The sequence below is a fragment of the Gopherus evgoodei genome, chromosome 3 (genome assembly GCF_007399415.2).
Source record: "Gopherus evgoodei ecotype Sinaloan lineage chromosome 3, rGopEvg1_v1.p, whole genome shotgun sequence".
NCBI classification, from domain to species: domain Eukaryota; kingdom Metazoa; phylum Chordata; order Testudines; family Testudinidae; genus Gopherus; species Gopherus evgoodei.
This window is the reverse complement of record NC_044324.1, coordinates 2,983,778-3,053,521: the sequence shown is the minus strand read 5'-3', so window position 1 is coordinate 3,053,521 and position 69,744 is coordinate 2,983,778. Positions and strand designations below refer to the sequence as shown.

The following is a 69,744-nucleotide window of genomic DNA, read 5'->3' as shown; positions in this document are numbered from 1 at the left end:
TGGAGACCAAAGATCAAAGGAAACTCGACAGAGATGCTTCTGAAACAGCTACTGTCTGCAGTGAAGGAGTAGAAATAGCTAAATAGTGTGCAGGGCAGAAGGAGCCACGCGAGAATGGAGATCAGAAGGACTGAGGCTGATGCAATGAGCAGCCGCTATGTTCAAAGCAGGCGGGTGAAGCTGGATCTACAGACCACAGGACCACGCTCCCAGTGTCTAGGCTCCAGAAATTCCTTGCTGGCTCTGACTCTGGCCTCGAATAAACCAGAGTAAATGTGTAGTTCCACTGGGATCACTCTGGATTTGCACCAGCATAACGGAGATCGAGGCCTGGCTCTGCCTCGAGTTTTTAAGAGAGAAAGCGGCCAGCAGTGGCGTTTTCACTACATATCCACTGGAGGCTGGGTTTCTGGGAGAGAACAGAGCATCTTGGTCCCATGCTATCCATTGCTTGCTGCTTCTCGCTTATTGCAACCTGTTTCATCGCCTTGGGATGAACTATTTAGCAGCTGGGTGTTAGCTGCCAAGGGTGACTGCTCAGAGAGTGGGTTTCATCTCTGGGCAATGTGAGAATGTCATCAAAATCCTTCAATTACTTGGCATGTCACAGATAGTAACTGATGAATTCTCACACCCTACCTTGAGAGGGAGGGGACTGTTATCATGACAGCTAGGTGGGAAATGGTTTTCCCATCCTATGCGATTTAAAAAATTTTTCTCAGCCTGAATCAGGATGAAAAGTGGAAAATATCCATAATTTTTGAGAACTGAAGATCAAAAAAAAAAATAAAATCCAGTTCAAATCAAATGAACTGTTTTGATTTGATAACTTTGAAATGATTCGTTTGGATCTTGACCCTTTTTTAATAATTACTATAATTAGCTTAAATTTTGAAATAAGAAGTCATTTCAGACCAGAAAAGTGGGATTTTTATCACATTTTCACCATTTCAAAAGGGTTTTCCCCCCAAAAAAAGTCTTCTGCGTTGAGAAGTTCACTGAAAAAGACCCGTTCCTACAAAAGGGTTCGGTTTCGATGAATTGGTATTTTTCCACGAAAAAATGTTTCTTTGAAAAATTCCTGCCTAGTTATCACCCTCTTAGTCAGAGGACTAAACAGATGCACCGAGAGATTAAGTAACTTCCCAAGGCCCTGCTGCCTTCAGTTGCAAAGCCAGGAATAGAGCCCAAAAATCCTGATTCTCACCTGCCTGTCTAACCACTAGACAACACTCTCTTTGGTAAAAGTGGGATTGGAGCCCAGGAGTGCTGGCTCACTGCTCCACCCCTTAGGCTCTACTCCCAGAGCCAGGCATTGAGCCTGACTCTCAGCACCCCACCTTTTCTAGCCACGAGTCCCCAGACCAGCATCCTGACTCATCTCTCTATGGCTGGACCAAATAGGCTTTGCACAGCCAGGAAATGAGCCAGGATCCATTCAATCGCTTCTACGGAATTGTAGCCATAAATGGGAGCTATCCTCGCACATTCACCCGCCGGGCCTTGACCACAGATTAGACACAGCCGCTACCACATTAAATTTGCATCCACATGCAAACGTTTGTAGCTATATGTATTTGCACAGGTGCCCCAGAAGCTTTGCCATTTGAAGGCCACGCGATAACAAGCTGGCACGGAGCCTGCCGTCTGAGGGGAGGCTACGGTGTGGGATGGGTACCATACCCTGTCATACAGAGGTGTACTATTTAGCTCATGGGACAGCTGGCTGCCTGGCGCTGTAACCCAAGATGTCCCAGAGCCAGAGAGCGAGTGGGTTGTAAGCGCCAGCCCTTATGCAGAAGCAAGCTCCTGTTTTCCATTCTAGAGGGGGTCCCAGGTTCAGGCCCAGGTGTTCGCCGGCAGATAATCAGCTGGTTAAAGATTCAGGCTGTTAAAGGGACCGGTGGAGTTCAGGGGGGTGGAACAGGAGAGTCACAAGAGAGGTCAGTTTAATACGACTGGCAACGGGGGCCGGTGGCATGGGGGCGAATGGGGTCAGCACGGGCTGCGGCAGGAGCACCAGACGCTCCCTACAAGTGGGGGGCCACCGGCACATGAACTGTGGCCCTGCCCCTACTCCACCCCTTCCCCGAGGCCCCACCCCCACTCCACTCCTTCCTCGGGGGCCCCGCCTCCCGCTCACTCCTCTCCACCCCCTCCCCCATCACTCGCCCTTAAGGCAGGTAAAAAGTGAAGGGGCCATGCCCCCCCCCCCGGGCTGTGGCTGCCATCCTGGGTAGGTTTGGAGCTTTTTCTGCTGCCAGAGAGCCTGGCGCTGCACTCAGGCAAGCCTGAGGTGACAGCGGGCACCAGCTGGGCCTGAAATTAAGTTGATGAATTATAGAGAGCAGGAGCCTGCAGGGAGAGGATGGGACGGTGTAAGGTGCTCAGGTGCCATGGTGATGGGGTGTGATGAAAACCTCCAGCCAGAGCAGGTGTTGGATGGCTGGTGGACTGGATGGGAAAGAGGCTGGTCGCACGGTCAAAGCATTGGGCTGGGCCTCCGGAGATGTAGGTACAACTCCCACCTCTGCAATAGCCTCCCTGCACGAGCCGGGGCAAGTCACTGAATCTCTTGGGGAGAAATCTGCAACAAAACCTAAGTGATCGAGGAGCAGAGGCCCCTGTGATCATGCTCCTAAATCACTTGGGAGCTTTCGAAACCCCCACCATTTCCTCTTCAGTTCTGTGACCCGAGGATAATTTCTCTTCCTCTCTCCCACCCTTGTCTGTTTTGACTGTAAGCTCTTTCTTCCTGCCGTGGACCAGACCCCATTGTGCCAGGCGAGACATCATTTGTTAGGTGTTTTACAGTAGCACCTCGGAGCCCCAGTCATGGCCCACGACCTCAGTGTGCCAGGTGCTGTACAAATACAAAACAAAAAGACAGTCCCTGCCCCCAAAACCTTACAGTCCCATCCTGGCGGCACCCTGCACGATGGGGCTCCAAACTCACACCTTGCCATGTCAGAAGAGCCAGTCCTATTCTCCACGGACGAGGCAGATTCTGTCCCACGCCTAGGCTCCACGCCCAGGACACGGGGCAATTCACAGCGGTGTCGCGTAGTCAGCAGCATGTTTCATGACTGTCTAGTAGAGATGGCTGGAAAATACATGTCGGAAAGGAGGCAGGTCCATGGGAAATTTTCAAGGTAAATGAAAAAAAACCCCACATCACTTTTCAGCAGAAAAATTCAGACTTGTCAAAAAGGAAAGCCTGAAATTTCAGCGGAAAATGAACATTTTCATCTGAGAATTGCTAAAAATGTGGGGGGGGGGGCGGTTTCTGCCAAAATCACTGAAAATGTTCCCAAGAAAGCAGCCACCTTCTACAAAAACTTTCACTTTGTTGAAAACCCAGTTTTCCACTGAGAAGTTTTGGTGGAAACTTTTCCATCTGCCTGGCAGGATGTCAGGAGACCCCGTGAGACGGGGGCAGGTTGTGTGGATCAGAGAAGCTGCGCTGATCAGCCTGGGAGCTAGAGGTCCAGAGGCCACCCAAGGGTCTTGGTGTGCATCCGGGCAGGGCCGTCCTTAGGATTTATGGTGCCCTAGGCAGGATTATTAAACTGGTGCCCCTGTGCCTGTCTTGCTCTTAGCAACACAAACATAAGCTTACACTAGTGGAAAACTTGCTACATGCATGTTATTAAAACCAGTTTAACTTAGTTAAGCACATTGTAATGCTGATGGACTAGCACTGAAGAAGTATCACTATAGAAAAAATTCTGATGTGACAGAATGATGCAAATAATATAATTTTTTAAATTTGTCAACATTTTATTGCAAATTTCTGTGAAGAGGTATTGAAACAAGGATTTGTTTTGAATTAAAAGCAATCCTTCTGGCTTTTTTGGCTGCAAAATCAGTAATAATGTCATCCTATGACAAAGACAAAGTGATGTCTTGTTTGATTGCAAGAATAGCAAGACCAGTCAAGTGTTCCTGACCCCTTGTAGAGCAGAGATAGTTTTTAATGAGCTTTAGTTTTCAGAAACTCCGTTCTCCTGATGCCACTCTTACAGGAATTGTCAGTAGAATACGAGTGGCAATGTACACATTAGGATATATGTCAACAAGTTTGCTGGTATGAGTAAACTGTACAATGTCCATCATTGATTTTGCATGTGGCAGCATTGATGACAGTGTCCTCAATTCTTCATACAGTTCAAGTTCATTTAAATCAAAACGATCGCCGTGTGTCAGGAGGCTCTCGGTGCACCTGCGTACTGGTTGGCAGACAAGCATCTGCCGAAATGCCACCGAATTTCAGTGGCATTTCGGCGGATCTTCGTCCACTGCCACAGTCCTTCATCTGGCACCCGCCAGACAAAAAAGGTTGGGGACCACTGCTCTAGGTTCTTGCACTTTGTCATTAGTTGCTCTTGTTTTCCTATTTCGTTGAATTTAGTCCTGCTCAGCCAGCTGAGTGAATGGAACCCCAGGCTGACAGTGGGTTGAGTGGCTCAGCCGGGGTCTCAGCCGCCTGCTTGCTCAGCCCGCTGCCAGCCTGGGGTTCCTTGGGGGTCCCCAGGCCAGCAGCAGGCGCTGAGTGGGGCTGGTGGCCGGGACCCCGGGTGGCAATGGGGCAGCAACTGGAACCCCAGGGCAGCGGCGGGCTGAGCCGCTCAGCCCACCACTGCGTGCCATCAAAAATCAGCTCGCTCGCCACCTTTGGCACATGTGCCGTAGGCTTCTGACCCCTGCTCTATACACTAGTAAGGAGATGAGCATATTACAGTTGTTGGAGGGCTCTATTTAGCAGTACCAGGGCTATAGGAAAGCCAGTCAGCATTTTTTGTTTCTCTGATGAAAACTGGCCCACTCCCTTCCCCATACCAAACTTGTCACAAATAATTGTCAACAGCTTAATTTTCTGTTTTTTGGCTAAGATACTGGTTTTTAAAAAAAAAATAATATTGAAATTGAATTCAGGATTGTTAGCAAGCATTTTTGGCAAACAAATTTATTAAATGACAATCTAAATGGCAACGCAGTACTGCTTTCATGCTTGGCTCACCCCCCAGCCTGCTGGTCCAACAGCTGCAGTAGAGGAGGAGATAGGTGGAAAACTGCAGGACCCCAAAACCCACCTCTTGGAGTGCAGAGTGGCAACAGCAGCAGCAAACCCTCAGGTCTGATCACACATAGGCACCACCGCCAGCCCAACGGACCATGGCTTTGTCTTATATAGGTACCAGTTACCCCCACCTAGGGTGACCAGACAGCAAATGTGAAAAATCAGGACAGGGGTGGGGGGAATAGTAGCCTATATAAGAAAAAGACCCAAAAATCGGGGCTGTCCCTATAAAATCGGGACATCTGGTCACCCTACAGGTGAGTTCCTTCCCCCACCCCTTCCCAGAGACCCCAGCAGCCAATCCTCTCCCTCAGATTGTGCTGCGTTCGGCTCTCTCTAGGACCCAAGCAGCCCTGCTCTTACATGCTCCACTGCTTCCCATCTGTCCGGGCTCCTGGCGGAGTGGTGCCCCCAGACCTAGTGGTGCCCTAGGCGGCTGCCTGTTCTGCCTATGGCTAAGGACGGCCCTGCATCCAAGAGCCCCTCTACTCATTACTTTCATGCATAGGCGGCGAGTTATATGGGCCCGTGGGGCCTGTGCTCCACCAATATTTAGGAGCATGGGCCTGGCTCCACTAATGTTTCAGCTTACTGTGCTTTGGGGGCCCCACACTTCAGGGGAACACAGGTCCAAGGAGGACTGGGGGGTTAGCGAGGGGGCCTGGTGCCTGCCCGCCCCAGTGGCTCATGGTGTTGCTCGGGGGAGGAGGTGGAGGCTGAAAAGAGGCAGGACAGGGGCTTGGAGGAAGGGCTGGAATGGGGGCAGAGAGGGGGCATAGCAGGGTGGGCTGGGGCCAGGTTGCTAACTGCTGCTGGCGCCAGGCCCTCCACTAACCCCCCAGGCTGGCCTGGACCCCACATCCCCCTGAAGCACGGGGTAGTTGCCCCACTCCGTCCTATGGATGGGACACTCTGTCTGGACCCCACATCCCCCGAAGCACAGGGCCCCCCAAAGTGCAAGGCCTGGGGCAGTTGCATTGGTCTGTCCTATGAACAGAACGGCTCTGCTTGGGCCTGTTCTGGGCACCACCAAAAATGATACAAACATGGCACCCATGCTTTCATGCCCTGTCTCTTCTCCCCCGTGCAGGGCAAACACTGCAGCCTGCATCTGACTGTCCATCCCAGTGAGAACACACAAGCTTTGTCCTGGGGCTGCCAGGGTGGAGAATCTGCTCTCAAGGCCGATCCCCTCACTGATAAACCTCTGGAATGTGCCATTCCTTCAGGCCGGAATGAGAGAACGCAGCGCTTTCAAAGCAGCTCATTCATCAGCCAGCTGCGGGCCAGTCAGTTGGGCAAGGCTGGGAGAGGCTGATGGGTTTCAGGCACAGTCTCTCAGGCCAAGGGGCATTGCTCTGTACAAAGGTAGGCGGGGTTTGCCTGTGTGTGAAGTGCAGCCGGATGACAGCCATGCCCAAGACGCACAGGCTGCTTTGAATGGGGCCTGCATGGTGGGCCCATCAGAGCACACACGAGGGAGCCCTGATCACCTAAGATCTGTGATGGGTTGGACCGTAGCATAGGGTGACCAGACAGCAAGTGTGAAAAATCGGGACAGGGTGGGGGGCAATAGGTGACTATGTAAGATAAAACTCCAAAAATCGGGACTATCCCTATAAAATTGGGACATCTGGCTACCCCACTGTAGCACCTGGAGCCCCAGACCTATGTGCCAGGCGCTGCACAGCTGTGGAGTGAGACAGTCTCTGCCTCCCAGAGCTCACAGTCTCAGTAAGGTAGATAATGGGGGGATGGGAAATGACTTACTGAAGGCTGCTCAGCACATCAAAGGAAGAGTTAGGGTTAGAAGCCAGCTCTTCTGAGCTCCCACCCAGAGACCTTCTCACTAGTCAACACTACCATTCCAGTCTCCCGTGGCTGCTGCAGCAGAGAGAGGCTCCAGATATCCCTGCAAACCACAGAAATGCAGGGCGGGGTGGGACCTTGAGAAGTATTATCTGTATGACAGAAGCACCCAGTGGCTCCAGCCAACCATCAGCCGTGCCCCCCTGTGCCAGGCAGTGGGAGAAGCCCTAAGCATCATCCCCCTTTTTAGCTGGCTCCTGGATGGTTGCCTTTAATTCCGAGCACTCCTGAGTGCAAAGGCCTGGTGCGGAAGAGAGGGGCTTGACCCCATTCTGCTATGACCTGGCCCGGGAAATTCTGGGCAACTCGGTGTTGGGGGATACTGACAAACTGGAGGGGGCTCAAAGAGACACAGCAAAGGAAAACTGTTAAGGGAGGATTTAGGTCAAAGATCAAGAACTAAATCTGTATAGTTTGGCTAAGGGACTGGCCCCTAGGAGACAGGAGTGCAGGCTGCAAATATGTGAGGAGTGTAAACACAGGCTGGGCGTGGGATTAGCGAAGTATCCAAGCCTGTTCCATACCCAACGAATCTTTATTGTTCTGTTTCCCATGACTAGACACTGCTGCAAACTGCTCAGCCCCAATCGTTAGGGTGACCAGATAGCAACTGTGAAAAAACGGCACAGGAGGTGGGGGGTAATAGGTGCCTATATAAGAAAAAGTCCCCAAAAAACTGGACTGTACCTTTAAAAATGGGACATCTGGTTACCCTACCTATAGTCCAGTGGTTCTGAACCTTTCCAGACGTCTGTCCCCCTTTCAGGAGTCTGATTTGTCTTGCGAGCCCCAAAGTTTCACCGCACTCAAAAACAACTTCTTACAAAAATCAGACATAAAACCACAAAAGCGTCCCAGCGCACAAACGGTGTCCTTGCTCCTTTTTATCATCTCATTAGAAATCGACTGGAATGGAAATCTTGGGCTTATGTTTCAGGGTATAGCATAGAGAGCAATACAAATGAGTCTCTGTAATCGTAGTTTGTACTGACTTGGCTAGTGCTTTTTGTGTCGCCTGTTGTAAAACTAGGCAAATATCTAGAGGAGTTGATGCACCCCCTGAAAGACCTCTGCGTACTCGCAGGGGTACCCTGGTTGAGAACCACGGGGGGGGAGGGGCACAGGGTTTCGGTTCATCCCATCTATGGGGGCAAAAACTCAGTGACAATCAGAAGTGAACCTGGGTTGAAATTTCCAAATCCCACCCCTCCGCAAACGGAGCTGGGGGTGGACCGGCAAGGCTTGGTTCTGTCTACGGCGGGTATTTCTGTGGGCCACAGGCAAGCTAGATCTTAGAATCATAGAATCTCAGGGTTAGAAGGGACCACAGGAAATTTGGAGAGTAGGGGGACCGGCCTGCGCTGGAGGAAGATGTGAAAGGAGAGGAGATGTAAAGCAGCAAAGAGAGAGAGAGAGAGAGTGTGTGTGTGTGTGTGCAGGAAGATGTGAAAGGAGAGGAGATGTAGTGTGTGTGTGTGTGTGTGTGTGTGTGTGTGTGTGTGTGTGTGTGTGTGTGTGTGTGTGTGTGTAGGAAGATGTGAAAGGAGAGGAGATGTAAAGCTGCAGAGAGAGAGACTGTGTGTGTGTGTAGGAGGACGTGAAAGGAGAGATGTAAAGCTGCAGAGTGAGTGAGTGTGTGTGTGTGTGTTGCTGCCCACACCTCACCCTTGCCCTGATAAGCCAGGAATGTGGCAGGGCTGCGAAGGATAAAAGTTCCCCTTCTGCTAATAGTTGACAATCTTTACTGCTTGACTTAGGCTGGCTGGATCAAAACTGTTGTGTGTGCACAAGTCTCCTGCACCAGGCTACAGCTCTCAGGGTCGGGCCCGATTGCCCCTTGCTCCACTGCACTGGCCTGGTGTGGCAACAGCTACACTCTTTGAATCCACAACCTGAATCGCTGGCAGGCCCCGCTCAGTTACCAGCTCCGCAAGGGCAGTGGAGTCTAACAGTTAGAGCAGGGGTGGCCCCAGGGTGGGGGCAGGGGTTGCACTTCTGGGTTTTAGCCATGGCTCTGGCAGGGAGTGGGGTCTAGTGGTGGGGGGGTGGCTGGGAGTCAGGATTCCTGGGTTCTATCTGCAGCTCGGGGGTGGGATGGGGTCTAGTGGTTCCAGCAGGGTGGAAGTGGTGGTCAAATTCCTGAATTCTATCCTAAGCTGTGGGAAGGGAGTGGTGTTTGGTGGCTAGAGCAGATTGCAGCTGGGAGTCAGGACTCCTGGGTTCTATTCCCAGCTGGGAGGAGCAATTCCCTACAGCGGGTGGGTCTTTGGATCTTAATATCCAACTCACTGCTCTTCCTGCATGGACATAAGAGCAAGGGCTTGGTCCAGAGTCCTCGACCAGCATTTCTCGCAGCCTGCTGTTTTCCTTGTCTGTGTGAGCTCATCGCTCCACCCCAGAGGAGGGGAGCTCTTCCCCAATATACACATAAGCAAATCCTGGTTTGAGTTAAATCCATGTCAATCTGGAGTCTCTCCACTGACATCCCAGAACAGAATTTAACCCTATCTCATGAGAAACCAGCAGAGCGGGGCTTTGCAGTACTGGCTCCATGCAGAAATATTAATGGGCTTGCTCAGCTTTCATTCTATCTGTAGCATGCTGGGATTAGCAAGCAAGGAGATCCAGGACAGCACACTTGAAGCAGCATGCACAAAGCACTGGGCTAGCATGCATTGCAGACAGAAATATGCCTGCACACTGGGATGAGTATACAAAATTCAGGGGAGTGTGTATAAAACTCAGGGCTTGCATGCCCAAAAATCTGGGTTTGCATGCACCGAAATTGGGGTTTGCGGGTTTTGAAAACAGGACTTGCATGCATGAAGAACGACGTGAAGCATGAATGAAGGACTGGTTTAGCAAGCATAGAGAAACATGTTTGAATGCCACGTTAGCATGCAGAAAGAACCATATTTGCACGCTGGGTTAGCATGCAGAAAGAACCACATTTGCACGCTGAGTGAGCATAGAGAACCATGTCTGCATGCCAGATTAGCATGCAGAAAGAACCACATTTGCACGTGGGGTTAGCATGTAGAGAGAACCATGTTTGCATGCTGTTTGCATGCAGAAAGAACCACATTTGCACGCTGGATTAGTATGCAGAGAGGACCATGTTTTGTAGAACTGATCAATGAAATTGTTTTTAATTGTTCACTTTATTACTGTAACTTCTGTTCACCATTCACTACACTTGCCTACATTGTAACTTCTGTTCACTGTTTGCCATCCACTACACTTGTCTATATTGTAACTTCTGTTCACTGTTTGCCATATTGTAATTCAAACCCCATTCTAAAACGCTCACTCCATTTTGTAAAGGCCTCCTCCAACCTTCATTTTTGCAAACTCTGCTGTAATCTTATTAGTTTAGTTTAGATGTGTGACTGAGGTATGTATGAACGATGGAATCAACCTCCAGCCCTAGCCTGTCCTGATGAAATAAAGTTCAAACCCCACCAGCTGAAGATGCAGACAAGAACCCTACCAAAGTAAGAAGAGTCCACCCTAAAAAGAAAAGGTGCAATAGAAGGAAGATCAAAGCCAAGTCCCAGGCTGAAAGTCATGCCTGCAATTGACGAGTGATCAATCACCAAACCCAGAGGCAGCCTGACACAACAAGACCTATAGACTCTGGATTCAAACTAAACTCTACAAAAAGGCTGGGTGAGATGGGAGACTTTGGAGGGTAACATTCTGCTACCAACATGGAAGGGCATCGGTGCATGCCCAAGAGACCCAGCTCTTCCTTGTGCCCAGCTTTCCTGACCAGTTAGCCGCCACAAGCTATGAACCCAAGCTGTAAAATCAAGCCAGGAACTCAAGCTATGTCTGGGACTCTCTATCTCGCTCTTGGTGGGTGGGTGAGTGTGTATTAACCACATTTGCACGCTGGGTTAGCATACAGAGAGGACCATGTTTGCATGCTCGGCATGCAGGGAGAACCACATTTGCATGCCGGATAAGCATGCAGAGACAACCATGTCTGCATGCCAGGTTAGCATGCAGAAAGAGCCACATTTGCATGCCGGCTTAGCATGCAGAGAGAACCATGTTTGCATGCTGAGTTAGCATGCAGGGAGAACCACATTTGCATGGTGGATTAGCATGCAGAGAAGACCATCTTTGCATGTCGAGTTAGCATGGAGAGAGAACCACATTTGGGAATGGGGTTAGCATGCAGAGAAGACTGTTTCCACGCTTGGTTAGCAAGCAGAGATTCCAGCTAAGCGAACATGGAGATTGATGCTGGTTAGGGAGTGATTGCAGTCTGCTCTCTGCTGATGCACCCTATCTACTTTGCCCCTATGCCCCACTCTGCTGGGGGTTGATATGACCCCCCATCTCTGCATCTTCAGAATTTGGTGCAATGGGAGTCCGCTCAGCACCAGCGGATCAGCCCCCCTCTCCGTCCCGGAGGGTGCTGGCAAAACTCAGCAGGCTGGGGTGTCAACACTGTGGCAGCTAGCAGGAGGGGGGCAAGGGCAGGCTTCTCGGGCCACAGACTCACAGGCCCAAATCTCTTGCTCGACCCCCTGGCCTGAAGACAGGCTCCGGCCCAGAGAGAGCTGGGACAGAAAGGCCCCAGCTCCCCCACCTCTGGACAGATCCCTCCACTAACTCTGCCCAGAACCCCCCTGTCCGGCTTCCTCAGCCAGGCACAGCTCGGGAACAGGCGTGGGTGGCTCCGGGTGGTATCCGGTTCCATGGGACTGGGTCCCTGGCAACGGATCAGGTGAGCCGGCTGTGCAAACAAAGGCCAGGACCAGGCTTCAGGCTAGCCCCACCTTCCTGGAGCAGAGGGACGCTGGTAGAGGTGGGGGTGGCTAAGTCCTACCCGGCCCCTCCTCTGTTCCTGGCTATAAATCCCAGTCTGCATCCAGTCCAGCGCTGCACAGGCTGAGACCTTACTACTGGTGCAATCGCTCTTCTCTGTCTGTTCCCCACCTGCTGCCAGCACCATGAGTTACTCTAGATCCACCACCTACTCCAGCAGCGCCAGAGGCCCGAACATCATGGGCAGGAGGTACGCCCCAAACATTAGTGCTGCCAGCGTCTACGCCGGGGCAGGGGGCTCTGGCTCCAGGATCTCCGTGGCCAGGACCACCAGCCTGGGCTCCAGCTTCCCGGGCAGCAGCGCCGGAGGCAGTTACAGCATGGCCCTGTCAGGCTCCGGGGTGGTGCAGAACGAGAAGGAAACCATGCAGGATCTGAACGATCGCCTGGCCTTGTACCTGGACAAGGTGCGCAGCCTAGAAGCCGACAACCGCAGGCTGGAGACCCAGATCCGGGAGTTCATGGACAAGAGGGGTCCCAGTTCCCGGGACTGGAGCCACTACTTCGACATCATCGAGGACCTGAGGAAGCAGGTGAGGTGCTCCCCCTGCTCCTGCCTCCCTGGATCACGCTCCGATCTGCAGCCCCCAACCCCGCTGTATCAAGGCGGAGGTGGCACATGCAGGACCCCTCCACACACACACACTCTAGCACCATCTCTGCCTGGGACCAAGCAGGAACCCAGTGGGAGAGGGGAAGATCACGCACCTGTTGGCATCCCCATATCTGGGATCAGCCCTCTGTGCCCCCCCTCCTCCGAGGAGCAGGGGGTAGCGTGGGTTTGCTACCCTTGCAGGGGACCATGCAGCGAAGGGAAGCCTAGGAACATGCCCCCCGCCCCTTTGGAGAACGTTGTAAGGTTACTGACTGGCACCCATAGCCCAAGCACAGCCCCGTGCGTTCACCCACCTGGGCTCCCCAGGAGATCCCTCTGCAGTCAGCTCGCTGTGGTGCTGCGTCTGGGCATGCCGGGTCCGCTTGGGCTGGAGGCCGAGGGGCCCAACCCAGCCCCCTGTGCGGGGTCGGCCCGTATCCCCAGGTGGGAAGCTGGTAAACTCAGCCAGCTTGAGGGCAGGCACTTTGCTGCAGCCTGGGGCTCCAATGCACCCTGCCAGGGAGGAGTTACTCATTCACCTCCCCTGCACAGAGGCCTGACCTTCAGCACAGCTCAGAGGAGCTGTAATCAAGGAGCAGGGTGTGGCAGGGTGGAATTCCAGCTTTTCCCTGCGCTTCCAGCTACAGCCTGTCTGGGCAGCAGGGGTTTAATTCCCACCCGCTCCGCAGGGGGGCTCGGCCCCTCCTTCAAAGCAGATGATTATTCCAGTAGCAGCCCTGTTGCGCCAGGCGCTGCACACACACCAGGGGAAGGCAGCCCCTGCCCTGACCTTCCCTTCTAAATAGGGAGAAGGAAAACTGAGTCACGGAGCGGCAAAGTGACTCGCCCAAGGTCCGTGGTAGTGTGAGGGCCCGAACCCAGGTCTCATGAGTCCCAGTTCAACATTCTAACCACTAGGCCCTTCCGCCGCCAGTAGGGCTGGTTTAGTCTCCTTAATGTTTGTTGCATGCCAGTTTCCTAATCCAGCCCCCCAGGGCCATCTCAGGGGCCCTTTTTTGTTTGCACCCAGCATCCTGGGTTGACTGAAAACTCCCTTCCCATGCAGAGTGGGATGGGTCAGGGTAAAATGGGTGCGGTGAGGTGTAGCTGGGGTGGGTGGGAGACAAGACGGATGTTTGTTCCCTCTCTGGGCTGAGTCACAGGTGGCAAACAGAACAAAGAGTGAGACCGTTTAGAAAGGTGCGGCGGGAACAGGTGTGCAGGGTGACAGGAGACAGCCCCATCTGGAAGGGCGGGGGCGCAGGTGCAGGGGGCAGAGAGAGAGATGGAAAGCACCAACCCCTGCCTGAAAACCCTGCCAGGCAACGCCCCTGGCTCCCCTGGGGGAAAGGAAGAGAATTTGGCTCCTCAGGGATATTTATACTTGAGGGCATGACCGCCCTGTGATCCACAGCAAATCTCTCTTCTCCCAGAGCTGGGAAGAGAACCCAGGAGTCCTGATGCCTCTGCTCTAACCACTAGACACCACTCCCCACTAAGAGCTGGGAAAAGAACCCAGGAGTCCTGGCTCCCAGCCTGTCCTACTTTAGCCCCCTCGACAAGTCCCACACCCCTTTCCAAGCCTGCAAACAGAACCCAGGAGTCCTGACTCCCAGCCCCGCCCTGCTCTAACCATTAGACTCAATGCCTTCCCATACCATGTCTTTCCCTACTAGAAGTTCAAAGAGAAAGGCCTGATCTACCCACACAGTGTCACTGTGCTGGCTAGCAGTGTGAGATCGTGGCCCAGTGGAACCCCACCAGTACAACCCCTGGGGTGGAGGCTGGTAGAAAGGTGCCCTAGGGGGGAGGCAGCGTGGCTGAGTGGACAGTGCACTGGAAAACGTGGGCTTGATTCCTGGCTCTCCCACTGGCTGGTTGGGTGACCTTGGGCAAGTCACATCACTGCCCCGTGCCTCGGTTTCCCCATCTCTGAAACTGGGATCCCACAGATTTTCGAAGCACTCGGCACCCCCCGCCGGTGCTGGGTTTTCAGCAAGAGCTTAGCACTTGGGGTGCTAATGTCTCACCGGTTAACTGGCTGTTAATTTAGGGGAGTAACCGGAGCTGAGCTCACGGGGAAACCCAGCCGCCAAGGCCTGTTTTTCTGAGGGGCTGAGCAAATATGAGGGCTTCCATCGGCGCTGTGGGTTGCTGTCAAACCAGTCTCCAATCGGGCACCCCAAAAGTGGGGTACCCCAAATTTTAGGGTACTTTGGGCCTAACTGCTGCCCAAGGTCACCCAGCGATGGGACTGGGAGCCAGGAGGCCTGGGTCCTACAGGGGATCCTACCGGTGAATAAAATCCATGCCTCCTGGCTCTCCTGTGCTCGGCACCCGTTAGTCTCATTTTTAGGGCTCAGATTTCAGGGTGACAGGCACCCATGAATAGACCGGGCGGTGTCTCTTTAAGCACCTTCCTCTCCCGTTGCTGTGGGAACCGCACCTGCCTTGCACCTGTGCTGAGCTGGGCAAACAATGCAGCGGGTTGGCAGGAGCCCAGCGGATTCAGGTTACAGGTTCCTGGCAGAGGCTGGCACAGGAGAGCGAGTCCCGGATCAGAGGCTGGGTGCGGCACCCTCTGGCTGTTATGGGGCATCGCCAGGGCACGTGGGACCCTGCTGCCATCCTGGGGGCATGTGCACCCCGCTGGGAGAGCTCAGAACTCAACCCCTTATCCAGGCCCCCCCTACCCCGCCAGCCCCAGCGCTGCTCTCTGCACCCACTGACCCCCCCACATGCATCTTCCCCCTGCCCAGATCTTGGACAGCGCAGTGGACAATGCCCGCATCGTCCTGCAGATTGACAACGCCCGCCTGGCCGCCGATGACTTCCGGGTCAAGTGAGCGTCCTGCTGAGCAGACACGCAGTCACTGTCCTCTCGCCCTGACCCCCTTGCCCTGGCCGGGGTGGAGATCCCCTGTTGGGGTTGGGCCGGTGGGAGGGGCATGGCCCAAAGGGGAAGCCCACCCCTCCCCAGGGTATATGGGAGGGGTGCAGCCGCTCTGCTGTGCTGTCTGCACCCCGGATGTAGAGGGGACTCTGGCACGCGGAGGGCGGAGAGGTCTGGCACTCAGGGTGCTCCCCCCCCAAACACACAGACTCATGGTACGGGAGTCTCAACCCCCAAACATACACCTCCACCCTACTCACACACAGGGTGGGCTGTGCCCCTCAAATGCACCCGCACACATAGGGGAGGGGCTCTGCCCCACAAATTCATTCCCCACCGCCACACATCGGGGCTCTTCCCCTCCCAGATGCACTCCCACAAATGGGGGAGGGGCTTTGCCCCCCAAAGGCACCCCCTGCAGCACTCCACATATGGGGGAGGGGCTTTGCCCCCCCCAAAGGCCCTGTCACCCCCACAGACAGCGGAGGGGCTCCAGCCCCCCCTGCAGAGCTGAAGCTCCGTCCCCAAGCACTGAGCCCCTCCCCATCCCCGGCGCAGGTTCGAGTCGGAGCTGGCCATCCGCCAGTCGGTGGAGAGCGACATCAACGGGCTGCGGAAGGTCCTCGACGACACCAACATGAGCCGGCTGCAGCTGGAGGGGGAGATCGAATCCCTCAAGGAGGAGCTGATCCATATGAAGAAGAACCATGAGGCTGTAAGCGGGGGGGAGGGGGGCTGTGCCCACATGGGGCAGGACCATCCTGCGTGGCTCAGCTCCGGGCTCATCATTGCGGGGTGGGAGGCAGCCCCCAGAAGGGCCCAGGATGGGGTGGGGAGGGTCCCTTCTCCCAAAGGGCGGATGTCTCACCGGTGCGGGTGTGTCCCCGCAGGAGGTGGACAGCCTGCAGGCCCAGATCACCAGCTCAGGGCTGACGGTGGAAGTGGACGCCGCTCAGCCTCAGGACCTGGGCAAGGTCATGGCGGAGATCCGGGCTCAGTACGACACCCTGGCGCAGAAGAACATGGCGGACCTGGACCAGCAATGGAACCAGATGGTGAGCCGGGGAGGGCGGTGGGGCACTGCCATGGCCTGTCCCGGGAGGGTCCCCCACTTCCTGCCACCCTCAAGAACCAGACCACTTAAGGGGCACCCCCTGCCCCTCAGCGTGGCTGCACATTCAGGACGAGTTCACGTCCCCAAGCCCAGAATCGGGGGTGGTTCTGATCTGGGGCTCTGGTTTGGAGGTTTGGCCCAGGCTAGCTCTAGCTGTCAAGGAAGAGACTCCCCCACCCCCAAGTAACTGACCTGCCTCATCCCCACTCCCTATCCCTCTCCAGATCACCCAGAGCACCGTGGAGATCACCCAGAACACAAAGGAGATCGAGGTGGCCCGCAGCAGCATCTCCGAGCTGCGCCGCACTTGCCAGACGCTGGAGATCGAGCTGGAGTCCCTGCGCAACCTGGTATGCTCCCTCTCCCATGCCAGAGTCCCCCTGCTCCCCATCCCGTGCCAGAGCCGGGGTCCCCCTGCCCTCCCTCCCCGCCTCCCGTGCCAGAGCCGGGGTCCCCCTACTCCCTCCCCGCCTCCTGTGCCAGAACCAGGTCTCCCTGCTCCCTCTGCTCCCCTTCCCGTGCCAGAGACAGGGTCCCCCTGCTCCACCCCCACCGCCAGGGCCGGGGTCCCCTTGCTTCTCCACCACCACTGCAACTGGGCTCCTCCCTCACTCCCCTGTCCCCCAGCACTGCTTTCCCCTCCCCAGCACCAGGTCAGGTTCTCCCTGTCCCACTCCCCCTGCAATACCACAGCTGGGCTCTCAAGCATTACGTCCACAGTCTCCTGCACCCCGTTGAGCCTCTCCCCATCCGTGCGCAGGGAGGAGGCTTTCTCCCTGTCCTCCCCCAGAGCTCTCATCCAGCCCGGTGCTCAGGCTGGCAACCCAGCATTCCGGGGATACCCTCCATGGGCAGCGAGGGAGCTAACGTGGCCTGTCACCCTCAGCCAGGCCACATCCTGGTTTCACCTTGTCCAATGCTGCCCCCCAAAGGGCAGGAGCTAATGCCTGTGGGGCGTGGCATCCTCCCCAGAGGTGTGGCTGGTGCCCACGAAGGCATGGCACTGACCTCTCCTCCCCTTGCAGAAAGCCAGCCTGGAAGCAAACCTGCAGGATGTGGAGCAGCGCTACGCCATGCAGATGGAGCATCTGAACGGGCAGCTCCTGCGGGCCGAGGCGGAGCTGGCTCAGGTACGCAACGACATCCAGCGCCAGTCTGAGGACTATCAGGCCTTGCTGAACATCAAGGACAAGCTGGAGGCAGAAATCGCTACCTACAGGCGGCTGTTGGAGGGCGGAGAAGAGTTCAAGTGAGTGCCTCAGGCCGGGGTGTCTGCTCCTCCCACAGCCCTGCTGCTGTCCAGGTGCCCTGTCACGCTTCCCATTGGTGGGAGAAGTGGGATAAGGAGGATTTAACCCCGGGGCCCCTAGACTTTGTCATTTGTTCCACTAAGGAAACCCAGCTCCAGGATAACTCCTCTTGCCCCTCACTCCCTGTTATAACAATTCCCAGCTGGGTTAGCTGAGGGTCCGGAAAGCTGTTGTGATTTGACCCAGGCCAGAGAGAAGGTCAGCAATGCACCCAATATTCCCCCACACTCCCAGTGTCTGGCCCCAGTTGCTGGGCCACGAGGCTCCTGAGGCTCCCCAAGGGATGGGAAGGGGCAGTCAGGCCCAGATCCCCACCAGGAATGGGCTGTGCCCCTCTTAGGGGCAGTGCGGGACCAATCACGTGTCTGGGGCTGTCTCCCAGGGGAGCTTCATCGCTAGAACCCCACATTCCCGGGATTTGTGGCTCTGGCAGGGAGCCGGTGGCAGGGAAAATGGGTGCCCACTGAGTGGGGGCAGGGAGGGGCTAATGCTTACCGGGGCATAATGCCACTCCAGGTTACTGATCCTGTGTGGGCTGCTCCCTGATTACCTCCCTCCCAAGGGGTGTGCGGCCCAGCCCCCAGGTCCTCATCCCTGGTTGCATGCAGTGGACTGGGGACTCTGGGACGGCCCCTTGACAGTTCACGCTCCCTCTCTCCCCCTCTGCAGCCTGAACGACGCCCTGGTGGACACCGGCAGCATCACGCAGACCACCCACAAGGTCGTCACCACAACCAGGAAGATGGTGGACGGCAAAGTGGTGTCGGACACCAGCGAGTCCCAGTTGTTCAAGCACTGAGAAGATGTACCGTGTGGTCCCTGCTCCTTTCCCTTGGCATCTGGCATTGCAGTGCCCTGAGAGGGCCGCGTGCAACCGGCTTTGCCTCCCACTGCCTGCTTGCTTGGTCAGCAGAGCTCAATAAAAAGCACAATTGGCCTCAGAATGGGCTGCTTGGGCATCTGGTGGCCTTTGGGGGAGGGGCAGGGGATCCTCGCTGAACCCTGAGTTCCCTTCTAATGAGGTTGTAAAGTGGCCCCCTGCCCAAGGTGCTCGGAGCTCTTCTCATGCTGCTGCATGGCACCCTGGTCATGTAGGGACATAGCCCTATATCTCCATTATACAGATGGGAAAACCGAGGCATGCAGTGGATAAAATGACTTGCCCAACGTCACAGAGCCAGTCACTGGCAGAGATGTCCAGTCCCTGGTCTAACCACCCCCCGCCAACTTTCCCAGGAGTCCTGAATCCCAACCACGCCCCATCCCGAGTCCTGATCCCCATCAGACTGCACTCCCCACCCAGGAGTCCTGATTCCCAGTACTCCCTCCCAGAGCCACAGGTAGAACCCAGGAGTCCTTACTCCACCCCTCCTCCCCTAACCATTAGACTGCACTTCCCAGGAATCCTGATTCCCAGCCCCACCCCTCTCTAACCATTAGACCACATTCCTTCCCAGAGACAGAATCCAGAAGTTCTGACTCCCACTCTCCCCCCGCCGCCCCCAGTCACTAGCCTGCACTCTCTTCCTATGGTCAGGAAAAGAACCCAGGAGTCCTGATTCCCAGCAACCCCCCCGCCTTCCCCCACTTTAAGCATAGACCGCACTCCCTTCCATAGTCAGGAATAGAACCTAGGGGTCTGATCCCCAATCTCCTGCTTTAACTAGCCTCCCCAATTCTAAGCACTCACCCTTCCATTTCCCTCCTTTGGGGTTCCCATCCTGCCCCCCGATAACACAGACCCCGGCCGTGTCTCTCAAAGTGGCCCATTGCCACTGGCACTCAGTCCGCAGTGGGGCTCATGGATTTCACACCTCTTCTGCTAGTTCCGGGGCCACCCCACAATGCCTTATTCCACGGCGGGGGGCTGCCCAAGTCCAGCCCCCTAATGGCATTAAACTCAATAACCCCACTCTCCAGGCCTGGAACGAACAAGTCGGGGTCACAGGCATCCTGCACATCACCCTTAGCACTGGACTGGGGCGTGGAGCGGTTCTGCCCAAGGCTGGGCTGGCTAGTTAGCGGCACCAGTGGCCTTCCATAAGGCAGAGCGCTGGTCGTATATGCCATGCACCAAGCCCCTTCTGCTGGCAGCTGGCCCCTGACAGTGTGGCCCTGTCATGCCAGGAATCAGGGTTTTTTTAGGGCTTTCCCCGACTTGTCTCCAACTATCAGCCCCTTCCCCAAAAGGGGGTTAAATGGGTCACACCCATTTGGCTCCTTAAATCCATGGTGGCAGGGCCACAGGTGAGTCCCTGGGTCGCAGGGCCCCTGGGTGCTATGGGGTGCAGTGGCAGAATGAAGGACCCCCAGGCAGGCTGGCAAATGGGCGCCAGCCATGGAAGGAATCCCAAAATTTACCACTTGGGGATGGAGAGAGGGTGCGGTGTTCTTCCAAGCTCTGCCCGCAACATGAGCTCCACCCATGCCTACTGCCAAGTATGAGACCCTGCTCATGACGGGGCAGGTGTTCAGTCCTGGCCTCTCCCAGCACGGGGTGCCGTAGGGAGCAGGGCAGGTGCGCTGGCCATGGGGGGAGCTCCCAGCTACCCCCGCCCCAGCCTCTCCCAGGGGAACGCAGGCACAAGTGTCAGCTACCCCCTTTCCCGCTCCAAATGAGCAGAGCTGGGCAGACCCCAGCCTCCGGAGCAGGGAGGAGCAGCTGATTACTGAGGGTGGGTCAGAGGGAAGGGAATTTGGCAGGTGCTGCTCCACTCCCTTCTGCTGGGGCCAAGCAACCCCATGGCTCTCAGCCATGTCCGTGTAAACCCCAAGCAACCCCGCTGATTTCAGTGCCGTTCCTCCCGCTTTGCCCCCCTAGGGTAACCCCTGGGAGCTGGCGCTCCAGGTAACCTTGGGGTAATAACCCTTTCAGCAGCTCCAACCCCTGCGGGTTGGGGTCCTGGCTTCCCACTCGCAGGGAGAGGAGCCAGGTTTGCATCCAAACCAGATCAGCTGATTAGAGCAACCAGTGCCCCACAGCCTTAAACGCCCCCTGATTTCAATGGGAGTCAAGCACCTCAGTACTCTGAGGATCTGGGCCTTTGTCCTCTAGGCGTGTGCTTCAAACTGCATGGAGTAGCAGGTGTGGCTCTGAGTGTGTGTGTGTGTGTGTGTGCAGGCTCAGGGTGTGTGGGTGTGTATTTGTGTGTGTTCAGCCTCAGGGTGTGTGTTTGTGTCTACATGGGTGGGTGTGCGGGCTAAGGGGTGTATGTGTGTGTGTATTTGTGTGTGCACACAGGCTCAGCTGCATTTCATGTGTGTGCACACAGGCTCAGCTGCATTTCATATGTGTGTTCAGCCTCAGGGTGTGTGTGTGTATTTGTGTGTGTTCAGCCTCAGGGTGTGTGTGTGTGTGTGTGTGTCTACATGGGTAGGTGCGGGCAAAGGGGTGTATGTGTGTGTGTATTTGTGTGTGCACACAGGCTCAGCTGCATTTCATATGTGTGTTCAGTCTCAGGGTGTGTGTGTGTATTTGTGTGTGTTCAGCCTCAGGGTATGTGTGTGTATGTGTGTGCACATGGGTGAGTGTGCAGGCTAAGGGGTGTGTGAAAGCCAAGGGGTGTGTGTGTGTGTATTTGTGTGTGTTCAGCCTCAGGGTGTGTATGTGTGTGTATGCACATGGGTGGGTGTGCGGGCTAAGGTGTGTGAAAGCTAAGAGGAGTGTGTGTGTATTTTTGTGTGTGCAGAGGCTCAACTGCATTTCATGTGTGTGTTCAGCCTCGGGGTGTGTGTGTGTGTGTGTGCGCGTGCATGTGTGTACATGGGTGGGTGTGCAGGCTAAGGGGTGTGTGAAAGCTAAGGGGGGTGTATTTGTAGGGCGCACAGGCTCAGCTGTGCACTTCATGTGTGTGTTCAGCCTCAGGGGTGTGGGCATCGGTGGGCGTGGGGATGTGCGCACGCAGGTTTTTGTCATCGCTTCTTGGGTCATGAAATCTACGGTCACCAGCGTTTACCGATCAAAATCAAATCCTTCCAAGCCACTGTAGGTAGGCGTATTTCTGGGGCCTTCTGGTGCTACAATGGAGGGAGGGAGGGAGGGGCAGGTCAGTACTAGACAGGTAGACATGGGGGGCATGGGAGGCTGCAGACTCACAGGTATGTGGGGACAGGGGTGCAACTGTTTTGTATTATTTCTCTCCACTACCCTTGCAGTCTCTTGTGCTGGCGGTCATCACACGCCGTGCCCAGAGCTGCCCCATCCCAGCCAGATGCCCCATCTTTATGCCAGCCGGATCTCGCCCATTCCCCTAGCCCTGATCACCCTCTTTCCCTCTGGCTCAGCAGGAGTGGCCAAGCTGTCTGCTGGAGCTGAGATAACTCACTGGCCCTGAGATAGCAGCTGGAATAGCTCTGGCCGGGCACAGCTGATAGGTGGGTACAACACCCTTGAAGACAAATATTTGTTTCAGGGGAGAGACGGCCTTTTCCTGTGGGAACTTGTGCTAGGAAGGGGCCCTGTGGACTGGTGATCAGGTGCCAACCAGGGAATTCTCACTGATACCGTCCCCCTGTGCTGGGGAACCAAGCTGTTTGCAGAGAGAAGACCCGGGCTTCCCCTCCTGCTAGGCACGGCAGGGCCAAGTTTCATGCCAGTTGGTGCTTCAAAGCCCCAGCTTCTGGAGTCCCGAGGTGCAGTGACATTGGAAACATGACTCTCGCAGGCGCAAAAAACAGATGGCCAAGAAAAAGATCCCAGGATGATTTTTTTAATGGCATGACTGTTGAGCCAATCGTGATTTGGGGGAGGGAGCGGGGACCTGGCTCATGATTTGTGATCCTGTGGAATTGGCCATGTAGCATGGAAGCCCTCCGGATGGGAGGCAGCATCTAGAAGTTAGAGCACAGGGTTGGGCACCAGGACACCAGTGTTAGGTAATAAAGCAAGTCCTCACTCACCTCTCCAACACCCAAGGTCGTGCGGAGTTGGAATTTGGGCCCACAATTCTGTCAGAGACCAGACACTAATGCGTTGATCAACGGGCTCACACTACCCCAAAAGCTTTAGAATAAGTGTGGCGCCTTTATTAGGGGTGAGCATCAATATTTATACACAGAAGTAAACAAAGTGATTAATAAAAGATAATGGTCATGCATAATCAATCAAGATTTTACAGGAAGAGCAAGTTTAACAAGTAAATGCATAGAGATAAAGGCTAATGGCTACTTGAGGAAGGGGGTGTCATGAGTAGTTTGCAGGTCAGTGCTTTGTTCAAAAAAAGGTTCAGAAAGGATTATGCAGAGACGGCCAGTCTGGGTGTTTTTTGGCTCCAAAGTTCACCAAAAGTTTAGACCCAACATTCCTCCATTTGTAGCTTTGAGATAACTATTAATCAAAAAGCTACACCCTATTTCAAGATCTCAAGGGCCGCTTGGCAATTTCAGCCTGGGCCAATTCGAAGAGAGTAAGGCTTTTAGCTGAAGTGGGAAAAGAATAAACTAACTTACATGAGTTTATGAGGGAGGGGACACACTGAATACAGCAACACAGTATTATAAGGACTACCATGGCCCCAACAACACCCACCAAGAGGTTTTTAACCCACCCAAATCCGGGCAGCCAATTCCATAAGGCTCCCCACCAATCATAAGGTGGCTGGCCAGAGGAGTAGTTTTTAGCCATTTCCCTTAGGTGTTTGGTACGTTGAAAAGTGTCAGAGTAGGTGTCATTTACAAAAACACAGCATTCTTCATTTATGAGGGCACAAGTTCCTCCCTGGGCTGCTAACATCATATCTAAAGCCATTCTGTTTTGCAAAGCCAACTGGCGCAGCTGGGACATTTCCCCGGCCTGGTTCTCAAATAGGGTTGCAGTTTCATTGGTCAAAGATTCTAATAGTCCCTGTAGACGGATGATAGCACCCTTCAAGCTAGTGTGACCAGCCCACCGCTGCCAGGACAAACCATCACGGAGATTAATATCTCTGTCAGTTTCACGGATGTTACGAACGTGGGGAAAATGAGGGGGAGTGAGGGAGATCCGAGAAGGCGGTGCTAGCCATGCCAAATAACATGACCCTGCCCAATCAGGGGAGAGAAAATAATAAGCCTTGGGCCCGCACACCCAGTATGTTCCATATAATGCGTTTTGGGTATTCCATTTCTCAAAGTAGGAGGTAACCCACCACCCGTTGTACCACTGTTCCCCTGGTAATGCAGAGGGGTCGTTGTGTGAACTGCAGAGGCACAATTTGGTAGTGTTGTCCTCAAAGGGCAGTGTAGTACTGCTTGAGCAGTTGTAGAAGGCAATTGTGTATCCTTTAACAATTAGTTGGACACCTTCGAGATCTGAGCAGGGCTTTTTAAAAACTGACTCTGAAAACCTGCCCCTCCATGAAAAAGTTGAAAAGGTTGGATCGGGGTGAGGGATCCACATATGGGATAAGTGGGATGCGCAAGGCTTGAAGCCAAGATTTTTACTAAAGGCGGTGCCATTAAAATATATGTTGCATTTACTTGTTCCCACAAAAGTTGACCCTTTTTCTTTAACAAAACACAGTGATCCTGTTTGATTGGTTACCCTGAGATATTTGTTAATTGGCACTTCTGTTTTGTCCCATGTAAGATTGGGTTGGACTGGATCTTTTATTCTAGTCGGTGGCATCCAAGTCATATTAGCAGTGGTTAGGGGAATGGGTGTGAAGGGGAGTCCCTGTGCTGCATTTACTGGAAATTGAGTACATACCCAGCAATCACTTCTATTTCCTAAAATACGAGTTTTAACCTCGTGGGAATATCTAATAAAAGCATTATCTTCATAAGCAGAAAATAAACTGAAAAAGCATAAAAAACATACAGTTGTCAGAATAAAGGGTCCTCTCATTTTTTTCGAGTTAATTTAAGTCTAATGTCTGAGAGAGGTAAGCTGGTCCACTGGTCGAAGGCAGTGTCCTCAGTGGTGACAAGAGCTGCTGGTCCGTCACTGTGGTCCACTACGGCTGGCTTGACGTGGGAGTGGTGGATCCAAGATTTGCGTCCTTCCAGGAACACTGCAGTCTGGGTTGTCAAAAGAACCTGGTGGGGTCCAGTAAACCTTGGCTGGAGGGTGTCGTCACGAACGAACTTTTTGGCCCAGACGAAGTCCCCTGCTTGGAACGGGTGGATTTGTTCCTCCAGCGGCACGGTCTGGGAAAACTGCGAGGCTTTCCAAAGGGTACGGAGGCGAGCCTGTAGGGAGAGAAACTGACACGCAGTCATATGATCCCCTCCCAATAGTGAAACATCAGCACGTGGTAGCGCCCCGCCTTTGAAAGGGGGGTGTCCATAGAGCAGTTCAAAGGGGGATAATCCCAATGCGCGGGTTGGGCGAGTACGAAGGTGAAACAGGACCAAGGGAAGTACCTGAGGCCACTTTAATCCTGTTTCCTGACAGTATTTAGCCAATGTAAACTTAAGTTCCCTATTCATACGCTCAACTTTCCCGCTAGACTGGGGGTGGTAGGGTGTATGAAAGGAGTGTGAAATGTCCAGTCCTTGTTCTAAATGGCCAAGGACATGACCAGTAAAGTGAGGTCCGCGATCTGAGTCGAGCACAAGAGGGATGCCAAAACGGGGTACAATATCTCTAAGGAGAATCTTCGCCACTGTGGCAGCAGTACAATTAGCAGTAGGAAAAGCTTTGACCCAGGAAGTCAGAGGGCAAACCAAAACAAGGAGGTGCTTTTTCCCAAAAGCCTTTGGCATATCTACAAAATCAATTTGAAGATGTTGAAATGGAGCAGCAGGCGGAGGTCTTCCACCCTTAATTTTGTTAAGAGGTGGAGCAGGTCCATTACGCTGACATGTGCTGCATGCTTTCACTATTGATAGGCAATAGGGTTGAATGCCTGGAGCATACCAAAAGCGAGCGATAGTGTCCACGAGGGCGTGCGTGCCGTAGTGACCCCCTTTATCATGGTGCCAGCGAACTGCCACAGGGTATGTGGAGCGAGGGAGGCAGGCTCGGCCATCTGGCATAAGCCAGGTCCCTTTGACCAGAGTGGCCCCGAGGCTTTCCCATGATTTTAGTTCAGCAGCGGATACTGGTACGGGGTGCGGTGGAGTAAAGGAGGAGGTTGCAATAGCCAATGTGGGCATGGCTAAAGGTAAGGTGGCAGCCTTCTTGGCGGAGGCGTCAGCCAGGGCATTCCCACGGGTAACGGGGCTGCTATCTTTAGTATGGGCCCGGCAGTGAACTACAGCCAGGACAGAGGGTTTTTGGAGGGCGTCCAAAAGCTTGTGGATGAGGGGGAGGTGCTGAATGGGTTTACCGGCAGCTGTCTGGAAACCTCGAAACTTCCAGAGGTGGATATGACAATGCACAACTCCAAAAGCATATTTGCTATCAGTAAAAATGGTAACGGTCTTACCAGCGGCCAACTGGCAAGCTCGGGCCAGGGCATAGAGTTCAGCGGCTTGGGCTCCCCAGTTGCCTGGCAGTGAGGCGGCCTCTTGAATGTCCCATTCAGAGGTGACAGCATAACCAGTGAAACGCTTGCCATCAACATAGAAGGAGCTTCCGTCCGAGAAGAGGATGCAATCGGGGTTGTCCAGTGGCACGTCAAACAGGTTGTCTCTTATCTGTAAGATGCTGTAAACTACTTCCACACAGTCGTGCTGGTCCTGGGGGACTGGCAGGTCAGGAAGCAAGGTAGCTGGATTAAGGGGTCCACACCTTTCAAAAATTAGGTTAGTGTCTTCTAAGAGTTCGGCCTCTAGCTGTTGCTGACGATGGGCCGAAAAGACTTGGGTTGTGCCCCTACGCAGAAGGGCTGACAAGGCATGAGAGGTCCAAACCGTGGTAAAATGACCCAGGGTTAGGCTCTTTGCCTTTGTGATCAGCAGGGCAGCTGCTGCCAGAGTCCGGGTGCAGGATGGGGTTCCCTGAGCGACAGGGTCGATTTGCTGAGAGTAAAAAGCAAGCGGGAAATGGTGGGGCCCGCTCAGCTGGGTAAGGACACCACTAGCAATTCCGCCCCTCTCGTGGACAAAAAGGTGAAAGGGTTTGCTGTAATTGGGGGGGCGGAGAGACATGGAGGAGGCCACACTGTCCTTGAGTAACTGAAAGGCTTGAATAGTGTCCGGGGACCACTGCAAAGGGTCAGGAGCAAGGTTAGCAGTGAGTCGGTGGAGCGGTTTGCTTAACTCCCCGCAGGACGGCAACCAGGGGCGACAGAAGCCAATTAATCCTAAGAAACCTCGAAGTTGTTTCTTGGTGTTCGGTAGAGGGCAGTTTTGAATAGTCTTTATGCGGGCTGGGTCCATCTGTCTTCCTTCTGGGGTTAACAGGAAGCCCAGATATCGGACCTTCTGTGAGACCCACTGAATCTTTTTAGGGTCTACCTTGTGGCCTCTGGTGTGTAGGTATAATAAAAGTGCCTTACCATCGATGCGGAGGGCAGCTTCTTCGCGATTACCTAATAGGATGTCATCTACGTATAGGACCAATGTGGATCCCTGCGGACTGGTGAAACCTTCCAAGTCGTGGCGGAGGCACTGGCTGAAAATCGTGGGGCTGTCTCTGTAGCCTTGAGGAAGTCGTTGCCAGACATAACTTTGTCCCTCCCAGGTGAAACCAAAGAGATACTGAGAGTCTGGGTGCACAGGAATGCTGAAAAAAGCTGATTTTAAGTCAATAACAGTGAACCACTCAGCATCCCAGGGGATTTGGCTGATGATAGTAGCTGGGTCAGGAACTACTGCATGAAGAGGGACCACATACTGATTAACAACTCGTAGATCCTGTACAAAGCGCCAACGAACAGGGTCTCCGTCCTTTTTAGGAGGCTTTTTGACAGGCAGTATAGGGGTGTTACAGGGAGTGCGCTGAGGGCGGACTAGCTTTTGTGCAATGAATCCCTCAATAATGGGGCGGATGCCCTCCCGGGCTTCCAGCGACAGGGGGTATTGAGGGACTGACGGGGGGGTTAAGGAAGGCTTTACCTGAATCCTTACGGGCTCTGCCGAAAGGAGCAGGCCAACATCAGTGTCAGAAATTCCCCAGAGGGTTGAAGGCAAGTCAGTGAGGTCAGGGGAGAGAGAGAGAGGTGTTTCCCAATTACCCTGAGTAGGGGCCGAATCTCCTAATACTGTGATCAATAATCCTACCCCTTCAGGAGTGCAGGTTAAAGTAGCCTCAAGCTTACAGAGTAAATCCCGGCCCATCAAAGGGATCGGACAAGCTGGGGAAAAAAGAAAACGGTGAGAAAAACATTTATCAGCATAAATAACATTCAAAGGCAAAGTGAGTCCCAGAGACTGTGGGTTGCCCTCCACCCCAGTCGCAGTTTTAACCTCAGAGGATAGCCAGGGAGAGGGGGCATGATTTAAAAGAGAGAAAGTAGCCCCAGTATCAATGAGGAAAGAGACAGGCAGTCCCTGGACTGAAAGGGTTAAACGAGGCTCTTTGCTGGGAGGGCAGAAAGTGAGAAAGGAGCCGGCTAAAGACATTAAGGAAATAAGACCATCACATTGTTTGCCTTCGCCCCCGGGGTACCGTCATTGAGGAGGCTGAGTTTGCTGCGGCTGCTGCTGTTTCCCGTAGTTGATCCAGGCCTGGGGAATGGGCTGAGCTGGTGGTGCAGGGGTGTATTCCTCACTTGTGTAAGCATCTGCGGATGCAGCCAGACCCTCTGGGCGTCCCCAGGGGCATTCACGTTTAAAGTGACCAGGCTGTCCGCACTGAAAACAATTTCCTGATGGCTGGGGTCGCCAGGACCCTCTTCCCCGGGCACCCTGGAATCCCCTGCCACGGCCACGGCCTTTGCCTCGAACACCACCGTGAAAAGCTAAAGCCATCAGCTTATATTCTTCCTTTTTCTCTTTCTTTTTTACTACTTTCCCTTTCTTTCTCCCAGGCAAAATCAGCTACTTCCAACACTGAAGTGACTGACTCACCTCCCCAACCAGGGCGAAACTTTAAGAAGTAATCCCTTACAGGGGGCACCGACTGATTCACAAAAAATGAAATAAGAGTAGGGTGGTCTGCTTCTCTCTCAGGATCCATCTGAGTGAACATTCGGGCCCCCTCCAATAGCCTCGACCAGAACTTTCTGGGCGGCTCATCAGATTCCTGCCGAATCTGCATGAACTTAGCCTGATTAGGCGAGCGGCGAGCCATTTCCTTGAGTCTCTCTAACAATCGCTCTCTATCTGTTCGCAGCTGAGTCAGCCTTAGCTGAGTCCAGTCTAGGGGATTCCAGCCAGCGGCCAGATCCCGCCTATCCATCCAAGTAACATTAGCTGCATTGCTATCTCCCCATGTCCTTTCTGCCATCCACAATCTACTACGTTCTTCTCCAGTCAAAACTCTACTTAACAACTGATCCACATCCGTATAAGTAGGATTATAACTTAAAAACAATCTTTCTAGAAGTTCTATGATCTTTCGGGGATTTTCCCCAAAAGACCCTGACAACTGTCCCCACTCTTTCAAATCCCATTCTAGCCATCCTTTATATTCCACAATACTAGCATGTTGCAATCGTCCGTCATTGCCCATATAAGGTTGATCGTGCACCTGTAAAGGCATCTCTATAACCATACTTTTATTATTCGCAAGAGATTTGACGGAGACATCCTCTGGGCTATCCTCAGGGGGGGGGCATGCACCCTGCTGTACCTGCTTGGACCTAAGCCTAGTAACTACTCCTCCCGAGGTTTGCCCCTCCAATTCCTCCTCATCCTTCTGCACAAATTCCAATCTGGGATCCTGCAGATTCCCCTCTGCTACAAGGAGAGAGTTCCCCTGCGGAGGAATAGGGGCAGGTGCAGAGGGGACCAGCTGACGAGTCAAAACACGCCGTGGTCTACACCCTTCATCGAAATAACCTGGAGGGGGTTCATTCTCGGGAGAGTACCTGACTGCCATAATTTTTAAAGATTTCCACAGCTCTGCTGCTGTGTCCCAACAAAACCAGTAACATAACTGTCCCGGATGGTCTTTTTCGATCTGGCTCTTTACTCCTCTTAAGGCAGCTTGTTCGAAAGAGCCATACGAAGGCCACCTCATCTCCGAGTCGGCCAATACCGCGGTATACCCAGTCCAATTCCTTACACATAGTGTGTACAACTTCTTCCTAGACATTCCTGTCTGTACTGGGAGTTTCCCTTCGTTCCATAACTTATTTACAATCCCCAACGGACTCTCAAGAGGCACGCTAGTCCCTTGACCCATGGTGTCTGACAGGAGCCCTCCAACTGGCGTTTACCCTGCTGTCCAATACACGACCCCTCAATATTGAATTGGCTAGGAGAAATCTCCTGTGGCGCCTTGCCAATTCATATATGAGTGGTCTGACCACTGGACAGAGGTACCGCACCAGAAGGAATCCCGGACGAGCCCCCAAATTGTTAGGTAATAAAGCAAGTCCTCACTCACCTCTCCAACACCCAAGGTCGTGCGGAGTTGGAATTTGGGCCCACAATTCTGTCAGAGACCAGACACTAATGCGTTGATCAACGGGCTCACACTACCCCAAAAGCTTTAGAATAAGTGTGGCGCCTTTATTAGGGGTGAGCATCAATATTTATACACAGAAGTAAACAAAGTGATTAATAAAAGATAATGGTCATGCATAATCAATCAAGATTTTACAGGAAGAGCAAGTTTAACAAGTAAATGCATAGAGATAAAGGCTAATGGCTACTTGAGGAAGGGGGTGTCATGAGTAGTTTGCAGGTCAGTGCTTTGTTCAAAAAAAGGTTCAGAAAGGATTATGCAGAGACGGCCAGTCTGGGTGTTTTTTGGCTCCAAAGTTCACCAAAAGTTTAGACCCAACATTAGGGTTCTGGTCCTGGCCCTGGGCATGGAGCAGTCAGGGCTCAGTCTAGGGGCACCTGCCCAGGGGAGAATTCCCTATTTAGCCAAGGAACGGATGGCAAAGGCAGGAAGCTTTGATAGGTACTTTCCCCTGTGTGGGGTTCAGACCCCGGATCCCCCGCTCTGGAGTCAGAGCCGCCTGGATGAATCAGTTATCCAGAATTCCCTGCCGTGCCCCATGGCTGCCTGAGTCATTCTCAAGGACACCTACTGCCGCTCTGGCATGACTCACCGACAGAGACCCCCGCTCCAAAATGGGGGATTTTGCTCCCCCTTTCTGTCAGGAGAGGGTGAGGGGGGGTTCCCTGCCCTGAGCAGGGTGCCTAGCTGCAGCAGGATGTGCAAAGCCCCCGCAGACTCTCCCTAAACGCAGAATCAATGACTGTAAAGGGAGAGGCACAGCAGTGTGAACCCAGAGACTATGCAACCGGCTTGGCAGAGGAGAGCTCAGGGGCCCGAGTGAGTGTGTGTTTGTGTGTGTGACAGCACAAGGGTGAGTCACTGCTGAGATAACCTTGATCAGTAACTCCGTTGCCTCGGGGAAAACACACAAACAAAAGCCCCTTGTGTTGCCACCTTATCTCCAGACACTAAACCCTTTGATGTAGTTAGCCTGGGCCGCTTGGAATGAGGGTCAGAAAGGCCTCACAGAAATAACATGAAGGCAAGCTGAGAAATGCATTCAGCCCGGCCTGGGAGCCCTGCGCATCCTCCTCTCGGCTTGTCTAGTGCAGACGGTGCCCTGCAGGGCCCCCCAGTGTTGGGAGCTTCTCCACAGCAGTGCCCAACTCAGTTCTCATGGCATTGCCCAGAATATGAACATTGGCAAAAGCTCCCAGCCCAGAGGTTCTCCTGCTAGCAGGCATTCAGGAGAATAACCTGCAGTTAAACTTTAAACAGCTTCCTCTCTCATATCACCAGCTCATTGAGACTCTGAGGGCATTTGCGTGGTGGCAGGGGCTGTCATGGCCCCTCTGTGCGTACCCCCCACTGCCGTGTTAATGACACCTCAGCCAGCAAAGCCTTAAGAGACTGAACTGGGGCCTTGGCAGGTGGGAACAAGGCTCACGGATGGATTGAAACTTCCAGGGAGCAGAGGACCAACAAATTTCAGCCTTAGGTAGCAGGGCCAAAGGCTGTTACCTAGATATCCTAGGGGTCTCAAGGTATCCAGAACTAGAGGCCACTTTGGAAAATGTGGTTGCACATGATAGATAGATAGATAAATACCCAGTAACATCTATCTGTTCAGGTCCCTGTACTGATTTAGCTTTGTTTGGGGTCTGCTGTGCCCATGGCAGGACTATGTATTGACCGGGAGGGTTGTCTCTAGTGTCACTGGATTCCAGGGGAACCCTTTGCCCCCTTGCCAGGCCGGTCTGTAATCCAGGAGGCGGGCAGTGCCCCAGCACAGCAGGGCGGGCAGTGTGTTCTTGCTGGAGGGGTGAGCCTTTGCTGCGTGGCCGGGGTGGCACCATCCGAGGTGTGGAGGGACGGGACGTCCCCTGCAGGCCCAGGCAGACAGGAGTGGGGCTGCCAGGCGTTCTGGGGATTGTCGGAGCAGGCCCCAGCCCCTCCCTAAGGCTGGAGCATCCCACTCTTAATGAGCATGAGACTAACACAATGCCAGGCTCTGGGAGCAATTACAGGAGGTAGCTCTAATCTCTCCTCTTGATGGCCTCCCACTGCTGCTCATTTCACCCAGCCACCCTGCATGCTGATAACGGCCTCTGGGCAGGGTAGGGCTCCTAACGACCTTGCCAGTCTGCAGGAAAATCCTCTGGGACTATCATCCTGCTGAGCCTAAAGTATAACCTACAGCAGGGGGAGATCCTGCCTAAGGGGGCTGGGGGTGCATCCCTGTAAGCCTTTTGCCCCAGTGGAGGACGAGATACTGCTTTGCACCAGGCAGCTCACCCTATTGTGAATTACACCGGGAGGGCCCCGTTGTGCACCGGTGTCGTGTGCACCAGTGTAGTGTGTTTGCACCGGTGGTGTTGCGAATTTCACTAGTCTAGACCAACCCCAGGGAAAGATGAGGAACGTGGGAGGAGATTAACGCAGAGCTAGGCACTCACAGCTCCTCCGTGCCTTTGATCACTGCACCCCCAGGCTCCAGGGGCTTACTCCTTCCCCCTACGGCCTGGCCACACAACGCCCACCCGCCCTTCTCTCTCCATCGGAATCTGTCCCACTTGGACGCCTCCATGTGTGGTCCAGCCACACTGAGAGCCACCCTGGGGTAGTCTGGCCCCCCGTAGTCCTTCCCCAGGGTCCCAAGCCCAGTGCGGACACACCAGCGTGGTAGGGATCAAAACAAGCCATGCCCACGAGAAGGTTGTTATGAGCTGGAGTCCTTCCTCTGCTCCCCTCCCTCCCTCCTTGCCTGGCACGGCGGGAAGCCTGGGGCTTTCCAGGCCTTGACTGGGAACGCTCCACATTGCTGGCTGCCTGGGTGTGCTGCTCCAGTCTGGCAGAGAAAATGGGGACCTTCCGCCAGCCCCAGGGATGCAGCTGTGCCACAGAATTGCCCCTCCCCTCCTCGTTGTCCATCCACTGCCGCTGTCACACACTAAGGAGAATTCACAGTGCACCTGGCACAGGTGGACTGGCAGAGGCTCCAAATACTCCATTTATCCACACACCACCAGCAGCAGGGCAAGGGTCTGTTCACACCTTTCCCCGGACCTCCCTATCCCCTCCACACCGACTGATGACTGCAGAAGGATCACCCAGCCCGAGGCCATGATGTTCCCATGAAGGAGCTGGGTTCTAGCCTCCCACAGGCCTCTCTAGCCAGCGCCTGCATGTTGTCCTCATAGGGAAGCGCCTGGATATTTTGATTCCCCTGGAATTTCAGGGCTGGGCTGGGTCAGCTGGTTTTGGCCCTTTCCCCTCATTGTTTCAGCAGCTCCCATTCAGCCAAACAGAAATGTCTACCCAGCTGCCAGGAACAAGAGGACTCCCCACAGGTGTGAGTCCACACGTGCTTTTGTGAAAACATCTCTGCTGGCCCTCTGAGGTTCCTGGGCTCCAGCCCCGGCAGCCCCTGGAGAGGCAAGATTCACGTTAAGCTCTCCCCACTGCATGGCTCCGTGTTGTGCACTGATCAAGCAGAGGCGGCGGCTGAAGCATGGAGGGAGTGCCAGGGCCAGAGCTAGCGTCCCAACAAAGCTAGCTTTGTAGAGAAACAAATAATACGCCAGCGTTAGGTTTCGCTTCTCTGCACCCAACCCAGAAAGCATCCCCAGCTCCTGCAGCAAACACTCAGGGCTCTGTCTCACCTCCGCTGGGGTCTGTCCCAGGGCAGAGGATGGTAAAACCAGTGTGTACAGGCCAGTGTGTAAGAACAACCCGACTATAACAAACCGACATGTGCAGCCAAGCGCTCACAAACCCGGATGTACTGCCCAGTCCTCACAGGCAACCCTACAATAACAAACCAGTCTGCACAGCCCAGAACGTAGGCGTGACTATATAAAAACAAATCAGTGCATGCTCACGTTTCCCTTGTCGAGCTGCAGGCAGGATTTCAGTTCGCCACATGAGCTTTGCACTGACGGGGGGGATCTTACAGGAGAATTTGGTCCTGGAAGAATCCAGTCAGCTAACCCCTTCCATCCCAGTCAGCGTGAAATGGACAAGAGGGGATGGGGCATTAGGAAACTGACCAAGAGTGGCTCATTGCTTCCTTTAGGGTCAGGCAAGGCATGCTCTGCCCCACGGTCTTCTGACATCCGTGTCATGCACTCTAGGGACGAGCCCAGCACTTGATCTGTTCACACTCTGATTCACACGCTGGACTCTGCTTGGGCATGAATCCATGTCCACAAGGGAGTCGGGATCACCCAGCATCCCTGGAAAACATGGTGCTGTGCAAAGGGGACAGTGCCACTCAACTCACGCTTCAGGGGGCAGACTCAGCACCAGGGCAGGGGCAGAGGGGATGCATCTTGCCTTCCTCCTATCCAGGGGCTGTGGAGGCTGGTACAGCCCCCAGCTCAGGTAGGTGCAACCCTGAGCACCACTGTGATAATGGCCCCTTGTGGGCGCTCAGAATTGCTGGGGCACACATCTGCCCCGGACCAGACTCCTCTGGGCCCCTTCCCACCAGGGCCGCTGCAGAGGCAGTCCGCAGCTCTATCCATCAGCTCTGGGCATGGTGTAGGGGTTCTCTGTGCTACTCGCCAAGGGAGCATTATACCCACCCTAAGGCCCCTTTTTGCAGCCACAGCACCCGGCTGAATCTGGCCACAGGTCCTGGGTGCATTGAAGTCCCTGGGAGTTTCTTACATCCTACAAGGTGGGACCATAGGCCCCTGGCTGGCAGAGGGCGGAGTCCATGCAGGTATTTGGGGAGAGATTCCTAGCCCAGTCCATGCTAGCCCTGTAGCTGTGGATGTTAGAAATACCCGGTCCAGTCTGAGTGAATGGAGAGATCAGGGGGTGAGTCACCGGGGAGCAGGGGCCAGCAGCACTCAAAACTCAACTCAGGCTTCGTGATATGTCTCTGCACCAGGCCTACATTTCACTGGAGTGGTGGGTGGGTGGGTGGGGAGGTAGCCCACGAGCCTTTTCCTGTTCCTGAGGTTGCAGCGCCATCATGTGGCCGTTCTGTTTTACTCCTTGAGAACACCCAATATTTTTGTTGGCAGTGTTGGGGCAGCCATGCTGGACCCGGGCTCTGAGTGCCAAGGTGGGCGAGGCCATGTCGTTATTTGGAGCAGCTTCTGTTGGGGAAAGAGAGAAGAGCAGCTCTGTGGAGCTCGGAAGCGTGTCTCTTTCCCAACAGAAGTCAGTCCAATAAAAGATATGCGCTCACCCACCTTGTCTCTCCCCACTCCATTCATAAAACTGGGTTTATAGCCCCCCCACCCTTGTTTATTTGCCATCTGGCTGAGCTCTGCTTTGATTGGTCAGAGCCTGTGAGTAACCCTCCAATAACAATCCAGTGTGGGGAGCCTTGAGGACCAGCATGTGCAAAGGAGCCCTCCTGAGCAACCCTGCAAACACAAAGGTGTTCGCACAGTCACTCCAGCACTCAGGAGCAACCCCACAATATGAGCCTGCATAGCCCTCCACTCAGGAGTGCCCCTACAATACTAAATCAGTCTGCGGAGCCCAGCACTGAGATGCGACCCTACAATAACCAATCAGTATGCATAGCCCCTCACTCAGGAACAATCCTACAATACCAAACCAGTGTGCATGACCTCTCACTCAAGTGACCCTACAGGAACAAGCTGGTGTGCACCACCCTGCAGCTCACATGTTGGAAACCCTGCCAGTACCGTCTCACAGAAGTCCCAGACCCCTTTGGCAGAGTAGTAGCCACATGAATAATATTAAGGACCATTTCACACCAGCAAGGGAAACTGTGTTAACACCATTCTAGCAAGAACCAGCTCACTAGCAAAGGGCTAATGCATAAGCCAGCCCCCCTAGCTAATGAAGGTAGGGACTTGCTAGGCCATTGTAAAGGCATCAGCTAAGTCTCCAGGTAAGCGATGGAGCTGGTGAGTCCACAGCAGCTTCACATGATCGCAGCAGTAAAGGAAGGAGCCATTAGCCCATTCTCCAGGTCCATGGATTCTCTTGGCTCTGCACTAAAGGGTTTGGATCTGCCCTGTGGTTCTCCCTTCCATGCCCTTGCCTCATCTCACGTGAAGAAAGGGAGAGTGTCCCAGATTCTCCCATAATGCACTGAGACAAACCGAGTCAGGCAGCGTGACCAGAGCTTATTGTTATTATTCATCTCCTAACACCAGGATATCATGATGCCAGGTGCTGTACAAACACAGTAAGAGAGCTCCTGCCCTGAAGAGTTTGCCTGATAAACAATACAAACAATGATTTGAGAGGGGAAACTGAGGCACAAAGCAGGGAAGTGACTTATTCAAGGCCATGCAGCAGAGTCAGGAATAGAACCCAGGTCTCCTGACACCCAGTTCAGTGCTCTACCCACTGTCTTGATAACACTGCAGCTTGGCTGCTGTAATCCTTAGGCAGTGTAACCTACTGGATAATGGACTGGACTGGGATTTAAGAGACCTGAACCCTGCCACCTGTCCGGCTGGGTGACCTTGGGCAAGTTTCTTCCCTGCTCCATGCCTCAGTTTCCCTATAGATATAAAATGGAGGTAAATCATTTTGAGACCTACTGATGACCAGCACTAGATCAGAGCTACGTATTGTTATTTAATGAAGATTTTCTGTCAGATCTCACTGGGGTGGGTCTTGTTTTGTAAATGCCTTTTCTGGGCAATTTCTCCCCTTCCTCATTCCCTAGTTGTTGACCCTGCCTGAAATGAAATATAGTGAAGTACCCTGGTTAATGTAGCCAAATGGGTGATCATCTACGTAGTAAATAATATTCTTCCACTACTGACTATAAGAGTTGGAATACAAAGCGACATTCCTTTATTAATAGTTTACACATACCGAATTCCTTTCATCTGAGGATTTCAAAGCACCTTATGTGTGTGAATTAAACCAGTGTATTTATTAAAATTATTAGTTATTATGATGATGATTAACTTCCCTCTCAGGTAGGCCAACATTATTAATCCCGTCATTTTACAGGGCTGTGCAGTGAGTTGACTGAGTTCACTCAGGGGGTTACTAATAGGATTAGGAAGAGAACCAAGGAGCCCTACGTCCCAGTCCCCTACTTTGACCAATATGCCACATTGTCACTATAGTATCACAATCTCTCCTGGAGCCAGACTGGATAAAACTACAGTCCAGGAATGGATTACGGCCTTTCAAAGTGACGGCCCCTTTAAGAGAGACAGAGAGAACTTTGAGCATACCAAGTTCTGAGTCGGTTGGGCACAGAAGTGGAGGAACAAGCTGCAAAATGGGGCTCTCTCTTAGCAAGACCCAAAAGGCTTCCAGAAATCGGGGACCCAACCAGAAACTGGGGACCAGAGAACCAGCGATCCTGTGGTTTTCCCATCAGCTCCACAAAGGTATGGGGATTTAGGTATAGGCTAATTGGAACAAGGGGCGTGATTTCGGATAGTTGCTTCACTTTAGGACTCTTGGGTTCTAACCCCAGCCCTGGCAACTATCTTGCTGTGCGGACTCAAGCAAGTCACTATGCTGCACCATGCCTCAGTTTCCCCATCTCCTAGACTCATAGATTTTAAGGTCAGAAGGGACCATTATAATCATCTAGTCTGACCTCCTGCACAATGCAGGCCACAGAATCTCACCCACCCACTCCTGTAACAAACCCCTAACGTACGTCTGAGTTATTGAAGTCCTCAAATTGTGGTTTGAAGACCTCAAGCTGCAGAGAATCCTCCAGCAAGTGACCCATGCCCCACGCTAAAGAGGAAGGCGAAAAACCTCCAGGGCCTCTGCCAATCTGCCCTGGAAGAAAATTCCTTCCCGACCTCAAATCTGGCGATCAGTTAAAGCCTGAGCATGTGGGCAAGACTCACCAGCCAGCACCCAGGAAAGAATTCTCTGTAGTAACTCAGATCCTACCCCATCTAACATCCCATCACAGACCACTGGGCATACTTACCTGCTGATAATCAAAGATCAATTGCCAAATTAATTGCCAAAATTAGGCTATCTATAATACTCACCTATGCCACAGGGGTGTGTGGAGGAATCATCAGCTCATGTTTTCAGCAGCATTAATAACCCAGAGAGTTGGTCTGAGAGAGAGAAATGGGAATTTAGAGATTATTTTTGTTTCCTTTTTTTAAACAGTAAATTGGAGGATTTTGTGGGGTGAAAGAAAGGTGGTTCCATTGGCAGTCTGGGGACCCTAGGCCTGTCTAAGGAGTTGGGACCAATCATCTCTGGGAGTGAAAGGGCCTTCACTCTCTCTGTTAGCCAAGATGATGAGCCTACCACAGATCATAGGTTAAGCAGAGGTGTCCCGGGTCAGTATTAGGGTGCTGCAGGAAGTGGTGCTAAGGACACATCAACAGGTGCTCTTTCTTCCAAGTCTGCAGGGATACCCCAGTATTGCCCTTGGGGGTGTGGCACTGCAGGGAGCGGTGTGGCTCTCCCCTCAAGTCAGTACCGACTCCAGCATGGTGAAGGGAAGAAGGAATTGTGCTGCAGCAGTAGCCGTATTTCAGATGAGCTGTAAAACCCAAGATTTTGACCAGTTGGGCTCCCTTCAAACCCTATAGCAGGGTGCCAATAGCTGAGGTGAACCCCTTTCATCACTGAGGTAGGCATCTGCACTGTAGCTGGGCGACTGTAGCATTTTGAGTGTAGATATAGCCTCAAAATGTATATCAGCATGAAAAACCAGACACCTGAGCCATGTAGCTATGCCATCGTGATGCACTTTGCGGTGTTCCTACAGCGACAGAAAAAATCCTTCTGTCGGACAAGCTGTGGCGACACTGTGGGGCTATGCCGGCTCCGACTCCATAGCGTAGACGTCTCTTATCCTGATGTAAGTGTGGCTTTCTTTGATTTAGCATAAAACCTATCCCAAGTGACATAACTTAAACAGAAAAGGCCATTCCTACCAGAGTAAGAGTGTCCACGTAGGAGGAGGTGGTGTCAGAGCAGTATGATTATACTGGTATAACAGGTAAAACTTTCCTGTGTAGACAAAAGCCCACCGGGATGTGCGCTGGTTACGCGGCACTGGTGTACAGCTGGAAATAAACCTGGTTCTTGCTGCTGATGGTCAGCCCTGACCACACTGCCGAGAACTGCCATGTCCCCAGAGGTGGCTGCCTTGCAGGGTCAGGGAGATGTTGATTATCATCTCGCTGTGGTCTTTCAAGAGGGCCTAACACCCTGAACAAAATTTCCCTCACAGACATGCTCTTGCCTCTGCCAGCTGCCACCCACACCCCACCAAGTGCCCCGAGTCACCCACAACCCTACTAACTGCCCCGAGACATTCCCAACCCCACCAACTGCTCCTCTGAACTACCCCAGCCCCACTAACTGCCCCTGAACTACTCTAACCCCACTAACTCCTCTCCAAATATCCCCACCCCACTAACTGCCCCCCAAACTAACCGCCCTCTGAACTACTCCAACCCCACTAACTGCCCCAGAACTACCCCAACCTACTAATTGCCCCCCAAACTGCCCCAACCCTACTAATTGCTCCAGAACTACCCCACCACACTAATTGCCCCCAAACTACCCCAGCCCCACTAACTGCCCCCAAACTACCCCAACCCCACTAACTGCCCCCAAACTACCCCAACCTACTAATTGCCCCCCAAACTACCCCAACCCCACTAACAGCCCCAAACTACCCCAACCCTACTAACTGCTCCAGAACTACCCCACCACACTAATTGCCCCCAAACTACCCTAGCCCCACTAACTGCCCCCAAACTACTCCAACCCCACTAATTGCCCCAGAACTACCCCACCACACTAACAGCCCCCCAACTTGTCCCTCAAAACATTCCCAGCCCCCTCACTGCCCCCCACAGCCCACCAGAGACATCCTCAAAGGGAGGGTGGGGCCCCGCGGGAGCTGCCCGGGGGGGGGGGCGAGCACTGCTGACAGCCCCAGCAATTCCAGCTCCCCATCTTGGCGTCCGAAACCCGAGAGCGCGCGGCGATGCGAAACGAAGAATCCCTCCCCCACCCCTCGTTATTTTCGTGCCTGCGCGCGCCCGCCCGCCCGCGCGGCTGGCCTTGGATTTGATCTGCGCCGGCCGGCACCGCAGAATCAACCGCGCCCCCTCCCGCTTCCCCCTGGAGCCCCGCCCCTTCGGGAGGAGGGCTAGTGCCGCGCTATAGTCACGTGACGGCGTCATCCGGGTCCTTTGCCTTCTCTCCCTCTGCCCAACATGGCGGCTTCAGGTGAGTGGTGCTCGGCGGCCTCCGGGCCCTTGAGACCTGAGCCGGGCCCGGCTCCCTTCTCCGGCCCGAGAGCTCCACCCACTTCCTCGCCCTCCCCGGCCCGAGCGAGGCGAATCCTGTCTGTCCGTCTGCGCCCGGCAGGGATCGCCCGCGCGCGCGCGCACCTCCCCTCAGGCCTCGCCGGCGTGCGCGCGCACCGCCCCCCTCCCCAGGCAGCCGGGGCGCGCGCGCCGCGGCTCGGAACGTTCCATCCCGGAACGTTCGGAGCCGCGGCGCGCGCCATCCTACCGTAAGCGGCGTGGGGGGGGAGGGGCGGCTCGCGCCTCCGGTGATTGACGGGGGAGCCAGATGGAACCTTCGGTCGCGTGACTGCGCAAGCGCAGGGATTGGCTGGCGGGGGGGGGCGGGAGCGGACACGGAGAGAGGAAGACGGAGACTGGGCGGCACCCACGTGGGTGCGCTGGTGGTTGGGGGGTGGAACAGCCACTGGCTGCGGGCGGTGCCCAGCCCGGGTGCGTGCGCGGGCCCATCTCTCCTGGGAGAGGGCGGGGCACGGGGCCCTGTCACTGTGCGCACCCAGTCCCCCCACCGCCACGTGGAGCCCCCAGTGCTGCATCATCTCCCCCAGGACAGGGCCGGGGGGTCCCTGATTTCTCCCCCACCCGAAAACTAAGGGGTGTGGCCTGACTGCTGTACATAGAACCCTGTGGGGGGGGGTCTGCGGCCTGCCCCCAGTGCTGGGTATCTCTCCTGCCTCCCACCCCCTGCCCTGAGGGGGTGTGAAGCTCCACACACCCCAGGGACCAGAGGGGGTGCAGTTTGCCCACTTGGTCCCTTTCTCAGGGGAGAAAAGGACAGCCCAGCCTGCACACTCGCCACGGGCTAGTTTGCATCTCTTATCTCTGTCCCCAGGGAGCTGGGTAGACCCTCTCCCGGGGGGTTGCACCTCTCTCTTGAACACATCATTGCCCCATGCCATTTTGCCTGGTCCTGTTGCAACACCCTTCCTCTTGCGCTGTAGAGTTGTCCCTCCCCGAAGCAGGATCTGCTGCTGTCCTGGCCCTGTGTCCGGGGTGGCAGGGATTCAGCTCCCCTTCTACTGCAGGAAATGGGGTTTGTGCCCTGCTCTGTACAGCTCCTCTGCTCCTTTCTCTTTGATGTACATGGCTCCCTGCCCCTTCCAGGCCTTGCTGTCTGCCTTGCATTTCTAATATGGTGCATAGGGTCAGGATGGAATTGGGGGGGGGGGTGTGGGAAAAAGCATTGCAGCATTTACCTTCCCTTCAGAATAAAAGGTGAAAGATTTGGCTGTTCTAAACTGAAAGGGCTTTCTCTGCTGTTGAGATTCATTTACCTCCCTGGATGATGTTGAACTTGAATTTCTATTACTGTCTTAGTCTGAAGAGTGACTTTTATATGCCTTTGAAATGCACCAGACTGCACCATTATCTGCAGGTATTATCCAAAATAAGCTGGAAGGTACGTACCCTTGAATCTCCTAGCAGGGCTCTTCTTTCTAACCCTCTGAACCTAAGACCCCATGTTGAAGATTTTAATCACATGCCCCTTATTACAAGTTATCCCTTTGGACCATTCCTTCAGCAAATGCTGTTCATTTAGAAAACCTCTCTGGAGCTAAAGGCCTGATTTTTTGGGGTATTGGAACGCCATTGTTTAAATATAATCTTACCGTGTCTGGAGCAATGGGTCTCCCATTAATTTATGTGAAAGATTGGCTTTATTCTTTTGGACTCTTCCTGGCACTCAGCCAGTCTTGCTCCATTAAGAACTGAAGGGTCTGTAGCTATTGAGTCAGGATGCCTTTGTTTTAGGGCTGTATTGAGGTTCTGCAGTTTAACTAGGCAGAGAGCTTTTAAAATAAACTGACTTCTGCCTCTTATCTCACTGGTTACACTTCTGATGACAGTAACCACAAAAGCCCTAGCTGTATGAGAGTCCATTGGTACTAATTCGGTCGGCTGTGTCCCATTCAGTTCCCTAGAGAAAAGGCAGCAGAATTTGTGTGTCTTGTTGCATTTATTTTTCATAGGATGGTAAGTGCAGTGTTTGACATGTAGGAAAGATCAAGGCATGAGTATAATTGTTCGAGCAATTTTCTTCACTTCACTCACTTTTTCTCTAAAATGAGTAATAGTTTATCTTTCTGAGTTAAGTACACAACCAACTACATCCCATATGAACTGCAGTAACATTGCTCTCTCTGTATGACTGAAATGTCAAGGTGGCATGGATAAGGATAGGTAAGCAAAACTGAAACACTGAAATTTGCAGATGCAGTTTGGAGTTCCCCCAGCAGAACTGTAAGGTCCCATATTTCATAGCAAGCAGTTTGAGGCAGAAGTACTTGCCTTTCCCCTAGGTGTTTGCACAAACACGTCTGTAGCTGACTAGAACCTGAGCCCATGATGTGCTTGTGCATTGATGCAGCCCAAAAAGCAAAATATTGCTTTGAGCTTAAGGATAAGGGAAAGTGATGAAACACACAAAATCTCTTAAGTCACTCATTTAGAGCTACATTAAATATCATACTTACAATGTACTAATTCTGCCTTGAATTTTTATTTTCACATTTGCTGGGGTAACTTTTTTTAATGGGGTAAGTTTTTAAAAAAAAAAAAAATTAAAAATCTAACATTTTCAATATTGCATCAAAGGGTAAGCAAATAGGCATTGTGCCTAGGCTAATCAGATTTCCCAACAGTTTTACAAAGCGACATTAATAAAACGTAGATCTCTGTACAAGTGCCTGTACATCTCTTAATAATGGTAATGTTTCAATAAGCTAAGTTTGAGTAGAGCCAATAGCATATGATTTTTGTTTGTATATAGCAGCTGGGTAAATTCCAATTCCAAAAGTAGATGTTAAGAAAACACGGTTAGAGGGCCTGGTGCTCCCAGGTATAACTAGTGCCTAGTCTTGATTTGAGCAGAATCTGCTAATACTGGCCTTATTAGAAATCCACAACTGGCCAGAAAGGGCTTCTTTTGTCCAGGTGGCTTTCCCTGCTTTGTTCTTCCTGAGCCATATGAAGTTTTGACAGGCTCAGTGATGTATAAGCAGCGAAGAAGTTGCTTCATACTGTTCGCTGCTCCTGCCTGTGACGTGTCAGCCATTTGATGCAAATTGAGCAGCCAGCCAGCCTGCAGGTTTTATGAATGCAGCCTCTGCTCTAGTTAGCAGTGCATTTGCTGTCATTTAGCAACCAGTCATTGACACCAAGTAGACTTCCTTGGGGCGTGGGAACATGCATGAAACACACCTTCAGCCACTTTTCTTTCTGAGCAATGCTTGCCTATAGCAGGAGGGCACTGCTGCTGCCGAGCCGCCAGTTCTTTTATCCTTGGCCGATGCCATAATTCCAGGAGTTTACTCCTGACAGCTGAACTTTAACTATCCTAGAGGACTAACCCAATTTTAATTCTCAGTCGTTGTAGACTCCAGTGCTTGAACAACTGATAGTTCCTAAAGGTTAGCTAGATTCCTCTATCATCCTCATTTGCAAGAATTCTTGCAACCCCTGCTTGCCATGCTCCACAGTAGCATTCCCAGCAGATACGATAAAAACATCAGACCAGAGAATTTTGCAGGAAGGGGGGACACTTTGGAGTCTTTTCAATTTCTTCTGCTGCATCAAGAGGGTCACCTTAAACATCGTGCAGCCTTTACCCCTGAGGTTTTCTGGAAGGCTGCACGGGTAGCAGCATGTGGAATTTGTGTGACCACCTTTAAAATAACTACATTTTGTAAACTGAGCGGCTAATACAGTGGCGATGAACTTCTAAAGCTCACCCCAGGGTAGACATTTCTCGTTTAGATCTAATTATCCATAGTGCTGTTTTAGTCACTGGTGAGGCCATCTTCTGCGCAGTGTCTGGAAATCTAGTTGCTGAATTAGGTGTGTGACAGGAATTGAGAGGGTAGAGCAGAAGGCAACCTGAAAGAAAAGAGATGTTTGCAGTGAAGTAGGTGGATGCTAGTGATATCATTTGAGTGATGGGGGAGGGAGGAAGCAATAAACCTGTGCCTCTGCTCAAATAGTTCCACTAAATTATACAGACCACCCTTTAATCACTTCCTTCTGACAGATTTTGGGTATAGGGCATTATTCCTGAAACAGCTGTTCTAGGTAGAGTGCAAAGTGGGCTGGCCCTGTGATCAAATATTAATCATTGCTGCTATGTAAGAAGCCTAGCTGCAAGTCTTTTCTCTTCCTTCCATAGTTAGCATGGACTGTGTGTAGATGCCTCTGACCCCTCTGGATGACTGAGGGTACAACCACACTAGAAATGCTACAGCAGTGAGGCTGCAGTGCTGGAAAGCAGACACTTAACTACAGCGATGGAAAAACCCTAGCCATGGCAGGAGTAAAGCCACCTCTCCCAGACAAAGAATTCCTCTGTCAACCAGTGCTATCTAGGCTGCGACTGAGGCTGGCTTAATTACATTGCACAAGGAATGAAACTTCGCAACCCTGAGCGATGTAGTTAAACCAACCGAACTTTGGCGTGTCGGCCAGCCCTGAGTGCTGTTGAGGGGCTCTGGAAAAGACGGTATGGCTTAGTGGATAGAGCATTGGACTGGGATTTTGGGCCTGAGTTTCATTGCTGACTGTGGCCTTGGGGAAGTAGCTTCCTCGCTCTCTGCCTCAGTTTCCTCACCTGTAAAATTTGGATACTGATACTAACTTCCTTTGTAAAGTGCTTTGAGATCTGATAAGAAAGCACTGGCTAAGATCTCTGCTAGGAGGATAGTAACTGCAGGGCGGGCTTCATAGGTGATGGATTAAAATAGGGGCTAGCAGAATGGGATAGGAGAATCTACCCTATATGTTTATCGTCCTGACACCTCAAAATGCCTCCATAGGAAATGAGGGTCTTATTAACTGGATCTCACTATTATTCCTTGGAACTCAGCCTGCAAGGCTGGAGGAGTTTTAAGGCTCCAAGTCCATTCCCATCTTGCTTGAGGTCAAAACTGCCTGTGCCTCAGGGTTTTTCCCCCTCTTCCTCTTAACCTAGCCATGAAGTCATAATGCTGAATCTGTGATTTCACAGTTGCTTCCGTGGCAACAAAATGAGGTGGTTTAATAAAAAAAAGGACCATGTGGCTTTGCTGCAGGATTTAGTCTCTAGAGTGGGTTGGGGGGGGGGAGGAAACTGAGGAGGACGAGCAGTTCAAGCAAATGCCATGTATCTTTGTTCAGGATCTGCCCAGTTACCATGCAGGCAGCAGAAGAAAGTAAGTAAACTTACTTGAAGTTGCTGCGTCTGAACTAATTCATTTCATATACTGAGCTGCCCAGTAGGGCGTGGGAAGTGCCTTGTAGTCAAACTTACTTGGGAAGATTATATGCTGCTGTAAGAATCGTAGTTGTTTAATGTTGTGGGCAGTCAGGAGCGAGCCGCTGCTTGTGGAAGGGACGAAAAGTCAGGTGGTGCTTTACTCCCTCGGTATGCTGGTAGGGAAAGCTGGGCAGGTTGCAGAGAAATCGATTTCTTGGGAGCTGCTGGAGGAGAAAGTCATGGAAAGACCCCCTCCCAATAGAAAATATCAAGCAGTCTCCAAGCTTGGGCAGAACAGAGGTAGAGAGGTGGGAGCAGAAAGAAAGGGAGCACATAGAAACACAGCAGGTACCGCTAAAAGTGTCCTTTGTGGGATGCCGAATGCAATGGCATATCCTTGATCTTCTGCAGAAGTCCCATTGATGTCCCTGGGACTAGATGGCCCTAGCTTAGCGGTCTGATTCCCCTCTCACCAATTTTATACCATTCTGGCTTCAATGGCATTCCTTCCTATCATTTGGGTGGAGGAATAATCTGGCCCAGCTAATGAAAATACTTGGATAGCTTGCCTGTGAAGATGGGCACAGTGAAATCCTTGAGGCCCAGGCTTCATACAGCGTGCAGAGTGGGCACTAAAGGCTGAAGATCAAAGCCGGAACATCCTCAAGGAGCTAGTAGAAGCCAAAGAAGAGAGCAGACTTGCATCCTAAAGTCCCAATATGTGTTCTGTGTCACTCCACATTGCTAAGCTTATTAATGCTGAACACATCCTCTGCCTAGTGTGTAGGTTTAAACCAGCCTGTGATATGGAAACGCCATTTTAAAGACACATTCTTTAAGACACTGAATGAACACTGGTGATGGGTAAGCTTGCTTATATGACTTCTTTACCACCCCTAGGAAAGCAGTTAGTGATTTGGAAAGCTTTGCCTGGGTGTAAGAAGTGCTGCAACTAATTCCTGCTCTGACCAGCCTAAGGGGAATTCTAAAGAGCCCCCAAGGACCTGGCTGATCTTATCAAACATTATTTCACTGGGTGACTTATTGACTGGGTGGATGAGAGAAGCCTGATGGTCAGCCATGGAGTGCCCTGTTATCATATGACAGGAAGTTGTGGAACCTGCCCATGTTCAGAGTCTACATGCTTGTGCACAACTGGCAACACGGTGGATGGGAGGCTGTAAAATTGGTTGCTGCCAGGTTATGGGCCTCTAGGAGCGAAAATACTGATATCTATCCACTTACGATGGCAGCATTTCACTGCAGACTGGCAGGCTTTCCAAGCTTGTCTTTTTTTTTGTTTCATTTTCCTCAGGTGGTTAAAGAGAAGCAGCTGATAAGTCTCCTTTGGACGAACGTGGTTACACTGCTCTGACAGCCCAAATCAGAAAGTCTAGGTTGTTTGCTGAAGCTTAAAATAAAGGGAAGGTTTCCAAGAACGTCAAATTAGATTCAGAGCAAACAACAAAACTGCTGAGCAAAAAAGAGTGGCCTGTTCTGTGCCCCTCCCTGGGCGTTGGTAGAAGACACTTAGGATGAAGACCCTGTGGAGAGCATGGCTTAAAATTTCTGTGGCAGTTCTGGAGCAGTGACTTTTCAGTAGATATTCTTGGATGCCCAGAGAGTTTAGGTTTTATGTAGGGCACAGTGTCCCAGGAGTTGCAGCAGAGGGCTAAAATAGGAGGGGTGAGGCTTCTTGCTATGCTACAATCTGGACTGAGACCAAAGGGGAACGTGAGGATACAAAGTAAGTCCAGTGTGCTGAAAGGTGGGGAATAGGGTTGGGTCACGGGGGGGTATTATCGGATGTTCAATATGCAGACAGAACTCGATGTTACTCTTAGTGACTGCGACTGTACAGCTACATGCTTGTAGCCAATTTGCTGTCATAATACTGATCCTCATCCACCAGAAGAAGAAACGTTTTTTTGTGCTGTCAGTGAGCAGTTCCCTGCTTGTACCAAAGAAAATGGTAGACGAGGGCTGGTTTATTGGCAGCTGCAGAACGTATTTGAAAGCTAGTAGGATCTTTTCCATAAAATGCATTTATTGAAAGGTACTAATTGTCACAATACAGAGGTCAGTTCTTCCTTCCCCTGGCAGAAGGTTAGTAAGAGATCTGTTTGAAATGCAGCAACGCTTCTACTAAAGTTTATTGTAGCAACTACTAAAGATAAAAGGGCATAAATGTATTAGTGGTTTTGGATGCTCAGCGTGAGATACTTTGGAAGGGCCTGACTCTCAAGTGTTCAGCATCTGTCCACTGAAAATTGAACAGCTGTAAAATATCTTGAGTTGAGAACCCAAAATCACTGGTTGTTTCTGAAAACTTAAGCCAGGTTTATTAGAATTCCATCAACTTCTCTGTTTTAAAATGTCCAGTTTCCATTAACTCTCTTCAGTGCTTGTTTTTGGCCTTAAGGTGGCATTTTGAAAGTTTAAGGAAATGGCTTACTAGTTTTGGGTTACATGCAGGTGAAAATCTCTCTGGTGTTCTGTTTTGGTCTTTTTCCACCACAGAAACCCATATTGAGTTGTCTTGTACATATGTAATTCACATGCTGCAGTTGAAAAGCTGTATCTTTCAAGGTGGGTTATTTTGTGAGTGTGTATAGGGGATCAGTAAGGAATTATGCTCTTGCTTTGCACACGCACAGCACAAATTTCCACTAAATGTGCAATGCTGTGCTGGTTACTGAATAACACAAATGTGATATCAGTGTTAACCACGGGGTGGTTTTGTGCTGTCATTTCATTGTACAGTTCCATAGTTCTGTCTGTGCGTGTGCAAGTACCTGATTAGCGTGTTAGTCTCTTTTTGTTAATGTAAACAAAACAGAAGTTGCCCAGATGTACAATTAAAGTTAGTTTTAAAACACAAGAGATGTAGCTGTCAGGCTTTCAGAATAGGGAATCTCCCTTGTTGCATGTATAAAATACCAGACTTTTTGCATATTTGAGTGCACTTAAACCTATCTAAGGAACTTTTCTTACCACCGTCACCATAGTATCTGAGCATCTCGGTCTTAAAAGCATTTCTCCTCACAACCTGTGTGTGAGGCAGAGCATGGCCGCTATCCTGATTTACTGGTGGCCTGAATCTCTGCGCTTCAGGTCCCATGTCGGCACTGCAAGCTATGCCACTGTAGCATAGACACTTCCTGCATCAAGGGAGGGGGGTTTTCTCTTGGAAAAGTGGTTTGACCTAGCCGTGTTTACACTGACGTTTTTCACAGCCCTGAGTGATGTAGCTAAGTCAATCTAATTTTTATGTGTAGACCAGACCTCAGTAACTTGTCATCTGAAGCCTGTAGCAGATCAGAGAATTGGTTAGCACTGACCACTGGACCATCCTTCCGTAAAATAGACCATGAAAGGGTTCAAATGGGATACAGTCCTACCAGAGCGTCCAGTCGCTCTCATAGTTCAGGTGACCTGCATGCTTCTCACAGTAGCATTTCAGCCAGCTGGTTGGCAATAGTATATTACTCACTTAGAAGCCAGGAACTCCCAGCACAAGTAGAATGTATGGGGCTGTAGACTTTTCAAAGGAAGGTCATAGAGGCCTTTGAATAATTGTCCGTTGTAAGTAAGATGTTGTGGGTGTCGCTGTAATTCATGTAGCTAAGGGATGCTCTGGGACAAAGGAATGAAAGTAGAGAGGGCCGTCTGAACCAACAAGGACTAGGGAAAAAGTGGGGAATGTTCAAAGTGAGATTTTTTAATTGAAATCCAATCTATCAGAAGGGTCCTGAAGAGAACAGTAAAACAGGTCTTTTCTCTGTCCCGTTCCCCTGAATCCTTAGGCCACAAGCCACAGCCAGCGATTCTAAGTGCTAGTGAGAATTCCTCTGGTGTCGGTTCATAGAGATGCCAATTAAAATAGCAGGAGTCAAATGCCCAACAAAAGTTATGGTGGAGACCCGTGAATAAAAAGTCTTTCAACTCCATAGACTAGTCTGGCAGTCTAATGCTATATAACAAATGGATGGCTTTTATTTTCCTAGTCTGTGGGAATGGTGGGGTGTGGTTCTGTGCTGGTGAGGTTTGGCCTGGAGGTGATACGTTGCTTCTCCTGAGCACGTAGGATACTTGCCTCGTAGACATCATGATGGGCAGTAACTCCTCCATTCCCTGTCTTGTTGAATGGAATTAATTGTGCCCGGATGTTACTCAGATCTGTCCCCTTCTCCCCTTTAACAGCTAAGAAGAAGAACAAGAAGGGGAAAACCCTTACTCTGACGGACTTTCTGGCAGAGGATGGTGGCAGCGGTGGTGGCGGTGGACCCACCTTTATTCCAAAGCCAGTCAGCTGGGCCGATGAGACAGACGACTTGGAAGGAGATGGTACGTTCGTTCCCAAGTTTCCATACTGTTAGCATTCTGTCTCTAGGTGCTGTCCCTGAATAGCGTGTGTGTCAGTGAAACCTACTAATGTTAATACATCTTGAAGCTAAAAGATTACAGGGAAAGTGCCTTAATGTTTTTTTAGCTTCTTCCTGATGCACTTGACTGCACTTTGATCAGTTTCACTGTCACGTTCTGTATATCGTTTCCCTGCATTTGTGAGAGTCTTATACATCAACGGGGAAAGAATGAAAATTTTCAGTGACACTTAGTATTTGGCACTATTTGTAACACCTAATTCCTTTGAGAGACCAGCTTGAGTTCTCTGCTTTATCTGAGGCATGGTCTGGGGCTCGCAGCAGAGATGTCATGATTCAGGGATTCTGTCTAGGTAGCTCATTCCCTGACTCTGTCCCTTAGTAGCTGTACTCAGAGCTCACTGAAAACGTTTCTGTCTGCTGTATTTGACCATTTTGTTCCCATTTTCTCACCAGCTTGGTCTCTTGGTTTTTTTCCTTCATCCAGTTTTGTTAATTAGCTGGATCTCATGTTTTTGTGCAGCATATGTGCTATGATATGTTGAGAGGGGAAAGGTGCCCTAAAATACATGACACGGTTGGATGTAATTGTGGGATTGTTTATAATATTGCTGAACACTTTTCTTGACCATCTTCAATGCCTTTATTTTACAGCTGAGGGGGGCTGCAAGTAAATTCAAACATTAATTGCAATGGAGATAGGATCCATGAGGCATCAACATCTATAAACACTGGGGTACTTGCTCTGTATCTCTTGACCATGTGCAGAATTTCTTTTCTAGTTTCCACCACTTGGCATAGTAATGATGATGATATGTACCGAGCCGCACCAATTGACCGGTCCATCCTGCCCACCGCACCTCGGGCTGCTCGGGAACCCAATATAGACAGAAGCCGTCTCCCAAAGTCGCCCCCTTACACTGCCTTTCTGGGAAATTTGCCTTATGATGTGTCAGAAGAGTCCATCAAGGACTTCTTCAGAGGACTCAACGTGAGTATTTGTTATGCATAATGTTAAGTTTGTGTGACACATACAGGGGCCATGTGGCAGCAGAAAGCAGGTGGGACGTAATTTATGGCTTGTGGAATGCTCTCATCTGTTGAGCTCTCAGCACCCCATAGAGGCTTGTGCTATTGTACCAGTTCTACAGACTGAAATGACTTGCCCAACATCACAAAAAGTGAATGGAGCTCGGAGTAAAGCCCAGAATTTTCCTGGCAGAATTGCCTGTATGGATCTCACTTCTGCATTGTTCGTGTCCTTGGCACTCAGTCCTGTTACATTCTGAGGCTGTGTCTACACTTCAAGCTGGGATGTAAGTTCCAGCTCAGGGTGATACATCCATGATTGAGCTAGTATGTGAAAAAAGAGTGGAGATGTATGCAATGGGAGAAGCTAGCCACTCCAAGTATGTGCTTTCTATCAGACGCCGAAGTTGGGGTGGCTAGCCCCTCCCACTGCTGCAGCTAGCCCGCTATTTTTAGCACGCTAACTTGATCAGAGTTAGTGTGGGTATGTCTCCTTAAGCTGGGAATTGCACCCCAGCTCAAAGCACAGATGTACCCATAATAGTATTGTCTTCTGGGGCCCACCTGAGAGCATAAAAGCATTCATTGCAAGCCAGTCGCTGCTAAGAGCAGCTGAGGCAGCTCGCAGAAGTTAGAACAAGTTGACTTCTAGCAAGACAAGTATCTTTTAGAAGGTTTGTTACCAGAGCCCAAGGCTTCTCCATAACAATGGCCACTGATCAGGAGAGCCACTCCTGAAAGCATTTTATCTTGTGCACCATGAATAATCTGTCCCCCTCCTGTCTTTAGACCAAGCAAGGATAATTCTGCTTCTGTGGTTGATTTAGGAAGCTTGTCTACATAAAGGAAGCAGCTCCTGGTTCTGGTAGCAAAGGCAGACTGTGTCAGTCTCTTTCTGAGGATCTGATACTATCTTCCACTGGCAGATGATCTGGATGTGTCTTCTCCTTGGCATTAGGGTGCAAAGTTGGGATTGTCTTCCTCTATGAACCCTTAGCTGCCAGCAGGACTATGTAAGGTCTGTGGGACTCTGGTAATGCAGTCTTCAGATGCCCATAAAGTCTGAAAAGCCAGAGACCAGACATCTTATGTGAATACGTATGGGGTCTCACAGGTTCAGCCTGAGGGAGAGTTTCTTCTGGGTTTCACCTGTGGTATTTGCTAGACTGGGTGGCAACTTGACTGAGGAAAGAAACAGCTTTAAAGAGGAGTTCAGATTGCTATGAACTATTAATTCAGTCCTAATCAAGCGGGAGGCTCAAACTGTCTTCTCTTGGAAGGCCTGGAGTAGAGGGGAGTGGTGCTGAAGGGAGAGAATTACAGGTAGGAAATTTTCCCCTTCCTGAAATAACACAAGCATTACAGTTGTAATATGTAATATTACTTGATGTCCTGTTGGGTGTTGAACTGAACGTTGCCCACGTGGTGATGAGCTCCGCTGCTCACAGCAGATTATGTTCAAAATGAAATTGCTTGCATTTCTTGTCCATTTCAGCTTGCATCTATAACTCATTTGTTCTTCCTACTGATGCAGCATCCTCTCCTTCTTGGAAGTAATAGCATGGGTGAAACTCCTGCAGCAAGCCATGAGTCAGATGGCAGCCCGAGGGATAACAGCTGAGGGTTAGGCAGCCCCTGGGATGGGATCTCTTCCACTCCCTAGTCAAACTTGCTCTCCAGCCTGTTCACCAGAGGGAGCAGGATAGGGTGTTGCATGAGCAAGTTGCCTATGACAGTACAACAGGGGGCCATGACAGCGTCCTGGCCATTGCAATAGACTTCATAGCTCCTGCTGCATATAGCAGCCTAGGGCTGTGCCGAAGACCTAGAATACTCAGCATGCAGTGAAGAAGCCATTTCTCATCTCATATGCTCCAAGTTCCACATACGCCTCTACCCCGATATAATGCGACCCAATATAACACAGTAAAGCAGCACTTCAGGAGGGCAGGGGGCTATACAGTCTGGCGGATCAAAGCAAGTTCGATATAACATGGTTTCACCTATAATGCGGTAAGATTTTTTGGCTCCCAAGGACAGCGTTATATCGGAGTAGAGGTCTATCTGAAAAATAAGTGGGAAGAATAAGGAAGAGATGAGCTCTAGTAAGTGGCTAAGAGTGGATGGGGGCTTAATCTGTGGCACAGCTGGGAGTAGAACCTAGGGGTCCCAGGCCCAGTTTTGCCACTGTCTTGCTGGACAGTCTTGGGAAAGACTTTGCTTCAGTGTCACCATCTAGAGAGGCCGTGGTAGCTTTAGGTGGCTGGCAATGGTGAGTGTGCCTCTTAGAGGTGACCAATGTACTGTATCGGGCTTTGCCTACGCTACCACTTTTGTCAGGAAAACGTGTCAGTTGACATAAGTTTAATCGGCAAAAGTGATGATGTGGACAGCACTATGCCAGCAGGAGAGCTCTCTCCTGCTGGCAAACTATCTACATGGGAGACCTTACACAGCAGCATAGCTGCAGCGGTACAGATGACATAGCCTTACAGGTGACATAGCCTTACGTAACCAGTTGGTGAACTGGTTGGTACCTTTGCACTTCAGAGTAAGGGACTGCCTTGTTCATTTCCTGCCAACCAATCTCTATGGCATTCTGATGCTTATAATCCTCCAATACTTGCCCCCATCCTCTACTTACACCCTAGGTGCATTAGCCGATGACTAGGTACTTTTGGTGGTGGTCCATGCTTCCAAAAGACACCACTGAGCTACCCTAGCTGGCAAGCTGATGTTTTTTCTTCCGGCAGCAAAAACCTCTTGTTCTGACTGAGTCAAACTGAGCAAATTCGATAGGGAAATATTAATGGGGTGTGTGTGCGTGCATAATAAATACGAGATGTCAGTTTAATGACCATCGTGAGAATTTTTCCTTCCTCACTTGACGAGCTGCAGCTTTGCCCATATCATTCACTCTTAACCACTACCCAACAGCTTCTGTAATTCTTTATCAAGCTGATGGCTTGTCACGTGTGGCTTATCTGAACACAATTTGAGTTCCTTGTTTGAGTGTAACCTCTACAAACCTCTGTGGTGATGATATGCTGAAGCTTTGAGCTGTGTGCTGTGCTTCTCTAAGCAGGAAGCACAACTGGGAGCAACTGTGCTTATGAAGAAGTTAATCAAGTGGAAATCATGAATGTGATAGAATTTGGTTTAGCCTTTGAAGTGACATTTACTACTTTAAGCAAATTGTATTGTAAGCGGTGATATTAGTTTAAGTTCTGCATCCCAAACCTAACGGTAAGCGTGGTGTTAGCTGCCCTTCCTGGCAGTGGGATGTCACCTGTAGTTAATCGTGCAGCTGGCTATAAAGCTGCCTTTCCTGTTTTCTGCAATCTAGCTTGAAGGGTCTTCCAATTTCTGACCTGCTTCAATGCACCTTATATGAGGACCTTATCCGGTAATACTAAGTAAGCTGTGGAAATGGATGGGATTCATAGGCCGCATTCATTGCGGGGTGGGGAGAGTGCTCATATAATGTGCAAACATCCTTTTGCAAATTGTGTAAATGTGAAACGTTCTGACCTGTGTTGCCAGTTCTAACCCCAGCCTAGGTCAGTTCTGGTCAGTGCTCTTCTTTGACCGATGTGCAATGAGGAGGAAGGGGCAGCAGTTGTCTCTGCTGCTGGTAGGTCTCAGCAGAGGTTAAAGATTGAAAGACTCACAGACCTTGTTTTCACCAGGAATGGCAAGTTAGCTTGCTCTACCACTGCCTGTGTTTTCCCTGTTCTGTGGATAGAGACCTTCAGTCTCCAGGACTGAAAGTCAGGCATCATATACCAGTGCCAAATTCTTCATTCCAAACTGCTATCTGGCTTCTCAGACAATAGTAGTTTAAACAGGAGCCAGGTGTTTCTGACGTACTAATCCTCTTATTTGCCTGCAGTCGAACTTTGCTGTCTGGCTTGCTTAATTCATAAATCTTATTTGAGTCACATGACTTTGGATAAGTCAGCATCTTGTATTTGGAGACCGCATGCTTTCTCCAATGGATTTGACCTGCCAGATGAATGTGTAGTTAAACCCAGTCCTATTCAGTCTTCCTCTGCATCGCTCATCAAGGGATCCTGACCCTTCTAATGAGAATCTTCCTTTCTGTTCCCAATTGACTGCAGATAAGTGCTGTGCGTTTGCCCCGAGAGCCTACTAACCCAGAGAGGTTGAAAGGTTTTGGTTATGCCGAGTTTGAAGACCTTGACTCCTTGCTCCGGGCTCTGAGCCTCAATGAAGAGGTGAGTTGAAACCCTCAAAAGAAATGGGATCAAAGCAATTCCCAAAACTCTTGCTTCCAGACCCCAGGTGGCATCACAGGGTGTTCTGGGGCCTAGTTAATGGACACTGTGCCTCAAAGTGTTCACAGATCTCCCTAGAACAAACTGTCTAGGCACCCCACATCCTCAGGCGGAAAGGCTAATGAATCTGGTGTTGTGTGTTCAGTCTCTAGGGAACAGAAGGATACGAGTGGATGTTGCTGACCAAGCTCAGGATAAAGGTGAGAAGTGCCTGGAATAGGTAGCAATTTTCTTCTCTGATCAGATAAACTGCTGACAAATCAGGCACCACACCCCAAGGCAACTGTCCTCATGACTGAATCTGCCTTAGCACTGGAGCGCCTGAAGAGCTGGCTGGCAGCCTTACTTCCCTCTGACCTAAATAGTTCAAAGGCAGCATACAAGCCCTCCTTGTTCATGCGTGCTGTTCTCAGACTCACTGCAGGGCCCAGGCTTCTGCACGTCTGCAGGCTTTGCTAAAAGGGTAGCTGGACTGTTTAGAGGCTGCTGGCTACCTGTCAGCAACATTAGGGCAGCCCTCTGCCCCACTGTCCTTGAATCTGGCTGGGGCTGTCATCCTTCTAAAGCATCAATCAGAGGTTCTTGTTGCCATTGGTGTATTAACTGCAAGGCAACATGCCCAACGCAGAGATGCCGTATTAGTCTCAGTGCATTTCACATCCATGGATTTCCCCTTGGGTGCTCAGTTCTTGGGCATTTGAAGACTTGACCTAGCAAGCCTGACTCGACTGTCTGGTTCCCTTCCTCCTGCAGACAGGGACGATCGCTCCTTCGGCAGAGATCGTGATCGCAACCGGGACTCCGAGAGATTTGAGACTGACTGGAGGGCTCGTCCTGCTACTGATAGCTTCGATGATTACCCTCCACGCAGGAGCGAGGATAGCTTTGGAGACCGTGAGTTGGCCAAGAACCCTCCCCATAGATACTATGATGAGCGTAGTCATTAAACGCTACCTGTGAAATGTTAGTTCCACGCCTCTTCTTGGGTTTCTTCTGGGATTTGCTGAGGGTGGGAATTTATTGGCTTCCTAGAGTGGATCTGCAGATCCCCAGATTTGAGGAGTCTGATCCTGTGTACCCCTCAGACTCCAGCGATATCCTTCCTTTTGAGGTAGTGTCTGCTGGAAAACCACATCACCATGGTATCCTAGCATGCTTATTTTCAGCTCTGCCCATGCTGACCAATTCAGTTACTGGGTGGAGGGCAGACAGATTCTGTGTAGGTAGGCTGAGGTGTTTGACTGGGACCAGGAGATCTGAGGCCTGCTCCCAGCTCTCCAATAGCTTTGTCATGTGACAAAGGTTCATCTCGGTTCCTCTGTTTCCCATCTGCAAAATGAGTAATGCTTCCCTGCCATACTGCGGTGTTGAGAGTAATGTACATGACATTTCAGTACCATAGTGGCAAGTGCTGTAGACAATCTGATGAAATATGTGATTCAGCAAGCGATCAAAGGTGGGAGGAATGAACTGAACCATGTATAGTCTTTGCCAGCTGAGCTCCTTGGGACAGTGTGTCAATTTAGGACATGTTTACACTACAAAATTAAGTCGACCTACAGCCACTGCAGTAGTTTAATTTGATTTTTAATGTCCACACTGCTCCTTCTGTCCACACTCACCCAGCGCACTTGCACCAATTTAACAGATGTTGTGGGGCGCAGTCAACTGGAGCCCTGCCCCCCTGAGGCTGACAGCTGGAACCCTGCTGCATCCTCCCACATCCCCTTATCAGAAGGTGACCACGGATCAGGCTCTCCTCTCCCCAACCCCCTCAATCCCTCATCAGCTGTCAGCCCTGGGCTTGGGCTCCGGCTTTCAGCCCCGGGAGGCAACAGGTGATGTAAGCAACACATTGTCTACATGGACACTGTGTTGACCCAACTACATTGGCTTAAGCATTACACCTTTTGCTGACATGGAATTAAATCGGTGTGGTGGGTGACTTGCATCGGCAGAAGTAACATTAGGTCAGTGTAAACTGCCTTACATCAGCCTAACTTTGTAGTGTAGACTGAGCCTCAGTGTTTTGGGAATAGTGCATAGTCGTCCAATACTGTCTGTCTTGTACTGTAACCTTCCTTTCTCTCTTTAGGGTATCGGGACCGCGATCGTTACAACGATTCGGACCGGTATCGCGATGGCCCTCGCAGGGATATGGATCGCTTTGGGGGCCGAGACCGTTACGATGACCGTAGTAGAGACTACGATAGAGGAGGTAGTATGGCTTCAGAGGTTTTCCTATGATCTGAGGGATCATGGTCTCAAACTGCACATCAATTGGAGTCTGTTTCTGTCCAGAGCTTGCGCTGACCATTGACAAACCACTCAGTTGTGCAGCTCCTAGGGCTGTTGTTTTTCCTCATTCTAGAAGTGGGAGATGAACAGTAGGCCAGTCATTGTATGCCTCTGAGCTGCAGTCCACTTAATCCTCTGGGTGCTAGGTGGTATGCACTGCCCTTCCCTGATACTTGCATTTCATAGTGCCAACTGGCTGAGCAGATCCAGAGAGGTTGAGTTGGCTGCACCATTGCCGCTTTCTTGCCTTCCTGTTTGGGGAACGTTGCGTAAACCTGGAAGGGCCTCCCTCTCCTGCACTTCATCAGCCATCCTCTGGTGTAATGCTCCATTGCTCAGGAGTAACCAGCACTGCTTTCCCTCTCCCTGTAGGCTACGATTCCAGGGTGGGCAGCGGCCGGAGAGCCTTTGGCACTGGTTACCGTCGGGACGATGACTTTAGAGGGGGCGGTGACCGTTATGAAGATCGCTATGAAAGGAGGGACGACAGGGTGGACAGGTGGAGCTCCCGGGATGACTACGCCCGGGATGACATTCGTCGTGATGATAGGGGTAACGCTCTGCTTATTCTCGGGTGGGCTCAACAGCTGGAAGGAAGCTGAGCTTGGAGGGTTGGTAGCCAGTGCTCCTGCCTCCTCCCAGCTGGGTTTTCCTGGGGTCCTGTTCTGAGCAGATCCCATGGCATTTGCCCTCAGTCACTGTCCACTTCATCCAATGTAGGTCCTACTCAGAGGCCAAAACTGAACCTGAAACCACGCAGTGCCCCCAAGGAGGAAGACTCTTCGGTGGCCCCTGCCACACAGTCCAGCCGCGCAGCCTCTATCTTTGGGGGTGCCAAGCCTGTGGACACGGCCGCAAGGGAGCGGGAAGTGGAAGAACGGCTACAGAAGGAGCAGGAGAAGCTGCAGCGTCAACTGGAGGATGATAAACCAAGGCTAGAAAGGCGGCCCCGAGAGAGGTAGGTGGCAGGATAGGGCTGGAACACCATTAGGAGCAGCTTTCTATGTGAGCTGCCAGACTGCACCTAGTGGTTGTGTGGTGTGCACACTGCCCAACTCGCCACATCCTTCTAAATTGTTCATGCTAGGTTGCTGAGGCTCAGCACGCCTGCAAAGCTGTGTAGCCCTCTGATAAAAGGTGCTGGAGATGTGACTGTTCCACTCTATAATATTGCAACGTCTGTTTGTTTTCATCCTTTGGAATAATGTTGTCAAAGGCCATACGTTTGTTAGAATTCCAGGCGGTTCTATAAACTTAAAAGGAGCGGTCGGCCCTAGCAGTGGGCTCCTGCTATGTCCTATTCACCGAGGCCACTGTACTTTCTTGACTTATATTGTCAAAGATGATTGGCTTGATTCTCTCTTGGGTGACTTCTGAAGAGAGGCAGCCTTGTCCAGTGGGTAGGGCCTGGGCCTGGGAGTTGAGACGTGAGTTCTAGTCTTGCCTTGGGCAAATCTGTTAATCTCTGTGCTTCACGTTGCCCATCTGTCAAAGAAAAGTAGTGGTGATAGCCCTCCTTTGCTGTCTCTCTTAAGATCAGCAGATGGGAAGTGCCAAGCAATTGTACTGCCTTCCCCAGCTCTGGGCTGCAGAGGGGCCCTTTGCCCACGCTGTCCTCCAGCCCCACACCCAGTTCTTACTGGACATTGCAGTTTGATCAGACTTTCTTCTCCGTTTCTGTTATAGGCACCCCAGCTGGCGCAGTGAAGAGAACCAGGAGCGCTCACGGACAGGGAGTGAGTCCTCACAGACTGGGAGCACAGGCCCATCCGTGGGAACTGGCCCAACAGGAAGAAGTAAGTCGAGGACAGGATGAGTTGGCCTGGAGCAAGCCTGCCTTTGTCAACTCTTGTTTCCCAAGTTGGTTGCTTAGCCCCACTTCTGTTGAAAGCGCCGTTGCGTGTGGGGAAGGACCCCTAGCAAGACTCGGTGGGTGGTTGCACGGGACCAAGAACATCTGTGACGCTCAAACGTTTGTTCACCAGACTCCTCTGGTGCAACCTCCATCATTGTACCCATATTCTGTCCTGTGACAGAGCAGGTGCTATGTGAGGCCTAGCTTCCTGGCTGCTCTAGCGATCAGGTTTTAGTGGTCATTGGCTACACAAGAGCCACTTGTCAGGTTACTCGTGGGTATTGTTAGGTCAAACCTTCTGGTCTCAGAGAGGCAAGATGATAGTTAAGGGGCTGTCGAGATCAATGACCCAGGCTGCCCAGATTGGAATAATTAGGGACCTGTCCAAATCAGCTCCCTTGGACTAGATACATTTGGGGGAAGTCTCATAGACTCATAGGTCAGAAGGGACCAATATGATCATCTAGTCTGACCTCCTGCACAAGGCAGGCCACAGAACCCCACCCATCCAATTTTATGCAACCCCTAATCTTGCCTGCCCACATTCATTGTGCTCACTGCCATCTCCCGTCCTTATAGCCACCCGAAGGAGAGAGAGTGAAAAGTCCTTGGAAAATGAAACCTTCAGCAAAGAGGACGATGCCCCGTCTCCCACCTCCAAGATCCCCAAGGAAGAGAAGCTCCCTTTGAAAGTGATGCCAGCACCACCGCCGAAGGAGAACGCCTGGGTTAAACGCAGCAGCAATCCCCCTGCCCGCTCCCTGAGCTCTGACGCGGAGCAGCACTCTCCTACAAGGTGAGTTTGTACTGAGCCCCTACTTGGGGTCTGATCTGTCAGCCCTAGATGCTTGCAAGTTACAGAAGGGAGGTTAAAACTCCCATGGAGATGAGCTTCTGTTCTGTTCTCCACTGAAACAATGATGAATTACAGCATGCACCTTCTGGAGCCTAGCTTCAGGCAGTGGCCTCAGGTTTGAGTCTGGTTTTGGGGCTTCTGGTTGCTTCTTGTATGACCCACATGTGGCTGCTGAAATCTTAGACCCAAGGCCGAGGTTCATCAAGGAGCAAATAGCTCTCAAAGTCAGCAGTATCCCAAGCACCTGTCAGAGGATGCAGCGTCCCTGATGTTCACATGTTTTTTTTTCTTTTTTTCTTAGCAGCAGCCAGGCAGCACCAGCCCAGCTGTCAGAGGACAGAGCACCACCTAAGAGTGCTCCCAGGAAAGGTATGGTCAGGGTTTGTTTTCACTTGCAGGGCAAGAAGGGTTGAGAATTCCCCAGGTGGACTAACCCTGCTGTTCCCTGGTTCGATGCCCTTAGTTATATGGCATTAGCACTGCGGAGTTAAGGGGTGGTTCCAGGTTTGGGAATTGCTATTGTTCGTATGGCTTTATTGATCTCAGCAGGACCGAAGGGTAAAAAAACTATTCAAGTTCTAGTGACCTTAAGCTGTTCCTCTGCTGGACAGTAGAGGGCAGCAGTTGCCTCCCTGCATTGATGGGAGCAGAAGTGGACAGTTCCTTCAGACATCCGCATTGATGTGTGACCAGCCGCAAAGGGAGAACTGCCATGGGTCTGAAAGTGTAACCGCTCACTAGCCGGAATTTCTGATGGAGTTTCTGTAGTTGGGGAAACCTTACTTCCTGTGCTGTTGCGACTCAACGCTGGCTTAACTGGTTTGTGGGGTGGATTAACCTGAAAAGTGCTGAATTAACAGCCCAGGAGAACAGAGATTCAGGTCCTCTGCCTGCATGGAGACCGTAACAATGCCACTGACTACGGCCTGTGTAGGAGACTGTTGGAAAACAGCACATTTTGAAGCAAGCATAAGGAGGCCGTAGTCTGAGGTAGCATGTGCGAGATGGTTCAGGAAGCATCTTCCAAGGAATGTAATTTGACCTCAGATCCTCTTGGATAGGGCTCTATGAAATTCACAGCCATGAAAAACGCAGCATGGACTTTGAAATCTGGTCTTTCGTGCTTTTTCCCTCTACAGCTTTCATGGGCGAGACTAGTGTTTCTCAGATTGGTGGTCCAGACCCTAAAAGGGAGTTTTGGGGGATCACAAGATTGTTTTACGGGGGTCGTGGTATTGCCACCCTTACTTCTGCGCTGCCTTCAGAGCTGGGTGGCCAAAGAGCGGCTGCTGTTGGGCAGGCACTCAGCTCCGAAGGCAGCACCCTGCCAGCAGCAGCGCAGAAGTAAGGGTGGCAATACCGTACCGTGCCGCACTTACTTCTGCATTGCTGCTGGCAGCAGCTCTGTTTTCGGAGCTGGGCTCCCAGCCAGCAGCAGCATGAAATTTATGATTTTTAAAATCCTATGACCATGAAATTGACTAAAATGGACTATGAATTTGGTAGGGCCCTACTTATCGGGGAATGGATACTCAGAACTGCCTTTGGGATCCCTGAATTCTAGAAAGAGGATTTCATAAAAGGGAGAAGCAAGTCATAGATGAATCCTAAAATTCTTAGACTTGACATGGAGGCTGCTTAAGGAACTGAGGGTCACAGAAGACATGCTAAACAAAAGAGGAAGCAGGAAGGCAAAGAAAAACTAGGAGTGTGAAATGTCAAAGGGGCCAGTTGGCCTGTATAGGCATCCCTCCGAACATGGACAGCCAGCCCTTGTGGAGCTAATAGAGACAAGCAGGTAATAGGCAGGCTGGAACTTAAGAAGGCTCAGATGGATTTTGGGCCTTGACTGTAAGCTGTTTGGGGTAGTAGTGTGCCGTGTGTATCACAGGCTGCCTAAGGGCTTGCTAAAAACACGACAGAACTTTGAGTGTGCAGCCGTAGGGTCCACCTGACATCTAGTGTACAGCAGGCTAGTATACCCCAGCTTGCTGCGCTGGAACCATTCAGATACACAGGTGTTAAGTGGTTGGTTGAGATTTTGCTATGTTAGTGAGAGGGAAGGTTTCATCGGCTCTTTTTTCTTCAGGAGATGAGAACAAACTAGATGAGGGGAAGGAGAGCGTTCCAAAAGGTCGAAGTGGCCCAGGAGACGGAGGTAGCAGAGATCATTGGCAAGATTCAGATAGGTATGTCTGTCAGCCTTGCGGTGCCTCATCTTCCCCTTCTCCTCCCGTCAGTCCTATTTCAACAACTGTTTCAGATTTGAGCAGGATTCCAGTGTCCTGCACCAGCCCCCTCTGACCTAACCAGCGGCAGGTGTAGTGTGTCTGACCATCTGCCGTGCTGGGGTCAGGCCTTAAATAGCCACAGGCTTCTGTGTAGTGAGCTGTTACTGCCTCGGTAATGCCGATGCTTCCAAGCTGGGAGCCGGTTTTGCCTGGTTCAGCACCCATTGCCAACTGAAGCACAAAGCACTGGCTGGTGTAATGGTCTCATGACTCCTCGTTCCCCAGTTGGGCCTGCGGCGGGGTGGTCTGTTACAGTAGACTGTGCCAGGGATTTTAAAAACACTGCACCACCTGAGCTGACCTCAGTTTTAGTTCTAACTTCAAAGTGCTCATTTTGGACCTTTACCAGAAGGCTAAAATCCAGCCCTGCAGGTCTTCCCCTGCATTCCCTAGACACCTTGTCAGCATCTCCCCCATAGCCCTGCCTCAGTGATGCTGCTACCACCAAGGCCAGTAACCCTTCTCTTCTCATTTAAGTCCCTAGGTTTTTGCTAGAGCATTCATAGAGGTGGTTTTTATGTGAAAGGGCTGACATCAGAGAGCTGAGCATGTTATAGCTGTGCCCTTGGGGACGGGCCAGTACTCCCTCGTTCGTCCACCTTCTGAGCTCCTAATCATCTAGCAGTAGTCAGTAAAATAGCTACACGGCCTCCCTCGCCACCAGAAGTAGGCACATGCGTCTTCCTTAATTCCCCTGTAGAGGATCTATAAAGCTAGTGTCCCTCCTTAACTGGAGTGGTGCATGCTGTGTCTGGTCAGCAGTCAGCACTGGGCTGAGAACCAGGCTGTGTGAAACACCAATGGCTAGCCTGTACGTTCAGTGTGAAATTGGCCATTTTCTCTTCTCCTTGATTGGCACCCCTTTCAAATCCAGTGTGCACCTATCGTGGGCACAGCTGTAGCTTGGTAGCGGCGCACTGGCTCTGTTGGCAGCTCCGCCAGCTAAATGAACGCTTGTTCAGCTGAAACTCTGACTCTTGCAGGAAAGAGAGCAGGAAGGATCATGACTCGCAATCTGCATCTGAGCCAAAGAAACCTGACGAGAATACAGCCTCTGTAAGCATTAATCTACTTACTAGCTGCTGCTCGAAGCACAGGGCAGCGTGTGGGGAGAGGAGGGTTGGCCTTGCAGTTAAAGATGCTGGACTGAGATTTCAGAAACCTCAGTTTGATTCCTACCTGTTCCGTGGGCTTCCCAAGTGCCATCTACTTCTTCTGTTCCCCATCTGTCAGATCAGACTATTCTGCCTCTACCTCTTATGTGGGAATATAAATTCATTGTTTGGGAAGTACTCGCATACTATGGTAAGGGGTGTGGGGTATAAATCCCTTGATTAAAAACCACAGTGAAACCCTTTGGTAGGGAGTAGGAGCTGGGTGTGATTCTCCTATGAAATGCTCTATCCAAACTGAAGTGTCAGGCTACTGAACTCTGTCACAAAGAGGCTGCAGAGTTGCTGACCTGATGTTCATTCCCCGTTTAACCTGCTGTATTTCTTGCAGAAGTTCAGCTACGTTAGCAAGTACGCTGCTCTGTCAGTGGATGGTGAAGATGAAGTGGAGGAAGACAATTACACTGATTAAAATCTCCAGACCCTGCGCTGTCTCCTAGCCGATCGCCACCCAGGAACATAGGAAAAGCAAACCATACCAGACGAGACAGAAATAAAATGTAAAACTCAACATCTCCTGGAGACCTTTCTTAAACTTTTTTTAAAAACGAAAGGAAACCATTTCTCTTGCATGCTGCTGCAGCCTTTAAAGTATTGAACTAACTGGAGAATCTCTGCAAAGTGTAGCGAGAGAGAAGTGCAAGTTTTAAAAAGAAAAGGGCGACTCAGCGTGGTTTCCAGCGTGACTTGAGCATAGGCCCTGTCACTTAGAGTGGACGGTTTAACATGTTAGCCAGCCAGGTGTCTTGGAGAAGCCTGAGCAGATTGGGCAGTAGGACAGCTAATTAAGGAAGAACTGGCTTTTCTCCCTCATCTTGCTAGCCTAAATGGATGAATTCTGCAATGTTACCTTAATAAATGATCACTTTGAAGGTAGGGTATCTAGTCCATGAGGTTATTCTAGCTTCCTTCCTTAAGCGTCCAGCTCTTCCTTTCCAAAATCCAGTGCAATACAAAGCGTTACCCAGTGCACTAGGGAAGGAGAAGACTGTCTTGCTGTCCCAACAGTGGAGGATGGGATGAGACGTTGAGGTAGAGAGGGGGTGTTGAACTGTGCCCGTCTCTGAAATGAGCTTTGAATTCTGACATTCGTCTCTGAAAGTGATGCACCAGGTCAGGCCATTTGATCCAGGAAAGAACAGGCAGGCTTTCCAGTGAACACCAGCAGCAGCCCCCTGGGCAGTGAGGAGCCTCAGACAGCAGTCAGCTGGAAAAGAGTTGAGCCTGCTAACAAAGTAGTGAAAGTCCTCCCTTTGGAGGCACAAATGCTCAGCTCCCCTCCTCCGAGCCCTGCTGGGACTGACAGACCTTTCAGGATCTGTCATCTTCCCATGGGTTGGTATCTGCCTCTCTTGGAATCTCTTCTCCCCTCCTTAGCCACCTTCTCTCCACTTCTTTAATCACCTGGTGTCACCCCTTTCACACACGTTTTAAATAGCACCCCTCTCCTTGAGTGAGAGCTCCCTCTTCTGGCTGGGCATGTAGACCTATCGAGATGCACGGGAGGGCAAGCTGGATAGCCTCAAGACTGTCTCTGGGTGCACGGAGCAGTTTGCATTACTGTTCCTGCCCCCTCTATATCTGCTTGTCCAACTCCCTCCCTCCACTTGGACAAGCAGGCAGACAGCGCTGGCGGCATAGGCCCGTGTACAGGGAATACCTGACCCAGACTTCCACTGAAGAGAGATTCTCCAGTCCCTAAATATTCAGTGGCCTAAAACTGGCAAGGTCTTAAAAGTCAGATTCTAAATTTTTAGCTGTTTTAATTTACCTCACTAGATTTCCTGAGCTGACGGCAGAGTTGTGATAATCTCATGGCATAGTCAAGCCATCACGAGGGTTTCACCGCCTTCTAAAGAATACGGTTCTCAGAAAGAACCCATTCATGGTGTAGCATATCTGGATTGCAAGACTATAGACAATACTCATTTGATTGACAAGGTGTGCACCCATTCATTCATTGTCGCCTTTTTACCTTAGTTGGTGGGAGGAGAATTGCACAAATGCTTGTGACTTAGGACTGTCTCTCTCTGGGCAAACTCCACAAAGCACAGCTCTCTCTATCGGGTGCTGGATTTGATGCATTGTAAAGCTGCAGTTGGTTGGTTATTTCAGTCACTTTTTAGCTAGTTTCAAAAACCCTTAAACCTGAGGTGTCAGCACGTACCACAGGGGGATCACCACCGGGACAGCAGAGCTGAATTTCAGACATGGTATTGTGTAGGTCTAATTAACACACGGGCTGTATTTGAGGTATGACTTTTCAGATGCAATTTAGTGATAAAGCATTCTCTTCCCCACCCCCTCCTCTGCTGTCGGGACAGGGTCACACTGATTGAGTTGCGTTTTACACATTCTGAAGACATGTAAAATTTGTACAAAAATATCTTCTATGAAAATGATTTGTTATCTGTAGTGGACTTCCTGGGAGATGTCTTTTATTATGTAAAATCCCCTTTTTGGTTTTTTTGTTTTGTTTTGTTTTGTTTTTGTTTCCTCCAAATAAAGCTAATCTTTAAAATACCTGCTAAGGCCCAAATCATTTGCAAGTGTCTCCCATCATTGGCAGTTGGAGGCTGTGATCCTGAACTCTTTACTTGGAACCACGCCAGCTTTCCAAAGCCGACTGGACAGCCCTGGAACGTTCCCTGTGGAAACATCTACACCAGCTTCTGTTGCAAACTAAGGAAGACTTCTCAGAGCAAGGAGAACAGAAATGTTCCCTGGCTTGGTGTAAGAAGGGTATTTTTTCTGCATTACAACCTCGCTCTTAATTGAATTGTTATTCCGGCCTTGGCACTGACGTTAATCATGGTAGCCACAAGAGGGAGGCGTTTGCCAGTCTTTGCTCAACTTCCTTAAGGAGCTCTTGGCTTGTTCCAAGAGATTGTCCTGTGTGCATCTGAGGCCATGTCTATATCTAAAATTTTGCAGCGCTGGTTGTTACAGCTGTATTAGTACAGCTGTATAGGGCCAGCGCTGCAGAGTGGCCACACTTACAGCAACCAGCGCTGCAAGTGGTGTTAGATGTGGCCACACTGCAGCGCTGTTGGGCGGCTTCAAGGGGGGTTAGGGGAACGCGAGAGCAAACCGGGAAAGGAGACCAGCTTCGCCGCGGTTTGCTCTCGCGTTCCCCGAACCACCCTGCAAACCGCAGGGAAGGAGACCTGCTTGCTCGGGGTTCCGGGAACGAGAGAGCAAACCGGGAAAGGAGACCAGCTTCGCCGCGGTTTGCTCTCGCGTTCCCCGAACCACCCTGCAAACCGCAGGGAAGGAGACCTGCTTGCTCGGGGTTCCGGGAACAAGAGAGCAAACCGGGAAAGGAGACCAGCTTGATTACCAGAGGCTTCCTCCTTCCACGGAGGTCAAGAAAAGCGCTGGTAAGTGTCTACATTGGATTACCAGCGCTGGATCACCAGCGCTGGATCCTCTACACCCGAGACAAAACGGGAGTACGGCCAGCGCTGCAAACGGAGTTGCAGCACTGGTGGTGCCCTGCAGATGTGTACACCTTCAAAGTTGCAGCGCTGTAAGTCCCTCACCAGCGCTGCAACTTTCTGATGTAGACAAGCCCTGAGTGAAGCCTTCGCTGCTGACAGTTTCAGCCCTTGCAGGCCAGGTTTTGTCTTTTGTGCTGCCTCATTGCCTGTAGTGGGTGTGTCGGCATAGTCTAATCTGGACTCGGTAACTAATTTGGATTATGCTCATGAAGATGCAGAATCCAGTTCGTGTTCTTTCTGTGTTGGTTCTGCAAGGCAAACACAAGCGGCAAAACCCAGTGGCCATTGTAATCTAAAGCCAGCCAGTAGTTCAGACTGGATACACACGGACCAGATGCCACTTTTATATGGTCATTCTCCAGCGCAGACCCTCCTGTCTAAAGTGCCAGAACCAAACCTGCTTTTGAGGAAGAACACGGAGCTTCACTCCTTTCTCTCATTCAGGCCTGGCCTCTGTCCTGGCACCATTGCCCAGTGCTAATGGAGACAGTTCCCTTTTATCCTCAGTGGCCTGGAGCTACAGCAGACAGTTCAACTGCTTGAGGGCCCAGCGTTTGGGTGGGTGTTCCTCTGGGCATGCTGGTGTAGCGCTTGCAAGGGACTATTGCTGCAAATGTGCTCTTGAACCCCAAGAATGGTCCAGGGCCCACTTCACTAGGCATAGGGCTTCACACATGGCTCTCTACCCTGGTGAATAGTGTTTGGCTCCCATCTCTTAAGATCTCATTGGCCTTTGGTCCTTTTTGTTTCCCCCTTCCTTAGGCTGCTGTTTGGGAGATCAGATGCAAACCTCTTGGGCCAAATTCCCATCCTCGTATGTCAGCTCCTTCCCCAGCCAGCTGAATTGCAGGAGGGCACTGTAGGGTGAAGGTCTATCCAGGTGTTGCCTCCTAGTTTACCTGCATATGTGCTTCCAAAGGAAGTCAGTGACTGGTCTCAATCCCTTTTCCTGTCTGTTCTGCACCATTCACAGATGTGTCAAAGGCCATTCCCGACCCCAAAGCAACGGCTTTCACTTCTCATATCTGCTGGCTACAGCAAACTTCATGCTGGGACTGTAAAGTCTGTAGCTCAAAATGGCCTGCTGCTTATTTCAGAAGTGCTGAGCATCCACAAATCCCGTTGCTGCTATTCGGAGCTGCGGGGACCTCAGCACCTTTTAGCCATCAGCCCACTTTTATTTAGGTGCTTCAATAAACCTTATGTTACGGTGGCACCTTACCAGCCCCAAATGACGCTTTCCCTGCACAGTTGCGTGGATTTATCTAAAGTCCAAGTTCCCCTGAGCCAACAGCTTAGTGGGCTGTCATGGTTAAGACACATCCGTGTCGTAGCCAAGGGTACACGAAGGAGCCATGTGGCCAGCATCATGTCCGAGAACCAAGGACAGTCTCTAAATCAACTTAAATACTGCAGCCATCACTCAGTGTTCAAAAATTGATCTGCAGCTGACTTAGAACCGTTCAGTTGAAATCGATCCATCCCCGAATTGCATCAAACTCTTACAAACCAGATTTAAGTAATTAGTCAATTCCTTCCTGAATTAGACTTAAGGGCTGGTCTATACTAGAAAATTAGGTTGCCTCAACTGCGTTCGTCATGGGCCTGAAAAATCCACAGCCCTGAGTAATGTAATTAAAGTGATCTAAGCTCCTGTGTAGACAGCGCTAGGTCCCTCGACCTAGCGTCCACCTCTTGGGGAAATGGATTGCTGATGGAAGAACCCCTGCGCTGCACTACCTGCGGCATTTCTAGTGTAGACAAGCCGAAACAATTTACCCAGGTTTGTAACAGGGCCGTGCAATTCAGTGAGGAACTGATTTCAGCTGAACTGCTGAAAATCAGGTTTTAATGGACTGAAAAGCAACCTCCAGTTGGATTTTGCATCTGTTTAGATGAAGTGGTTAAATTACAGCATCTGAGCAAATGAACGCAGCCCTCCAGGCTCGACATTTGCTGTTCATACTTCTAGATCCCTGTGATCTAGTCCTGGCGTACACTCCATCCCAGCGGTGTAACAGGTGCTGGAACCAAGGTGAGGGATGCTTGTGTTAGCAGGGAAAAGGGTTAGCCAGGGTTAGGCCGCTAACCTGGGTTTAAGCCTCAAGTTCAGTTTGTCACTATCCCCCACGCTGCTGGTGTGACCTTGGGCAAGTCACTTAAGGCCCGATCTTCAAAGGTGTTTTGGCTCCTAACTTCCATTGATAATGGGAGGATTGGCGCTTGAGGGCCAGTTTTCCAACGGTATTTGGGTACCTGCTGGACTGTTCAAAAGCACCACTGGAACTCACTGAGAGTTAAGGGCTTTGGGCAATCTAAGTGCCTAAATCTCTTTCTTTTAAAATCTGGTTCCCAGGGTGTGTCTGGGGTAGCTGGACTTGTGAGCTCCCTCACTACCACCTACCCTTAGTGCGAAGATTTCTTGTCTGCCTTCTGAAGATTAG

The 69,744-nt window shown here is 51.3% G+C and overlaps 2 protein-coding genes across 5 annotated transcripts; both read left to right on the top strand.

Annotated features, from left to right (window-relative positions):
- Nucleotides 1–11,823: 11,823 nt before the first annotated feature.
- Nucleotides 11,824–18,644, top strand: KRT18 (keratin 18). Its single transcript, XM_030554522.1, has 7 exons — nt 11,824–12,321; nt 15,143–15,225; nt 15,835–15,991; nt 16,167–16,331; nt 16,615–16,740; nt 17,416–17,639; nt 18,370–18,644. Exons 1-7 carry the CDS (start codon nt 11,914–11,916, stop codon nt 18,497–18,499), a joined length of 1,293 nt encoding a protein of 430 aa, XP_030410382.1. The 5' UTR covers nt 11,824–11,913; the 3' UTR covers nt 18,500–18,644.
- A 21,605-nt stretch (nt 18,645–40,249) lies between these two features.
- On the top strand, nt 40,250–66,323 carry EIF4B (eukaryotic translation initiation factor 4B). Of its 4 annotated transcripts, none has more exons than XM_030554519.1 (16): nt 40,250–40,312; nt 41,710–41,791; nt 49,820–49,963; nt 50,784–50,992; nt 55,152–55,268; nt 55,474–55,528; nt 56,082–56,222; nt 57,424–57,546; nt 57,999–58,178; nt 58,347–58,584; nt 59,313–59,422; nt 60,061–60,277; nt 60,642–60,706; nt 62,427–62,526; nt 63,612–63,684; nt 64,132–66,323. In XM_030554519.1, the coding sequence occupies exons 2-16, from the start codon at nt 41,740–41,742 to the stop codon at nt 64,210–64,212; spliced, it is 1,905 nt and encodes a 634-aa protein (XP_030410379.1). In that variant the 5' UTR covers nt 40,250–40,312; nt 41,710–41,739; the 3' UTR covers nt 64,213–66,323. The 4 variants fall into 4 exon arrangements, with proteins under 4 accessions (XP_030410379.1, XP_030410378.1, XP_030410381.1 ...); XM_030554518.1 differs by having other exon boundaries at nt 60,639–60,706; XM_030554521.1 differs by lacking the exon at nt 41,710–41,791 and having other exon boundaries at nt 40,251–40,312; nt 60,639–60,706.
- The last annotated feature ends 3,421 nt before the right edge of the window (nt 66,324–69,744 follow it).

Excerpts from the sequence above, each read along its gene's own strand:
- KRT18 (XM_030554522.1), top strand. The coding sequence starts at position 11,914 with ATGAGTTACTCTAGATCCACCACCTACTCCAGCAGCGCCAGAGGCCCG. Across the intron at positions 15,992-16,166 it reads TGAAGAAGAACCATGAGGCT|GAGGTGGACAGCCTGCAGGC; the intron begins GTAAGCGGGGGG and ends GTGTCCCCGCAG. Across the intron at positions 16,741-17,415 it reads TGGAGTCCCTGCGCAACCTG|AAAGCCAGCCTGGAAGCAAA; the intron begins GTATGCTCCCTC and ends CTCCCCTTGCAG.
- EIF4B (XM_030554518.1), top strand. The coding sequence starts at position 41,740 with ATGCACCAGACTGCACCATTATCTGCAGGTATTATCCAAAATAAGCTG. Across the intron at positions 60,278-60,638 it reads GAGCAGCACTCTCCTACAAG|CAGCAGCCAGGCAGCACCAG; the intron begins GTGAGTTTGTAC and ends TTTTTTTCTTAG. Across the intron at positions 63,685-64,131 it reads CTGACGAGAATACAGCCTCT|AAGTTCAGCTACGTTAGCAA; the intron begins GTAAGCATTAAT and ends TATTTCTTGCAG.